Here is a 72,089-nt window from a genome sequence, read left to right on the forward strand (position 1 = left end):
CACATAAACCATAAAGCAAAGTAGAACAACAGCTAAACAAACAATAATAAAAGGAAAACAGCTCGAGCACATTGGCAAAATCATCAAAATTACAATAATGAATACACACCTTTCAGTAGTACCTTAATTATAATGGAATCAATTCCTTAATCAAAAGTCACAGGTTAGGAGATTAGAATAATAAAGTATGAAGTATTTTTTGTTGTACTCCATCATAAAAGATATATGTAACCTTAAAATGAACTGATGAAAAAAGATATTTGAGGCAAATGGAGCTTATAAACAAGTAATTGTTGCTGATCCAATCTGACAAAATAGACTTAAAAACACATCTAATAAGAAATGATAAATATGACTTCCTACTGATTAAGGGAACAATTCATGGAGAGAACTGTACAATTCCACACACAGGTGCACCCAGTACTACACAGAAAATACTACTAGATGTAAAGCCACAGTCTATCACCAGGTATCATAGTAGCTCATTCTAAGAATTAACCCTTCATCCCAACAGAAAGTAAACAGACTTAAATGAAATCAAAGGTAAAATGTCCTGAAAAGTCAACTATAGAATATTGTATCCAAACATTGCAGAATACAAATTGTTCTCAGCAGCCCACGGAACTTTCTTTAAAATAGATCATATATTAGAACACAAAGAACGTCAGAGCAAAGATGGGGAAACTGAAATATTTCCTTTTATTCTACATGACAACAATGAAATAACTTCAATAAACATGAGAAACTCTAGACAGTAAACAAACTCACAGAGGTTAAACAACTCACAACATAAACATGAATGATTTCTTGAAGAAACCAAGAGTATAAAGACTCCTTCAATAAAATAAAAATTAAACACAACATCCTTTAATCTGTGAGATGCAATGTAAATAGTCCTAAGAGAGATGTTTAAAGGTCAACATGCCTACCTTATAAAATTAAAGAGATTTCTAATAATTTAGTTAATGTTTCATCTTAGGGATCTGGAAAAAGAACAAGTTACACATCAAAATCAGGAGCTGGAAAGAAAGTACTGACATTAATGAAATTAGTGAAATGAAAACAGCTGAACAAGAAAACAAACCCCAGAGTCAATGAAATCAATTTTGGTCCTTCAAAATATAAACAAGGACTTAGAGGCCGGCCCCCAGCTCCCATCTTGCCCTGGACTTCCCTTCTGAAGCACAGGTGAGTGCCCTAGCTTGCCCCCGACCCCATCCATGGGCACCAGCCACTCGGGAAGACCTGTCCAACTTGGCCCCAGGTTCTGGTCACCGGACAAGTTCCCTTCTAGCCCCACCGGGAAGGATCCCCTTCTCCAAGACCCCTGGCAGACCCTGCAGTCTCCACGCCCTGACCCCACGCCCATCCGCCCAAGCCCCAAGCCTCTTCTTGAGACTTAGAGGCTGGCCCCCAGCTCCCATCTTGCCCCGGATTTCCCATCTGAAGGAAAGAGAGAGAGAGAGAGAGAGAGAGAGAGAGAGAGAGAGAGAGGAGAGCGAAGAGCACCCATCCTCCCCCGACTTCCCTTCTGAACAAGAGCTCCCATCCTGCCCCAGACTTCCAATTTGGACAAGAGAGCTCCCATATGGACAAGAGAGAGAGACTTCCTGAATCTGTCAGCTCTGTCTGAACCAAGTGTGCAGATAAGGCCAAGAACGAACCACAAGGAGATGGGCAGACGTCAAGGCAGAAACACATACAACAAAACGAATAGCAATACACCATCACCAGGCCCTAGCCCTCCTCCAACACCTAGACCTGAACATCAGAAATTGGAAGAAGCAGAAGAAAATAGCCTTATGAATGTCATCATGAAGAAGCTAGAGGCTCATGTAGAGGAAAAGACAAAAAAATGTGAAGAACGCTGTAAACAACTAGAGGAAAGGGCAAACAAATTAGAAGAAATCAAAAAAGTCCTGGAAGAGAACAATAAAATACTGAAAGAAAATCAAGAAAAATCAATGAAACAAATGAAGGAAACAGTCCAAGACCTGAAAAGGGAAATAGAAAAAATGAAGAAGACACAAACAGAGGGAATGCTGGAAATAGAAAATCTGAGAAAACGATTGGGAACTTCAGATGCAAGTATAATCAACAGAATGCAAGAGATGGAAGAGAGAATCTCTAGCGTTGAAGATACAATAGAAGAAATAGATTCATCAGTCAAAGAAAACACTAAAGTCAACAAAGTCATGAACCAAAATGTCCAAGAAATTTGGGACACCATGAAAAGACCAAACCTACGAATAATAGGGGTAGAAGAAGGAGAATACCAACTCAAGGGCACAGAAAATATATTCAACAAGATCATAGAAGAAAACTTTCCCAACTTAAAGAAGGAAATGCCTATGAAGATACAGGAAGCCTATAGAACACCAAACAGACTAGACCCCCAAAAAAGTCCCCTCGCCACATAATAATTAAACAATTAAACGTACAGAATAAAGAAAGAATATTAAGAGCAGCAAAGGAAAAAGGCCAAGTGACATATAAAGGCAAACCTATCAGAATAACACCCGATTTCTCAATGGAGACTTTGAAAGCCAGAAGGTCCTGGACAGATGTAATGCAGACACTAAGAGACCATGGATGTCAGCCTAGACTCATATACCCAGCAAAACTTTCAATCATCGTAGATGGAGTGAACAAGACATTCCATGACAAAGCCAGATTTAAACAATATTTATCCACAAACCCGGCCCTACAGAAAGCACTAGAAGGAAAATTCCAACCTAAGGAAGTCAGATACACACTCGAAAACACAGGCAATAGATAAAGCCACAGCAGTAAACCCCAACGAAGAAAAGTACACACACATCACCACTAAAAAATAACAGGAATGAACAATCACTGGACATTAATATCCCTCAATATCAATGGACTTAATTCACCTATAAAAAGACATAGGCTTACAGAATGGATATGAAAGCAGGACCCATCTTTCTGCTGCATACAAGAAACACATCTCAAATTCAAAGATAGACACTACCTAAAAATAAAAGGCTGGGAAAAGACTTTCCAATCAAACGGTCTTAAGAAACAAGCGGGTGTAGCCATCCTGATATCCAGCAAAATAGACTTCAAACTAAAATCAAACAAAAGAGATCAAGAAGGGCATTACATACTCATCACAGGAAAGATCCACCAAGATGAAGTCTCAATTCTGAACATTTATGCCCCAAACACAAGGGCACCCACATATGTAAAAGAAACATTATTAAAGCTTAAATCACATATAAAACCCCACACATTAATAGTGGGAGACCTCAACACCCCACTTTCACCACTGGACAGATCCCCCAAATCGAAACTTAACAGAGAAATAAAGGACTTAATTGATGTCATGACTCAAATGGACTTAATCGACATCTACAGAACATTCCACCCTAACAAAAAAGAATATACCTTCTTCTCAGCACCCCATGGAACCTTCTCTAAAATCGACCACATACTTGGTCACAAAACAAATCTAAACAGATACAAAACAATTGGAATAACCTCCTGTGTTCTATCAGACCACCATGGTCTAAAGTTGGATTTCAAAAACAACAAAAACTACAGAAAACCTACAATCTCATGGAAACTGAACAATACCCACCTGAATCACCAATGGGTTAAGGAAGAAATAAAGAAAGAAATTAAAGACTTCCTAGAGATCAACGAAAATGAAGACACCACATATCCAAACCTATGGGACACTATGAAAGCAGTACTAAGAGGGAAATTCATAGCACTAAACGCCCACATAAATAAGCTGGAGAAATCTCACACTAGTGACTTAACAGCACACCTGAAAGTTCTAGAACAGGAAGAAACAAAGTCTCCCAGGAAAAATAGAAGCCAGGAAATTATCAAAGTGAGAGCTGAAATCAATAAAATAGAAACAAAGAGAACAATACAAAAAATTAATGAAACAAAGAGTTGGTTCTTTGAGAAAATCAACAAGATAGACAAGCCCTTATCCAAACTAACCAAAAGACAGAGAGAGAGCATCCAAATCAACAAAATCAGAAATGAAAAGGGGGACATAACAACAGACATTGAGGAAATCCAGAGAATCATCAGGTCATACTTCAAAAACCTCTATTCCACAAAACTGGAAAACCTAAAAGAAATGGATAATTTTCTGGATAGTTACCACATACCTAAATTAAATCAAGACCAGATAAACTACTTAAATAGTCCAATAACCCCTAAGGAAATAGAAACAGTCATTAAAAGTCTCCCAACCAAAAAAAGCCCAGGACCAGATGGTTTCAGTGCAGAATTCTACCAGATCTTCAAAGAAGAGTTAATACCAATACTCTCTAAATTGTTCCATATAATAGAAACAGAAGGAACATTACCAAACTCCTTCTATGAGGCTACAATTACCCTTATTCCCAAACCAAACAAGGATACAACAAAGAAAGAGAACTACAGACCGATCTCCCTCATGAACATTGATGCAAAAATACTCAATAAAATACTGGCAAACAGACTCCAAGAACACATCAAAACAATTATCCACCATGATCAAGTAGGATTCATTCCAGGGATGCAAGGGTGGTTCAACATACGAAAGTCTGTCAATGTGATACACCATATAAACAAACTCAAAGAAAAAAACCACATGATCATCTCACTAGATGCTGAAAAGGCATTTGACAAAATCCAACACCCCTACATGATAAAGGTCTTGGAGCGATCAGGAATACAGGGAACATACCTAAACATAATAAAGGCAATTTACAGCAAGCCAACAGCCAACATCAAATTAAATGGAGAGAAACTCAAAGCAATTCCACTAAAATCAGGAATGAGGCAAGGCTGTCCGCTCTCCCCATACTTATTCAATATAGTACTTGAAGTTCTAGCCAGAGCAATAAGACAACATAAGGAGATTAAGGGGATACAAATTGGAAAGGAAGAAGTCAAGCATTCCCTATTTGCAGATGACATGATAGTATACTTGAGCAACCCCAAAGATTCCACCAAGGAACTGATACAGCTTATAAACACCTTCAGCAACATAGCAGGATACAAGATCAACTCAAAAAAATCAGTAGCCCTCCTAAATACAATGGACAAAAAAGCGGAGAAAGAAATCAGAGATACATCACCCTTTATAATAGCCACAAATGACATAAAATACCTTGGGGTAACACTAACCAAGCAAGTGAAGGACCTATATGACAAGAACTTTAAGTCCCTGAAAAAAGAAATTGAAGAAGATGTCAGAAAATGGAGACATTTCCCATGCTCACGGATAGGTAGGACTAACATAGTAAAAATGGCAATCTTACCAAAAGCAATCTACAGATTCAATGCAATCCCCATCAAAATACCAACACAATTCTTCACAGACCTGAAAAGAATAATACTCAACTTCATATGGAAAAACAAAAAACCCAGGATAGCCAAAAGAATCCTGTACAATAACACAACCTCTGGAGGCATCACGATCCCTGACTTCAAGCTGTACTATAGAGCTACAGTACTAAAAACAGCTTGTTACTGGCATAAAAACCGACATGTGGACCAACAGAATCAAATTGAAGACCCTGACATTTATCCCCACACCTATGAACATATAATTTTTGACAAAGAAGCCAAAAGTGCACAATGGAAAAAAGAAAGCATCTTCAACAAATGGTGCTGGCAAAACTGGATATCAACATGTAGAAGGCTGCAAATAGATCCATATCTATCACCGTGCACAAAACTTAAGTCCAAGTGGATCAAGGACCTCAACATAAATCCAGCTACTCTGAACCTGCTAGAGGAGAAAGTAGGAAGTAGTCTTGAACACATTGGCATAGGAGACCACTTTCTAAATAGAACACCAGTAGCACAGACACTGAGAGAAACAATCAATCAATGGGACCTCTTGAAACTGAGAAGCTTTTGTAGAGCAAAGGATACGGTCAACAAGGCAAAGCGACAGCCTACAGAATGGGAAAAGATCTTCACCAACCCCACATGTGACAGAGGACTGATATCCAGAATATATAAGGAACTCAAGAAATTAGACATCAAAATGCCCAACAGTCCAATCAAGTAATGGGCTATAGAATTAAACAGAGAATTCTCAACAGAGGAAACTCAAATGGCTGAAAGACATTTAAGGAATTGCTCAACATCCCTAATCATCAGAGAAATGCAAATCAAAACAACTCTGAGATACCACTTTACGCCTGTAAGAATTATATTTTAAATTGGTCAATATAATTACACTTCAGGAAATGGTAACTGAAACTACTTTGAGATTTCATCTTACTCAGCAAGAATGACTATCATTCCAAAAACCATAAACAACAAATGCTTGTGAGAATAAATGCTGGAGAAGGTGTAGAGAAAGGGGAACCCTCATGCACTTTTAGTGGGATAGGAACTCTAGAGATCAGTTGAGCCTCTCTGAAAATCAGTGTGGAAAATTTATCACAAGGCCCAAATCCACTACTCCTTGACATTGTTTAAAGAACTTGATATTCTATTTCACAAATACTTTCTTGGCCATGTTCATTACTCCCTGTTCATAATAGATAAGAAAGAAAAACAACTTAAATGTCCTTCAACCAATGAACTACTAATGAAAACATGATACATGTATACAATGGATATCTATTCAGGAATGGAGAAAAAATGAATTAATGAAATTTTCATGTAAATGTGTTAAAGTAAAAAATATTATACTGAATGTGGTAACACAGACACAGACACAGATGTTAAATGTTCTCTCCTTTGTGCTTTCTGACTTTGAACCTGTAGATGCAAGTTTGTAACCTCAAGCAACTGCAGAACCAAGAAAGCAAAATGGGATCGATTGGTAAAGCATCTCTCAATACTAGAACAGCATGCAGGTACTACAAAGGGAGAAATGGAATAAATAATTGGGGGCTTTAACTGATAAAGGGTCACAGAGTGCAACACAGATTGACAGAGTGGAAGGAGGGATACATACTACTAAGCATGTTTAAAAAGACAAACATGATCTTATTATTCCATCCTTATCTAAAATCACATATAATATGTATGTATTACCATGTATTTTTTTAAATTATGCATTAATAGTGATCATATTACCCCAAATGCCGTGGAATATATATATATATATATATATATATATATATATATATATATATATATATATATATATATATATATATATATATATAGCCAAGTACCATGCATGAGAAACCTCTTTTTAAGTTGTTGGTCAGGGTAATCCATGAGATTTCCAAAACACTATCAGCTAATGTTGCCCTTGATTGTCTCAGAATTTGAAAATTTAACTCTTTTGTTAAAGTCTCGATGCGATGCATTTCAGACACAGCTATTTGGGGAATTGAACTGAACCTGACCTGGAACCTCTTTCCTGAAAAGTGGCTTTCAAAAGTGAAAAGCTGCAAAGGGAAAGGATCAGTCACTAGACCTATCCAGAGGTTTCACGGGCTTTCTAATTGGACTTAAAGCACACTCAACAAGAGGTGAGCCCTGTCTGGTACTGTAAACATAGACAACCAATTAGGCAAGGAGAGGGCATAGACCCAAGAGGTGAACCTGCTGCTGCCAGTCTAACTAACCAGCATACTTTCCAGCTGTTTTCTAAATACCTATCTTTATACACACAGATGAATATAGTTCTCACCCCTCATCAAAGAAGCTTCTTTTTGCAATATATGGAGACTATCACAAAGTTCCACAAATAATTCACTGTAAAGTACCCAACTCCAGTTGACACATCTGCAGTGAATATGGGAAAAGGGGCTGGTTAAAGTAACCCAACCTGACCCTGGAGCCCAGAACCAGGGAAAGAAACACAGCCTGGGTCTGGGAACTGAGCCAGAGAAAGAAAAATTATCCCCAAACCCAGAACCTAAGAAACATGCCCTGACTTTGAAACCATTACCAAAGAAACACACTTGGTCCCTAGAATCAGAGTCAGTGAAAGAAATATGCCCTAGCCTTAGAATTAATGTCAAAAAGCCAAGAAAGGCCAGTAAAAAAAAACCACAGTTTGGCTCTGAGATCAAGGCTAACTCTGCCCCTAACCCATAAAACTAACCAAACCCTGAGCAGAAAAAACTAGCCAATCTTTGGTTGACTCCACCCCCAAGATATTCTATATAGAGCACCCTGCATGTTCAGTTGTGGGCAATTCTCTCAACCCTGTTAGAGGCAACCACTCTACTGGAATCCTCTTTCCCAAATAAATTCCTTTCTCAAAAGAGTTTTAGGTGTGAAGATCTTAATTCACCCTTTCATGCTGAGCTGTCCTAGAAGCTCCAGGCCTGACTCTACTGAGCAGTCAGGGTACCTTCCCCTCCAAGGCTGAAGTGTCCTAGCAGCTCCAGGCCTGGCTTTCCTGAGAAGTCAGAATACCTTCTCTTCCAGGGCTGAGCTGTCTCATTCAGATCCAGCCCTCAGAGCTGTCCTAGCAGCTCAAGGTATCTGGGAGACCTTCCCCTCCATGGCTGATCTGTCCTAAGCAAGTCAAGGTATCTGGGATGCCTCCAGGGCTGAGCTGTCCTAGCAGCTTGAGGTATCCCAGATACCTCACCCTCTAGGGCTGAGCTTTCTCATTGCAGCTCCTGCTGTCAGGGCTGTCCTAGCAGCTCAAGGTGTCACCTGACTCTGTAAATAGTAAAGATACCTTTCCCCCAGAGTTGCAAAATTCATATTTTGGTGCCAAAACCTGGGACCAAATCCACAGAGTTGCAAAACCTACCTACATTTTGGTGCCAAAAACCAGGACCAAACCCACAGAGTTTCAAAACTTTTTTACATTGAATCCGTTCTACATAAGGCTTGTAGAAACACAGAGCCTGAGGATATCTGTTGATAGGACATATCCTACAGACATGACAGAGCAACACACTTTTGAACCCTCACCAGTATACTTACCCAAATAAATCACCATAATGGCACCAGTTTTTACCCAAATAATGATAGGGGAAAGTTTACATTGTCTTATCCCTAGATGAAAAAAATAAAACAAAGCAAAACAAGTCAATGAAGGTAGAATCAACTGCCTCAGGAGGGGAAATCCCATATTGGTTGTTCAAACCCTAGTGCTCATCTAAGGATATATTCACATACAAAGAGAAGTAAATGGACTCTGTATGTTATGTAAATGTGTGAACTTATCAACATAGAAGTGAAAATTAAAGAAGGGATCATGAATATGGGAAAGGAAGGAAAGCATTGGAGTGGAAAAACGAGGCTGAGGTATAGTAAAGGCACTATATATATCGAAAACAATCCCTACTTTAAAAAAAAATGATTGTACATGGCAACTTTTTTTCAGGGCAACATTTTTTATGGTCTCTGTAAATTTTTTGCACATTTGAAACCATTGTGAATACTTAATTGTATTAGGAAATATTTTAACTAAGCCTTATTTCAATATCTAAGTACTTGTTATTGAGTTTCTGGTTTGGGGCCATGACCTCAGGCTCACAATTTTCTAGAATAATCTCTGAATAAGTTCACAGTTGCTTAATACAGCAACCTTTGACTGGTTTCTGCAATCTATATTTCTTCCTATCAGCAGCTCATTTCAGTACAAACTTTGGGATGTTAATGATTTTTTGACTGCACTATAAATTTTACCTCTCAGCATTTGCTTTAATCTGAACAGTGATCAATGCTGGAATTCTTACAGCACCAAGAAAGAGTTCTTTGGGATGTCAGCCTACTTTTGGTTTGAAGGAATAGCTTTCCCTGCTATAGTGTATAAAAGAGAAATTATTGAAGAAAGCCGTGATAAGTTTGTGATCAGAGATGAAGACACGGTCATAGTGAGTTATCCTAAATCAGGTAAGGAACATCACTGAGAATGATCCTGAACTGTCTGTGGAAGTTTTGGGCTTTAATCATCCTTCATTTAGGTGGTGAATGGAATGATTTATATATCTCATGTTTTCAATGGTTTGTGGGCTTGAAGAGCTGTATCTGAGAGCATTATTACTAAGAGAAAGAACTCTAACCTAACCAATGTTGTCAGTGGAGCAGTTTAGGCACTAGCAGTGCCTGAGCTGATCCTTGGAGCAATGACAGTGTTTCCTAAAGCAGATTGTGGCATTTGTTTCTCTCTATGTGGAAGAGATATTGATGAGAATAAACAGATAAAAGAGCATCAAGAAACAAAGGCATGAATGTAAGAATATGTGGAGAAGAGGACAACGTCAGAAGAATTACCATGGACCTTCTTCAAGTAGAGGAAAGAGTCTCAAAACTCAAGGAAGCAAGAAAGGCATCATGGTCATTCGGGGTAGGAGTGTGGCAGATGGCAGAAGCAGTAACCATTGGTTAAGTATTAGGTTGCTAACATCAAAGGGCAATAACATGAAAAATCTAAGGACAGTGGAGTGCAGGAAAAGGATTCAGATAATAGCCCAGAGAATAATGCTAGAGAAACACTCATTGACAAATGAGCATATAATCACAAATACATGTGTGTATGGTAAATAGACCATGGAATTTATTTAAGCTAAAGAGAAGCAGTACTAATACATACAGTGCAGGATGGATGCATCTTAATGACACTGTATTAAATAAAATGTTTCAATCTCAAGGACAGATACCATGACTGCATCCCTGACAAATATCTGGAATAGTTGAATTCACAGAAACAGAATGGATCTTGACTGAAGGGAATGTTCAATAGGCAGGTAGGGTTTACTGAGTAAAGATTCTCAGTTTTGTTAGGTGAAGTATTTTCAATCTTCTGGAAGAATATATTTTGTACTTACACGATGTGGATATTGCAAATACCACATGCTTTTGTGCTTGGAAACAGCTACATTGTAAACTGTATGGTTGTATATTCTATTGAAGGCTTTTCAGAAGTGCTTTTGATATGAGTGTCAATAACTTTTCCTTCTTGTTCAGGAACTAACTGGCTGATTGAGATTGTCTGCTTGATTCAGACCAAGGGAAATCCCAAATGGATCCAATCTGTGCCTATCTGGGACCGTTCACCCTGGATAGAGACTCAAAGGGGATTTCCAATATTAATCAATAAGGAAGGACCACGCTTCATGACCTCCCACCTCCCTTTCCATCTTTTCCCCAAGTCTTTCTTCAGATCCAAGGCCAAGGTAAGTGTCCAGTGGTTGAGAAATCTTTGGCCAAATGCTCGTTGAACTTATTCTACTGCGTTGGGCCCTGGACCTCTGCCTGAAATGCATTCTGTGTAGATTTGGAGAGGGAAGTTGGGATTTTCATGTACTAGGTGATACTAATCTGTCCCCTCCTCAGACTATATCAGAGTACCATGATATCAACCACCTCTCAGTGATCCTGGGCAGATATAATGCAAAAAACTGTGTTATCACAGTAGGGCATTCAGGGACTACACATACAGGTCAAGTAGAGGTCAAACTCTAGTGTACAGTGGATATTACTGTTTTGTTGTCATCAAAGTCATTTAGCTAAAATTGGTTCTACATATAGCCGAAACCTAATGGGTGAATCACCCAAGCAGAGTTGCTCATAGGGGAAGTAGCCTGAACAGGCACTAATGCTGTAATCTGGGAGATTGTTCAACAACCATGGCTTATCTGTATTCATTGTGTCTTGCTGTGTCTAACTGTCCATTAAGATCAGTAGCCACAAAAATCACCGACATCACTGATAGGGGATCTCCTAAAGGAATCAGAAATATCCAGGTTCTGACACATCTTTGCTCAGTGTTAATAAGAAAGTTTTGTGGAAATCCCCACACCTTAGAAACTATTATTATTTATGCTTAAACACAAAGACAAATGTAGAAAATAATGTCTCTTGAAACTATCACAATGAAGTTGTGATCATAAAGCTATATTTGTGTCTTATGTGGATTTAGAAAACTTGTGTCTGGAGAAATTAAGGCCCACAAGATGAATTATATAATAATGTCACAATGAGCATTGGGACAAAATATTTATTTCATTTCATTAATTTTTTTAAACTATTTCTTCTGTTTTGAGATTATACTATAATTACATACATTATTCCCCCTTCTTCCTATCTCCAGGCTTACCATCATACCCCTCTTCTCTGTCTTACAAATTTGTGTTTTTTCATTATTTGTTGTTACATCTGTATATGTATCTACATAGTCCTAAGTACCTTGGTACAATCTGCTCAGTATGTACAATGTTACTTGTATTATGTTTTCAGGGCTAAGAAATTGGTGTTGTATAACCAATTGCTATGCTTTTCCCATTTCTTTCAATCTCAGCATTTTTTAGGTGCTCATGGGTCTTTGTGTTCACCATTTTGCAATGAAACTTTAGCATTAAACTCTGCATAATGATTCTTTTGAGAGTTTTCTTTTATAGTTACAGTTACAGAAACCAATTAGTTTGTCATTTTGAAGATAAATTTAGCACAGTATGCATTATTCCATGTATATAAAACATTCTTTCACAGTGGATGGATAGTCTTTCACCTTGTAAAATATTGATCTTTATAAGTATTGAATCAATCTTGTCTTTTTATTGTTGCTGTTGGTTTTATTACAGTATTACTGACCTCAGTCATTTTGCTGTTACATTTTTGTAAATCAAAATTATAAAAGAAAATTCTGATAAATATAGACATTTTGCACTTCTGTTCATATTTTGTTCAAATAAAAATAATAAATATTTTTGGAAACCTCACTGATATTTGATTGACTTTTCATATAAACTATGCCAGATAAAATTGGTTTACAACTATATTGACGTTCATTTACATGTTTTTCCATTTAAGGTGATCTATATCATCAGAAATCCCAGAGATGTTCTTGTGTCTGGTTATTTTTTCCAAGGTAACACAAACCTTGTTGATAATCCAGAGTCACTAAGAACTTACATTGAATGGTTCCTCAAAGGAAATCGTGAGTGTCCTGTTAAATATACGGGTTGAGGGAGGCTCAGTTACATTTATGGAGATAAGTTGTGATACAGATTAGGCTGGCCTTGAATTCTCTATGCAGATAGGGATTAACTTGGATATCTGCTCGTCCTCTCTGCCCTTCATGAGTTCTAAGACTATAAGCACTCACTTCAATATTCAGTTTCTTTAATGCTGGGATTTAACCCCCAAGTCATTTATGTTATCTAACTTGGTTACAACTCAAGCCTTTAGTATATTCTGTATTTTAACTTGGCTCCCTCCATCTTATTCCTCTACACTCTACCAACCAATCCAAGGATCATTACCATTACAAACCTAATTGCGAAGTCTTCCTGTTCCCACAAGCCACTGCCTAATGGCACAGCTACAGCTTGACCTATGACTAACAATCCTGGCAATATTTGGAGTATCTAGTCTTTCTAGTACTAATTAAAATGTTATACCTTGTGGTTAACAGAACAACAGTGATAGCAACAACCTATTTCTTCCTCATCATGAATATTTGAACATGCTGACTATATCAGATGTGAAGACTTCTCAATCAGAAAATGATTAGTTACTCTGATACCACAATTGCAGTTATTGCGCCAGTGGGTGTATGTTGTATGGATGGTTGAAATATAGATATCAGTGTCCATATAGTAATATTATTGACAAGATTGTCCCACTAGAATCATTCATAAACCTTCTGTTACAATGAAGACTATTCAGCAGAATAGGCGTATTTCAGCTCATTCCCAATTTTCTTTCCTTACGTTGTGTGACAAGACTATGAGATTGGCTTTAGGAATAAAGTCTAGCCGGGCAGTGGTGGTACACATCTTTAATCCCAGCACTCGGGAAGCAGAGCCAGGTGGATCTCTGTGAGTTCAAGGCCAGCCTGGTCTACAGAGCCAGATCTAGGACAGGTACCAAAATTACACAGAGAAATCCTGTCTCGAAAGCAAAAAAAAAAAAAAAAAAAAAAAGAAAAGAAAGAAAGAAAAAAGAAAAAGAAAAAAGAAAGAAATAGGGTCTTCCCAATCAGTTTTTGTGGGCAACTGACAATAGTGACAATTGCCTACATTATTTGGATCCTCAGGCCCGTTTTAGGCAACAACTCTTAGAGAGGTATCCCAATAATAGCAATGCAGTTTTCATTTTATAACCAATAACTTCCTGGAGCAGTAGTATCTGCTCATGAAAGTTGCCTTGATTTAAACTCTTTAATAAAATTTTAAATGACTTTACAAACCAATGAGTTGGCATATGGCATTTTCATATATTCTTGGTTTTGCTTAATTCTGTCCCTAATTTACCCACCCCATCTTTGCATCCACACGATCAGTCTCATATTCCCTTCCTTCATATTGATACCATATGTGTCCTGGTACTTCTCTCTTCTTAAGGTCTCTTTTTTCTTGCTACACTTCTAGTGGTTCTTTTCTGCCTTCCTCTCCTTTATATATAGATCAAGGTAAACATGCTAAAAATTTGTCTAGGATCCAAATATGAGACAAAAGATGCAGTGTTTGTCTACCTGTGCTTGTGTTAACTCATTAATTACAGTCTCTAGTTCCAAATATTCTACTGTGAATTTCATAATTTCATCTTTAAAGCTGAATGAAATTTTATTGTGTGTACATATCACAATCTCATCTATTTTCAGTTGATGGGCATCTAGGCTAAACCTGTTCTGTATCTATTGTGAATAGAGCTGCAATTAGCACAACTGTTCAAGTATATGCTGTTGTATATATCTATGTCTATAGTAGTATATACCTACCTAGTTTGAGTATATACCTAATTTTTGATAGCTGGGTGATATGGAATTTCTGTTTTCATCTTTGTTAATGATTCCCACAGTGATTTAAGTATTGGCTATGCAGTTTTCAGTCCCAACAGTGTTTTTCTTTCCCCACAATTTTTATGAAAATTAAAAAAAACAACTAAATTTTATTATAAAGCAACTTGTACATAAATAAAAACCAGATTCACCAAAATTATTGAGACTCAGAGTCTATGCAATTTAATGGATTCATGTACAGTTAGAATTGGTTTCCAAAAGAGAAGATGGGAAACTTCATATTAAATGTTATACTTTCAATATTGCTTATATTTCACCCAATTTTGGACCACAAGACCCCCAAATCCATGAGAAATTTAGAACAAGAAAAATATAAGCCTATATTATCATTCAACACTCCTGTCCATTACTTGCAACTACTCCTTTCTCATCCCTTTATATTTGAGTTATCTTTATTTTCAAACATTTTCAACATACACTTCAAACATTTATTTTTTTTTCTTTTTTGTTGTTTCTGAGATGCATTTTCTCTGTGTTACAGCTCTGGCATAAGTTTTTTAAATAACAATGGCCATTCTGACATAGATAAGATGGACTCCTAAGTAATTTTTAGTTTTTATTTGTCTTTCCTTGATAGCTAATGTTGATGAACACTTTCAAAATTCATATGAGGCATTCTCTTTCTTTTATGGTATGGTTTCTAGTTCCATACCAAAAGTTTTGATCCATTTCTTTGTTTGTATTAAATATTTTATTATCTTTAATTCTTTTTAGATACTAGATACACATTGTCTGGAAGCATATAACTGGCAAAGCTTCCTTCCATTTTATTAGCTGAATCTTCACATGGTTAATGATTTCCTTTGGTGGATAGAAAACTTTTAATTTCAAGGGGTCCCACTTGTTGAGTATTTGCCTTATTTTCTGAGTGAGATGAGTAGCATTAAGAAAGTCCTTACCGGAGTGCCCTAGCTTGCCCCCGACCCCATCCCTGGGCACCAGCCACTCCGGGGAAGACCTGCCCAACTTGGGCCCAGGTTCTGCTCCCCGGGCAGGTGCCCTTCTAGCCCCACTGGGAAGGATCCCCCTCTACAAGACCCCTGGCAGACCCTGCAGTCTCCACGCCCTGCCCCCACGCCCATCTGCCTGAGCCCCAAGCCTCTGCCTGAGACTTAGAGGCCAGGCCCCCCAGCTCCCATCTTGCCCAGGACTTCCCTTCTGAAGCACAGGTGAGTGCCCTAGCTTGCCCCCGACCCCATCCCTGGGCACCAGCCACTCCGGGGAAGACCTGCCCAACTTGGGCCCAGGTTCTGGACCCCGGGCAGGTGCCCTTCTACCACAACCGGGAAGGATCCCCTTCTCCAAGACCCCTGGCAGACCCTGCAGTCTCCACGCCCTGCCCCCACGCCCATCTGCCTGAGCCCCAAGCCTCTTCCTGAGACTTAGAGGCCGGCCCCCAGCTCCCATCTTGCCCAGGACTTCCCTTCTGAAGCACAGGTGAGTGCCCTAGCTTGCCCCCGACCCCATCCCTGGGCACCAGCCACTCCGGGGAAGACCTGCCCAACTTGGGCCCAGGTTCTGGACCCCGGGCAGGTGCCCTTCTACCCCAACCGGGAAGGATCCCCTTCTCCAAGACCCCTGGCAGACCCTGCAGTCTCCACGCCCTGCCCCCACGCCCATCTGCCTGAGCCCCAAGCCTCTTCCTGAGACTTAGAGGCCGGCCCCCAGCTCCCATCTTCCCCAGGACTTCCCTTCTGAAGCACAGGTGAGTGCCCTAGCTTGCCCCCGACCCCATCCCTGGGCACCAGCCACTCCGGGGAAGACCTGCCCAACTTGGGCCCAGGTTCTGCTCCCCGGGCAGGTGCCCTTCTAGCCCCACTGGGAAGGATCCCCCTCTCCAAGACCCCTGGCAGACCCTGCAGTCTCCATGCCCTGCCCCCACGCCCATCTGCCTGAGCCCCAAGCCTCTGCCTGAGACTTAGAGGCCAGGCCCCCCAGCTCCCATCTTGCCCAGGACTTCCCTTCTGAAGCACAGGTGAGTGCCCTAGCTTGCCCCCGACCCCATCCCTGGGCACCAGCCACTCCGGGGAAGACCTGCCCAACTTGGGCCCAGGTTCTGGTCCCCGGGCAGGTGCCCTTCTAGCCCCACCGGGAAGGATCTCCTTCTCCAAGACCCCTGGCAGACCCTGCAGTCTCCACGCCCTGCCCCCACGCCCATCTGCCTGAGCCCCAAGCCTCTTCTTGAGACTTAGAGGCTGGCCCCAGCTCCCATCTTGCCGTGGATTTCCCATCTGGAGGAGAGAGAGAAAGAGAGAGAGAGAGAGAGAGAGAGAGAGAGAGAGAGAGAGAGAGAGAGGAGAGCACCCATCCTCCCCCGGACTTCCCTTCTGAACAAGAGCTTCCATCCTGCCCCGGACTTCCAATTTGGACAAGAGAGCTCCCATCTGGACAAGAGAGAGAGACTTCCTGAATCTGTCAGCTCTGAACCAAGTGTGCGGATAAGGCCAGGAACGAACCACAAGGAGATGGGCAGACGTCAAGGCAGAAACACATACAACAAAATGAATATTAATACACCATCACCAGGCCCTAGCCCTCCTCCAACACCTAGACCTGAACATCAGAAATTGGAAGAAGCAGAAGAAAATAGCCTTATGAATGTCATCATGAAGAAGCTAGAGGCTCGTGTAGAGGAAAAGACAAAAAAATGTGAAGAACGCTGTAAACAACTAGAGGAAAGGGCAAACAAATTAGAAGAAATCAATAAAGTCCTGGAAGAGAACAATAAAATACTGAAAGAAAATCAAGAAAAATCAATGAAACAAATGAAGGAAACAGTCCAAGACCTGAAAAAGGAAATAGAAAAAATGAAGAAGACACAAACAGAGGGAATGCTGGAAATAGAAAACCTGAGAAAACGATTGGGAACTTCAGAGGCAAGTATAATCAACAGAATGCAAGAGATGGAAGAGAGGATCTCTAGCGTTGAAGATACAATAGAAGAAATAGATTCATCAGTCAAAGAAAACACTAAAGTCAACAAAGTCATGAACCAAAATGTCCAAGAAATTTGGGACACCATGAAAAGACCAAACCTACGAATAATAGGGGTAGAAGAAGGAGAAGAATACCAACTCAAGGGCACAGAAAATATATTCAACAAGATCATAGAAGAAAACTTTCCCAACTTAAAGAAGGAAATGCCTATGAAGATACAGGAAGCCTATAGAACACCAAACAGACTAGACCCCCAAAAAAAGTCCCCTCGCCACATAATAATTAAACAATTAAACGTACAGAATAAAGAAAGAATATTAAGAGCAGCAAAGGAAAAAGGCCAAGTGACATATAAAGGCAAACCTATCAGAATAACACCCGATTTCTCAATGGAGACTTTGAAAGCCAGAAGGTCCTGGACAGATGTAATGCAGACATTAAGAGACCATGGATGTCAGCCTAGACTAATATACCCAGCAAAACTTTCAATCGTCATAGATGGAGTGAACAAGACATTCCATGACAAAGCCAGATTTAAACAATATTTATCCACAAACCCAGCCCTACAGAAAGCACTAGAAGGAAAATTCCAACCTAAGGAAGTCAGATACAACCTCGAAAACACAGGCAATAGATAAAGCCACAGCAGTAGACCCCAACGAAGAAAAGTACACACACATCACCACCAAAAAATAACAGGAATGAACAATCACTGGACATTAATATCCCTCAATATCAATGGACTTAATTCACCTATAAAAAGACATAGGCTTACAGAATGGATACGAAAGCAGGACCCATCTTTCTGCTGCATACAAGAAACACATCTCAAATTCAAAGATAGACACTACCTAAAAATTAAAGGCTGGGAAAAGACTTTCCAATCAAATGGTCTTAAGAAACAAGCGGGTGTAGCCATCCTGATATCCAGCAAAATAGACTTCAAACTAAAATCAATCAAAAGAGATCAAGAAGGGCATTACATACTCATCACAGGAAAGATCCACCAAGATGAAGTCTCAATTCTGAACATTTATGCCCCAAACACAAGGGCACCCACATATGTAAAAGAAACATTATTAAAGCTTAAATCACATATAAAACCCCACACATTAATAGTGGGAGACCTCAACACCCCACTTTCACCACTGGACAGATCCCCCAAATCGAAACTTAACAGAGAAATAAAGGACTTAATTGATGTCATGACTCAAATGGACTTAATCGACATCTACAGAACATTCCATCCTAACAAAAAAGAATATACCTTCTTCTCAGCACCCCATGGAACCTTCTCTAAAATTGACCACATACTTGGTCACAAAGCAAATCTAAACAGATACAAAACAATTAGAATAACCTCCTGTGTTCTATCAGACCACCATGGTCTAAAGTTGGATTTCAACAACAACAAAAACTACAGAAAACCTACAATCTCATGGAAACTGAACAATACCCACCTGAATCACCAATGGGTTAAGGAAGAAATAAAGAAAGAAATTAAAGACTTCCTAGAGATCAACGAAAATGAAGACACCACATATCCAAACCTATGGGACACTATGAAAGCAGTACTAAGAGGGAAATTCATAGCACTAAACGCCCACATAAATAAGCTGGAGAAATCTCACACTAGTGACTTAACAGCACACCTGAAAGTTCTAGAACAGGAAGAAGCAAAGTCTCCCAGGAAAAATAGATGCCAGGAAATTATCAAAGTGAGAGCTGAAATCAATAAAATAGAAACAAAGAGAACAATACAAAAAATTAATGAAACAAAGAGTTGGTTCTTTGAGAAAATCAACAAGATAGACAAGCCCTTATCCAAACTAACCAAAAGACAGAGAGAGAGCATCCAAATCAACAAAATCAGAAATGAAAAGGGGGACATAACAACAGACATTGAGGAAATCCAGAGAATCATCAGGTCATACTTCAAAAACCTCTATTCCACAAAACTGGAAAACCTAAAAGAAATGGATAATTTTCTGGATAGGTACCACATACCTAAATTAAATCAAGACCAGATAAACTATTTAAATAGTCCAATAACCCCTAACGAAATAGAAACAGTCATTAAAAGTCTCCCAACCAAAAAAAGCCCAGGACCAGATGGTTTCAGTGCAGAATTCTACCAGATCTTCAAAGAAGAGTTAATACCAATACTCTCTAAATTGTTCCATACAATAGAAACAGAAGGAACATTACCAAACTCCTTCTATGAGGCTACAATTACCCTGATTCCCAAACCAAACAAGGATACAACAAAGAAAGAGAACTACAGACCGATCTCCCTCATGAACATTGATGCAAAAATACTCAATAAAATACTGGCAAACAGACTCCAAGACCACATCAAAACAATTATCCACCATGATCAAGTAGGATTCATTCCAGGGATGCAAGGATGGTTCAACATACGAAAGTCTGTCAATGTGATACACCATATAAACAAACTCAAAGAAAAAAACCACATGATCATCTCACTAGATGCTGAAAAGGCATTTGACAAAATCCAACACCCCTTCATGATAAAGGCCTTGGAGCGATCAGGAATACAGGGAACATACCTAAACATAATAAAGGCAATTTACAGCAAGCCAACAGCCAACATCAAATTAAATGGAGAGAAACTCAAAGCAATTCCACTAAAATCAGGAACGAGGCAAGGCTGTCCGCTCTCCCCATACTTATTCAATATAGTACTTGAAGTTCTAGCCAGAGCAATAAGACAACATAAGGAGATTAAGGGGATACAAATTGGAAAGGAAGAAGTCAAGCTTTCCCTATTTGCAGATGACATGATAGTATACTTGAGCAACCCCAAAGATTCCACCAAGGAACTGATACAGCTTATAAACACCTTCAGCAACATAGCAGGATACAAGATCAACTCCAAAAAATCAGTAGCCCTCCTATATACAATGGACAAAAAAGCGGAGAAGGAAATCAGAGATACATCACCCTTTACTATAGCCACAAATGACATAAAATACCTTGGGGTAATACTAACCAAGCAAGTGAAGGACCTCTATGACAAGAACTTTAAGTCTCTGAAAAAAGAAATTGAAGAAGATGTCAGAAAATGGAAAGATCTCCCATGCTCATGGATAGGCAGAACTAACATAGTAAAAATGGCAATCTTACCAAAAGCAATCTACAGATTCAATGCAATCCCCATCAAAATACCAACACAATTCTTCACAGACCTGGAAAGAATAATACTCAACTTCATATGGAAAAACAAAAAACCCAGGATAGCCAAAAGAATCCTGTACAATAAAACAACCTCTGGAGGCATCACGATCCCTGACTTCAAGCTGTACTATAGAGCTACAGTAATAAAAACAGCTTGGTACTGGCATAAAAACCGACATGTGGACCAATGGAATCGAATTGAAGACCCTGATATTAATCCGCACACCTATGAACAAATAATTTTTGACAAAGAAGCCAAAAGTGCACAATGGAAAAAAGAAGGCATCTTCAACAAATGGTGCTGGCAAAACTGGATATCAACATGTAGAAGGCTGCAAATAGATCCATATCTATCACCGTGCACAAAACTTAAGTCCAAGTGGATCAAGGACCTCAACATAAATCCAGCTACTCTGAACCTGCTAGAGGAGAAAGTAGGAAGTAGTCTTGAACACATTGGCATAGGAGACCACTTTCTAAATAGAACACCAGTAGCACAGACACTGAGAGAAACAATCAATCAATGGGACCTCTTGAAACTGAGAAGCTTTTGTAGGGCAAAGGATACGGTCAACAAAGCAAAGCGACAGCCTACAGAATGGGAAAAGATCTTCACCAATCCCACATCTGACAGAGGACTGATATCCAGAATATATAAGGAACTCAAGAAATTAGACATCAAAATGCCCAACAGTCCAATTAAGAAATGGGCTATAGAACTAAACAGAGAATTCTCAACAGAGGAAACTCAAATGGCTGAAAGACATATAAGGAATTGCTCAACATCCCTAATCATCAGGGAAATGCACATCAAAACAACTCTGAGATACCACCTTACGCCTGTCAGAATGGCTAAGATCAAAAACACTGAAGACACCTTATGCTGGAGAGGATGTGGAGCTAGGGGAACTCTCCTCCACTGCTGGTGGGAATGCAAGCTTGTACAACCACTTTGGAAATCAATATGGCGATTTCTTAGAAAATTGGGAATCCATCTCCCCCAAGATCCAGCTATACCACTCTTGGGCATATACCCAAGGAATGCTCAACCACACCACAAGAGCACTTGTTCAGCTATGTTCATATCAGCGTTGTTTGTAATAGCCAGAACATGGAAACAACCTAGATGCCCTTCAACTGAAGAATGGATAAACAAAATGTGGTACATATACACAATGGAATACTACTCAGCAGAGAAAAACAATGACATCATGAGGTTTGCAGACAAATGGATGGATCTAGAAAAAATCATCCTGAGTGAGGTATCCCAGACTCAGAAAGACAAACATGGTATGTACTCACTCATAACAGGATACTAGATGTGGAACAAGGATGACTGGACTGCTACTCACATCACCAGGCAGGCTACCTGGAAAACAGGACCCCAAGAAAGACACAGGGATCGCCCAACGACAGAGAAATGGAATGAGATCTACATGAACAGCCTGGACAGGAGTGGGGGTAGTGAAGGGCAAGGGTCGAGGGAAAGAGAGCTTGGGTGAGTGGGAGATCCCAGCTGGATCAAAAACAGAGAGGGAGAACAAGGAATAGGAGACCATGGTAAATGAAGACCACATGAGAATAGGAAGAAACAAAGTGCTAGAGAGGCCCACAGAAATCCACAAAGATACCCCCACAACAGACTGCTGGCAATGGTCGAGCGACAATCCGAACTGACCTACTCTGGTGATGGGATGGCCAAACACCCTAATTGTCGTGCTAGAAACCTCATCCAACTACTGATGGACCTGGAGGCAGAGATCCATGACTAGGCCCCAGGTGGATCTCTGGGAGTCCAATTAGCGAGAATGAGGAGGGTTTATATGAGAGAGAATTGTTGAGACCAAGGTCGGATAAAGCACAGAGACAAATAGCCAAACAAACGGAAACACATGAAATATGAACCAATGGCTGAGGGGTCACCAACTGGATCAGGCCCTCTGAGTGGGTGAGACAGTTGATTGGCCTGATCTGTTTGGGAGGCATCCAGGCAGTGGGACCAGGTCCTGTGCTCATTGCATGAGTTGGCTGTTTGAAACCTGGGGCCTATGCAGGGTCCCTTGGCTCAGCATGGGAGGAGGGGACTGGACCTACCTGGACTGAGTCCACCAGGTTGATCTCATTCTGTGGGGAAGGCTTTGCCCTGGAGGAGATTGGAATGGGGGGCGGGCTGGGGGGAAGGTGAGGGGGGCGGGAGGGGGGAGAACAAGGGAATCTGTGGCTGATATGTAGAACTGAATTGTATTGCAAAATAAAAATTAAAAAAAAAAATAAAATAAAATGGAACTAATAAAATGTTCCTGAGGAAAAAAAAAAAAAAGAAAGTCCTTACCTGTGATTACCTCTCAAAGTACACTTCCTGTATTTTCCTCAACTGTGTCAGAGTGTTGTGTCTTCTCTTGATGGTCTTGATACATTTACAATTGGTGTGAATGTGTGTGTGTGTGTGTGTGCGTGTGTGCGTGTGTGATGAAGGATTAAGATTGAACTTCATTCTTCTACACATAGCAATCTAGTTTCTAAAATGCCATGTACTGAAGATACCAAGATTTTTCTTCCAATGCATGTTTTTGATATTTTGTCAAAAATACAGTGCCTGCAGTTGTGTGAACTTATGTCTTGGTTTTCATTTCAATTAATCCACATGTTTGTTTGGTGTCAGTACTTTGCTGTTTTCATTACTCTATCTCTGTAGTATAACTTAAATAAGGTCCTATCTTTTTCCAAGATGCTTTTATTATCTGGAATTGTTTGTGCTTTTGTATGAATTTATTATTGAATTTGTTGTTTAGAAATTACAAAGATTTATAAATTATATTCTGCTTATTGAAATCCTTTTCCCTCCCTTATCTCCCTCTCACATTTAGTAACCCCCATTCCCTACAGTTATCTTTTATAACTTTCACATCTCTTTATTGGTGACCCATTTAATTTAACCATGATTTTTATCTTCTGTGGGAATGTGGGGTTTGGACCACCTATGGAAACCTAGCTGGCACCTCACTATGGACCCAACTGAGGACAGTGTCTTCCTACTACCCAGAATCATTCAGTATTCATAATTTCATTGTGAAGTTGTAGTGTCCAGTGAGTATCCTCATCAGTCCATGATACCTCATTTTTGGGCTAGTCTTATGCATGATCTTTGCAGCTGCTTCAGTTGTTTTAAGATCTTGAGTACACTTGTTCTGTCATGCTCACATGTCAGCACATTCCATCCCTTCTCTTTCTCTTTTCAGCTTCTACATTATTTACATTCCCTCTTCTGCAATGATCCCTGAGGATTAGAGACAGTTCTGTAGTGTTGAATTTAAGAATGAGCATCCAACCATTCCACAATAATTTGAAGATTACTAATTTTTATTTCTATGAATAACACTAAAATCTTGATTGGTATTATATTGAGTCTGTTCATTGCTTTTGTTAGTTTGGGCATTTTCATAACATGAATTTCTCTAGTCTGTGACCATGGGAACATTTTCCATCTTCTAATATATGCATAAGGTTCTGTCTTCAATTTGTTGAGGATTTCAGTAATGAGGGCTTTGCCTCCTGGGTGTATTCATTACTTTTCTATTGTTGTGATAAAACACCATTAACCAGGCAACCTATTGAAGGAATGCTTTGTTTGGAACTTATGATTCCAGAGCGATAAGTGTTGATCATTACCATTACAGGAAGCATGGCACCAGGGAGACAGGCATGGCATGGGGGTAACACCCGAGATCTCACACCTCAACCCACAAACAGGAAGCAGAAGGAGAGCACTCGAAACAGTGCTAGTCCTTGAAACCTTAAATCCCACCCCAGTGACATATTTCCTCCAGCAAGTTCATACTTGCTGATCTTCCCATAAGATACACCAACTTCGAACCAAGTATTCAAACCTTAACATTATATGGGACATTTTTAGAAGCCAGCAAACTTGTTTAGATTTACCCTGAGGTGTATTCTTTAGACATTTGTAATAGACTGATATCTCTGATTTGTTTCTCAATTTGTTCATCAATGGTATAGAGAAAAACTGTTTATGTTTGATAATTTTGTACCCTGTCGCTTTGTTAAAAGTCTTTATCAGATCTAAGTGATCCCTGCTAAATACTTTCAGTCTTGCACTGATAGAATTGTATCACTCAATAGTAGGTACTTTGACTTGATTTTTTATTTGTACAGCTTTTTTTTTGTTCATTTATTTTTTTTTTCTATCTTAGAATTTGGTACTCTATTAAATAAGACTGGAGGAATTCAGTTCATTTTCTTCTTGCTTGTACTGGAAATGTATTGGATTTCCCCCTACCTAGTGGAATGTAAGCTACAGTTTTCCTATGTACGTCCACTAATATGTTGAAAGATATTTCTTCTATTCTAAGTTCTTTGGCATTTTATACATGAGGGGATGATAAATTTTATCAAAAATTCTTTTCTATATCTACACAGATTACAATGCGTTTTCTGTTCTTGAGTCCATTTATAATATTTAATTTATATTGATTGATGTTTGGGTATTGAACCAGCCCATCACTGAGACTCTGGAATAAAGTCAACTTGATCATAATGAATGGTTGTTTTGATATAGTGTATGTTTGTGTGTGTGTGTGTGTGTGTGTGTGTGTGTGTGTGTGTACTTGTAGATGTGCATGTACATATATATGCATATTGTGTGGGTCCATATATATCCAAATGTGCAGGTTGACCATGTGGATTTAGGTCTTCAGGTTTGGAAATAAACAACTTTACCTGTTCAGCCATTTTACTGTCTTCTGATAAGTTCCTGAACATGTTATCAAACTATATTATTGAGAAACATTGCAGCTATGTGAATCATAGATCTTGGTCTATATGATTTTTTTGTTGTTTAATATTTCTTTGTTCTTTGTATCAAGATGATACTTCAAAAATACTTTGGTAATGAGCCTTATTTTCCTTCTTTTATGTAACAGTTCAATAATCTTTGTGTTATTGGTGAAATTATTAAGGCCACTCCACGTAGTTAAAAGGAGATTTATTTAATGGCATAACTTACAAATTAAGGCATAGGTAGGTCGCGGGGTCTGGGGAAGGTGTATCACAGTCCAGCGGTGTTCTCTGGAGCTCTGCTTGGTCCACCTCCACCATCCAGGGTCCCAGAACCGAGCAGGCGGGCACCGATCCCGATCTCGGGTTCCCAGGCGCCTCCCTTGGCCCCGCCTTGTAGGCGTGACAGTCTCAATGGGGGTTGGAACTTCCAGATCAATGCTGGAATGGCTACCCACTACATTGTGTTGTCTGAAGGTCTGGAAAAATTCAACTGGTCTGAACATTTCTCTTTGTTTAGAGATTTTTTAATTACTTTTGCAAACTCGTTGTTGTTTTAGGCCTTAGAATATTTCTATAACATAATTTTTATTGATTCTTTGGGAACTTCTCATCATGCATATCAGTCCCACTCATTGCCCTGTCCTTTCATATCTACCCTCCAACCTTGTATCCTGCCGCCCAAAAGGAAATAAAAAATGAAAAAAAAAATAAAAACGAAAACAAAAAACAAATATCTCACTGACCCCTCTGGGGAAATGACAAGCTCTGCTATCCATCAGCAATTTTCTCTTACCAGTCACAGCTCTCACATCTCCAATTCTGGCATACTTGTACCTGTTCACTCCTCTGTATTCCCCATCTACCCACCACATATTTGTTCATTATAGTTACATTGGGTGCTGTTGTGTGTCATACCACATACCCTTTTACCCCAAAAGCTTTAATTTCAAATGTTCTTTTTTTTTTTAAATTTTTATTTTGCAATACAATTCAGTTCTACATATCAGCCACAGATTCCCTTGTTCTCCCCCCTCCCGCCCCCCTCACCTTCCCCCCAGCCCGCCCCCCATTCCAATCTCCTCCAGGGCAAAGCCTTCCCCACAGAATGAGATCAACCTGGTGGACTCAGTCCAGGTAGGTCCAGTCCCCTCCTCCCAGGCCGAGCCAAGGGACCCTGCATAGGCCCCAGGTTTCAAACAGCCAACTCATGCAATGAGCACAGGACCCGGTGCCACTGCCTGGATGCCTCCCAAACAGATCAGGCCAATCAACTGTCTCACCCACTCAGAGGGCCTGATCCAGTTGGTGACCCCTCAGCCATTGGTTCATATTTCATGTGTTTCCGTTTGTTTGGCTATTTGTCTCTGTGCTTTATCCGACCTTGGTCTCAACAATTCTCGCTCATATAAACCCTCCTCATTCTCGCTAATTGGACTCCCAGAGATCCACCTGGGGCCTAGTCATGGATCTCTGCATCCAGATCCCTCAGTAGTTGGATGAGGTTTCTAGCACGACAATTAGGGTGTTTGGCCATCCCATCACCAGAGTAGGTCAGTTCGGACTGTCTCTCGACCATTGCCAGCAGTCTGTTGTGGGGGTATCTTTGTGGATTTCTGTGGGCCTCTCTAGCACTTTGTTTCTTCCTATTCTCATGTGGTCTTCATTTACCATGGTCTCCTATTCCTTGTTCTCCCTCTCTGTTGTTGATCCAGCTGGGATCTCCCACTCACCCAAGCTCTCTTTCCCTTGACCCTCGCCCTTCACTACCCCCACTCATGTCCAGGCTGTTCATGTAGATCTCATTCCATTTATCTGTCATTGGGTGATCCCTGTGTCTTTCTTGGGGTCCTGTTTTCCAGGTAGCCTGCCTGGTGAAATGGCTGGTCTGGTTCAGGGCCTCTGGCTTCTGCTACACTATCAACAGTGGACCCTCATCCAGACTCCTCTCAGATATCCTACTATTGCTCAAAATCAAGGAAATCCTGTGGCTATGGTTCCACAGGACCAGCTCTTTCCATCATCTCCAGCAGCTCATACATAGAGTAGATGTTGGAGAGAGCCAACTAAAAGCTGAGGATATGAGCTTCAGTGGTAGCTGAGTTGTTCAGCCACAGTATTTGCTATGCCTTCCCTTAGCTCCAGAGGTGGCAGATGAGAGGCAGGGTCAGGCCTGACTATTTTACAGGTTTATTTTATTTTATGTGTAGAAGGGTTTTGCTGCATGTATGTGTGGTTTTGGATATGTGTCTTGTGCCCACAGAGGCGGGAAGATGGCATTGTGAGCTATCATGTAGGTACTGGAAATTGAATCCTGACCCTCTAGAAGAAAAGTAAATATTTTTAACTTCTGAGCCTTGTTCCTACATCTACCTATTTAAAAATTTAAAATATCATCTTAGTTTTATTTAGATAAGTTTTAACCTATGTAGAAATTAATCCATATATTTTAGATTTTCTGGTTTAGTGGAATGATTTTAATGTAAACTTTAATAAATCTTTGAATTCACTGGTGCTTGTCATAATGAGTTATTCCCTTTCATGACTTACTGTGTTATCTTTTGCTGTTTCTCTTCCTTTTCTTAGTTTATCCATGGTGATATTTTATTTGTGCTCAAATGTGGTCACGTTTTACTTTTGCATCAATAACTAAAGTTTGCCCTGAGATCAGGGAAAATAGAAAGCCATTTTAAGTAAACAAAGAAGTCTGGCAGTGGTAAAACATGCCGTTAATTCTATCACTTAGCAAGCAGGGTCGTTGTGTGTTCAAGGCCACACTAGAGAACAGAGCCAAGCATGGTGACACATGCCATTAATCCCAGTACCAACCATAGAGGCCTGGAAGTCTGTCCAGAGAGACAGAAAATGACTGAGCTGTGTAGGAAGAGGAAGTGAGGTATCTGGGCTAGGAGACCAATCAGTTGACAAACAGCAAGTAATATAAGACTGGGTAGATAGGAAGTCATTCTCTATGGAAGCTGCAGAGTTGGTGAGTTAAGGTTGGCTGGTGGCTTTCCCTAGTTCCCTGATCTCTCTAAGGCTTTCACCCCTATATTTGGCTTCATGGCTTTTCTTTAATAAAACCATTTAGAAATATGTCTATATTTATTAAAAGTTTTGTCAATATTATTTATATGTTGAAGGAACAAACTATTTCATTGACTCTCTGGATTTGTTTGGTTGCTCCTGCTGTTTTCATTTCACTAACTATTTTTTAATGTCCGTGTTTTCTTTCCAGCTACTAATTTTGATGTTTGACGTATTCCTTTTCCAAAGCCCCAGGGTAATTCGTTAGCTAATTCATTAGAAATCTCTTTGACATTATAATGTAGTTAATTTGAACCTTAAACATCCCTCTTGGGGCATTTTCATTGTATCCCATAGGTTAAAGAATATTGTGGTATTTTTGTTTCATTTCATCTTTCAATTCTTAATTTTATCAAGGACTCATTCATCATTACGTTGTAAGTTGTTTACTCTCCATGATTTTGTTTATGTTCTGGAGTTTTTCTTATTTATTTACAGACATTTTATAGTTTTGGGGTAGAACATAAGGAATTACTTTAATCCCCCTATGTTTGTTAAGGTGTTCTTTCTGACCTTGTACAAATCTATTTTACAGAAAGTTCCATGTACTTATGAGAACATGGTGTATTCTTCAGTTTTTGGATACAATATTCTATAGATGTCTTTTAAGACCATTTTACCTGTGATGTCAGTTAATTCTATTTATTTTCTATTGGGATGAAGTGTTAACTATTGGAAATGAAAGTACTGTCATGCTTGCTTATATCTTTACATCTAGTAGTATTTTCTGTGCATAACTGGGTGAACCTGTCTTTGTAATTGTACAGTTCTCCCCATGAATTGTTCCCTTAAGCAGTAGGAAGTAATGTATATCATTGCTCAATAGATTTCAAGTCTATTATGTCATATTTGATCAACAACATATCCCTGTTTTATAGCATCATTTTTCCAGAATCTCTTTTTTCCATTATTTCATTGTAAGTTTATAGCTGTCTTATATGATGGCCTACAACAAATATAAACATCCTAAAGTGTAGGACTTTAATCCAACGTCCTACACTGTTTCTTTTGATTAAGGAATTGGCACCATTAATATTCAGTTACTAGCCTGTAGCTGGAGTTTTCTTGTGTCCCGTCCTGCCAGTAGTCAGGGCAAACCTCTCCCACTAGTGTCCCCCAAGTAAACACACAGAAACTTATATTATTTACAAACTGTATGGCCTAATGGCTCAGGCTTCTTGCTAACTGTTCTTATATTTTAAATTAACCCATTTCTATAAATCTATACCTTGCCATGTGGCTTGTGGCTTACCGGTACTTTACATCCTGCTCCCCGTGGCAGGCTGGCAGCATCTCTCTGACTCAGCCTTCTTCCACCCAGCGTTCTCCTCATTCCTTGTCCCGCCTACACTATCCTTCCTGCCTGGCTACTGGCCAATCAGTGTTTTATTTATCAATCAATCAATTCTAGCAGCATATATTCACAGCATACAAGACATCCCACAGCACTTCAACTACAATAGTGAAAGATGTTTGTTGATTCCTCTCATTTTGATGATTTAACCAAGATGACTGAGTTGTTTTCTTATTTAACTATTGGTCTAGTTTGCTTTATGGTCTCTGTGATAAAAACACTCTTGCCAGAAGCAATGTATGGGAAGAAGTTGTTTATCTGGCTTAAACTTTCAGATTATAATGTATCTATGGGAGAAGTCAGAGCAATATCTCCAGAAGGAACTGAAGCAGAAACCATTTTACTAATCTGCATGTTAACTTGTTTTAGTGTCTTATGCTGAGTTGTCTTTCTCATAAAATCCAGTCACAGCTACCTATGCTGTAGGCTCCAACACACCAATCATCAGTCAGGACAACAACTCAAATACTTTGTCACCAGCCAATCTGATCTATACAAACTCTTAAATGAGACTCTCTCAGATAATTCTAGGTTGAGTCAACTTAAAAACTGAAGTTAACTTTTGCTTTTTGCAGCCTTGTGGATTCATTTTTTCTCTTTACTGGAAAAGATTCCTATAAGTATATTCTGTAGAGCTGTTTTGATGGTCATAAATTCATTTTCATATTTTTAGCATAATTTTTTCTCCTTTATTTATGACAAGCAGTTTTGATGGGTACAGTAGTCTGAGTTGTCATTGGTTGTCTTTAGAACTTGAAATACAGTCCCAGGCCCTCCTGCATTTTAAAAATCTCAGTTGAAAAATCTGTTATTCTGACAGAATTTCCTTTACATTTGACTTGGTGTTTCTCCCTTGCCAGTTTCAATGTACTTTCTTCAACTATAATTTTATGAGGAAAACATACTTTGTGGTCTTGTATATATGGTGTTCTAAATTCCTCCTTTATCTTAACTGGCATCTGTTTGAACAAAAAGCAACCTAGAGAAAAAAGTGTTAATCTATTTTACAACTCCAAGTTACAGTTTATTTTGATGAGAAGCCTAGGCAGGTAATTAAGGCAGTGTATTCACAGACAAGAGTAGAGAGACAATAAATATGTTTGCTCTTGCTTTCTTGCCTTCAGTTAATATTCTCTTACTTTATGCTTTCCTGAACCCACCTGAGTAGAGAATGGGGCTGCCACAATAATTCTTCACCTTTTACGTCATTAGTTAACAATCAGGATAATCTTTCATTGATATACCCACAGGCTTATGTGATCTAGATAATTCCTCATTAAATATCTGTTCCAAAGCAGATATAGGTTTTGGCAAGTTAACAGTAGGTAATTTTAATGTAACATCACTTAGATTTTTTTTTTCCATAGAGTGACAAATATCTTGGAATTCCCACTCATATCTTCTTCTTGTATTATCTTTGTTTCTTATTGAATTGTCACACATCTTTTACCTTGCCTTCACACCGTGATATATTTTTCTTTTAAATTTTTCTTATTTATTGTGATCTAGTGTACAATTGTGCATAAGTGTCTGTGTGAGTATACACCTCTCACAGAACATTTGGAAGAACCTGAGAAAAACCTTGTGGAGTCAGTTGTCCATTTCTAATTTATACGGTTTACAGAGACTGAAGTCTGGTCATTAGGTTTATATGACAAGCATTTTACCCATTGTCATGTCATTACCACACCATTCCTTTTTGTATCACTATTTAATTCATTTACAATGTATTTGTTGTGGAGATCATTTTGTGCTACTTTATACTTTTCATTTTACAATATAACTTATTCTTTAAAATTATATTATCATAGGAGTTTGACAGACGGCTCTGGCCAAAAGAACTTAATGCTTTTTAGAAGAAGGTGCTTTGTTTCCCAGAGCCCTCACAGAATTGCTCACTACTTCCTGTAACTCTAGCTTCAGAGGAAACCAACACTCTCACCTCTGTAGACACACACACACACACACACACACACACACACACACACACACAGACTTGTACTCACATAAGAACATATAAACGTACAAAAATAAAAATACAATAAACCATTGAAAATTTATTTCTTTATCCACAAGTTTCTAGAGATTTGTATTTTATCCACATATACATGTTTAAAATCCCCATTCTCTTTCTCCTTTTACTGCTCTCTCTCTCTCTCCTCTTCCCCTACACCTCCCCTCTCTCTCTACCAGTTTACTTATGTACCTCACTCTGGTCATTAATGTAATTATTAATGTGATAATATAACCTTGATACATACCTTCATTTGATTTCACTCAACAGGTTGCTTTATTGATGGTAATCTTCCTTTCTGTCATATTATGAGATGTCATGCTTTACATATTTGTAACTGGAGCTTTCAGACTTCCTCTGGAAGTTTTCCAGGTGGCAAGAACACACTTGACTGGTTATTGAATATTACTCACCACTGACACTAAAATTTTGTGGTTGTTTGTTGTGGGTACAGCCACTAGGTCTCAAAATTGACACCTTTCTATTCAAATGTAACAAATAATAAATTTACATACGAGTAGGATGATGTAAGTATTAATTGGGTGGAGATGAATAGATCAAAAATTCAAGGCCATCTTTGTTTATGTACCAAGATTGAGGACAGCTTTGTAATGGGGGAAATGTCTTTCTGTATGCTGTGAATATGTGTTGCTCCAACTGGTTGATTAATAAAGCTATTTGGCCTATGGCAAGGCAGATTAGAAGCAGGCAGGAAGTACAAAGAGAGAGACAGGTAGAGATGCCAGCAAACTGTCCAAGGAGCAACATGTGTTGGGACGCAGGTAAAGCCACAGAACATGTAAAGATATGTAGATTAATATTTATGGGATAATTTAATTATCTACCTAGAAAAAAAACTTGAGCCATGACCTTGCAGTTATAATTAATATAAGCCTCTGTGTGTTTAAATTGTGTCTGAGCGGCTGTAGGAAAGCTTCAAGCTACATTTGGTGCCCAACATGTGGCAAGAGTTTCCACCCAAAACTTGAGAAAGCTTTTTAAAAAAAGGATTCTAAAAGGAGGTGAAAACAGCTTCCTAGTGTGTCTGTGTGGCCAACTGCTGCCTGAGGGCTTGAGTATGGCAGGTTGGTGGCATGTGGGCTTGACCAGTAACATGGCAGATTCCCCCCAGAGTATACAGAGGCATCTTCATGCTGCACGGTGGATTTAGTTTTTGCTAGTACACACAAAAGAAAAAAGGAAGAGGCTTTGGGCTACACACTTCTGGATGGAAGCACAGACCCATGGCCTCCTGGAGTCAGTGGAGAGCATGGCTCCCAGAGACAGTGGTGAATTATCTCCACCCTGTTGAAAAGCTGAGGTAGGCAGAGTCTGACAATTCAGTACTAGCCACTGCAGTTTAAAGCAATAAATTCACAATGAGACAGATTCAAATGTGATAAACCCTAAAGAGATTACAGTGAGTGTAAAAATAAATATAGGCTTGGAAGAGAAATGAAGGAATATAGATTTATATAAAATAAAAAGTTTTAAAAAGTAAAGTCTTTAAAGAGACAGTAAAAGTAATATAAAAAGTGAGCCACATAAACATGGAAATCATACACAGAATTTGGATTATATTGTCATTGGGATTTTTAACTGCAGAAAGACATTTGATTAAATGGGAGTCTAAATTAAACCAATATATGTATTTTAAAGGTATTTTGACTTCAAAATTTGGATCTAAGGATACATTGCTTTGGAAATGAGGCTCTGCTTTTGTTTCCAAAGAAACTAAGAGGCTATGGATTTGTTCCATATTAAGAGGGTTCAAATTTGATCAAGCTAGACATCTTGAACCTTAACAGATGGTACCTATCAAGAAAGGTTATAACCAGGCTTCCCAGGACTTGAACATTATCTCAAATTTTCTCAGGATTCCCCTAAGATTACCAGCACCCTCAACCAGCATGGATAGTATAAGAAGCTACTCCCAAATTCCCAAAATATTGTTTATAAATGTTTATTTTTGTTTAAAGCAGGTTGATTATAAATGCAATTTCTCTCTAAAGAGGAAAAGAGAATGTTATAGTTAAGATAGGCTGAAAGGGTAGATTATTGTTTAAAAATGTTTTACATTGCTATAGATTTTAGTTTATTGATACAAATTTAAAATAAATTTTGTTATGCTGTATGTATATTTATACTCTTTTTGGAAGTATTTTGTTTGTGCAACTCATTTAAAGTTGTAATGTATCATTAAGAAATACATATTCATAGTTAATCATCTATGATAATCAAACTTGTAGTCATTTTAGTTAAGTTGTCTAGATATACATAGATATATTTCAATTATGCATGTAATCTTCATACAGTTCAAAGACCTACAGAATATGGCATTTAAAATGTTTTAAGAACTTTGACTTTCTGGACATTGAGACATGTCTGCTCCTGGCAGCACCAATCTACTTCAGAGAAGATAATGGGCCTTGAAGAAACTCATTATGAAGTTTGCTTTCTTTGCTGCAAAAGTTAGTCACTGCACAAAAAAAAAATTGTCCTTGCCTTGACTGTTAGAAAATATGTTGTATAAAGTGGACATCCAGGACCCATAAAAGGTGACCACTGAACTTTTCAAAATAAGATGGTTCTTCAGGTTTCTACTTAACGGATGAGACTGTCAGACATTCCACAGGACACAAAGAAGCAACTGAGAGACACTAGGCTTATAGACTGAATAAGGATGCCCTAATGTTGCATGTAACTGTCCAGGTAGCCAGCTCTCTCTGTCATTCTAGATTTTTGGAAGTTGCATACAATGTATTTCTTGTTTACTTAAATAATATATCCTTCTGGGGTCTTTGATGTAGTTGAAGACAAGATAGTTCTAATTATAATTTTCCTTGGTTATGATAAAAGACAAATTACATATGAAAACTTAGACTCACAAATGTAGGACAGATAGAATATTTTCTTTAATTTTACAAAATACAAATAGACTAGATATTGTAACTGTAATTATTGCTTGATAACTCATTTGTTATTCATAATTTTAATAGGTTAAAGTTAAAACCTTCCTTTTGTTTAGACAGAAGATGGGAAATGTCATTCTGTATGCTGTGAATATGTGTTGCTTTGATTGGTTGATAAATAAAGCCATTTGACCTATAACAAGGCAGCTTAGAGGCAGGCTGGAAATTAAAAGAGACAGGAAGAAGGGAGAGAAGAGATGCCAGTGAGCCACCCTAGGAGCAACATGTAATGGGATGTAGTTAAAGCCACAGAACCTGTGGAGATACACAAATTAATAGTTATGGGATAATTTAAGATATAAAAAATAGCTAGCAAAAAGTTTGAGCCATAACCATGCAGTTATAATTAATATAAGCTTCTGTGTGTTTACTTGGGAGATGCGAATGGGAGAGATGTGTCCCTACTGCCAGCAGGTCAGGACACAGGAAATCTTCTAACCACAGCCTTGTTGGCGTACACTTTGTAATTCATGTCCCCAAACAAATACCTTTTAAAACAACTTCCAAAGCAGAACTGCTATTAATTATTATCAGTGTTTCTCACTGGCTTATTTTTGGTGTGCACTCACTAACATGCTTTTGGTTTTTTTGGTTTTGAGACAGAATCTGTTGTATCCCAAGTTGACAAGAAATTCATCATGTAATTGAAAATTACATTGAATCCCTGGTCTTTGGGCTCTCCCTTCTTTTTTTTTTTGTTTTTTTTTTGTTTTTTTTTTTGTTTTTCGAGACAGGGTTTCTCTGTGTAGCTTTACGCCTCTCCTGGAACTCACTTGGTAGTCCAGGCTGGCCTCGAACTCACAGAGATCCGCCTGGCTCTGCCTCCCGAGTGCTGGGATTAAAGGCGTGAGCCACCACCGCCCGGCGGGCTCTCCCTTCTTAATTTTGGCATTACATATGTGTGACACAACATTTCACTTGGGCTTCTAGCTTTTCTTTTTATGCATGTATGTATTAGTGTTTATGATGAAGCGCATGCAAATGTGAAAATGTAGGTGTTCTTATGCTAAAGACAGATGATAATATCAGGTGTTGAACCTTAATTTCTACCTTGTTTGAGACAATCTCCTTCTTCTTGTACATCCCTGTGTGTGGCAAATTGGCAGGTCCTAAGCATGTAGGCAATCTCCTGTCGCCACCTCTCATGTCATAGAAGGGGTACTAGGTTTAATAAAACAGGCTGCATCACATGTTTGAATGGTTTTTGAGGATCCAAACTCAGGTCTTGTGACATACAAGGCAGTTGATTTCCATTGAGCTATCACATGAGCCGAGCTTTCAATCTCTTTAAGTGACTTAATTCTCTCATATATTATGCAACTCACTTTATATCTACACATTCTCTGTAGATCATTTAACACCACCAGGTTTCAATCAAATCTTAGATTCATTGAATTCATGTATCCTACTACTCTGGCACTGGCTTAAGTCTCTACCTTCTCTCCTGACTAATTCAGTTGGTTCTTGAGATAATGGGGAACAATACAAGCCTGCAATGGCGGGTGAGGCATGAAGAGACAGCACAACTAGATGAGGAACAGTCAGGACACTCTGACTAGTGAAAACACATTAAAATAGTACTAGGAATGTAAATGAAGCATTGGGTTGAGTATGGAAGACTATGTCTTGAGCATCTCTAGCTGTCTATGTTTTGGTGTCTTTGGTCTTAAGGAGTCACTATCCACAAGTTGTGGAACCTGAGAGATGAATGTTAGTGGAAAGAGATATCCCTCAGAAGGAGTTAATAGTGTTCTTCAGACATGATGGTAATAAAAAGTCCCAACCTGGAAATGCTCAGAATCCTCTGGCTTCCTATACTGTGGTGATCACATTTTACCAACTCATGCCTTTGTTACTGCTACTTGTTAATAGGATGTCTCCTCATGGCATCAGTAGTAAATCTGTGAGGTGATGAGTTCACTAATGAACTGGATTTTATCTGCTTACTAACTTTGTGTGTGTGGTAAATGGTATCATTGAAATGATGACCAGCCTTCAGGAGCTCAAGGATTGAAGGGGAAGCCATGGAGTCGGCAAACTAATCACTTAACTTGAATTTTCTATCAGAGGGTGTAAAATTTAATTTGCTGGGGTGAGAGAGAGGACAAAATTTAACTCTCTGGGGCCAACAAAAAGGAGGAAATATGCACAAACTTTTATACTTCTCCATCATTTTCTCTATGTTTCTCTTAAGGTTTATATATCTGAACAAAATCTCGCAGGCAATATAAAACTTACAAAAAAACGTCTATTTTTCAAGTGCATGATTACAATGAATACAGTTAGAAAACATGATTTCCAATTTCCCTCAAATGTTTAAACATCCTACACATTATGGATGTAAAACAAATTATCCGAAGAACCCACATACATTCATATCCAAGCAACTTGGTATAGATTAAAAGAATATAAACAAGTAATATGTATTTCTCAGCCATTCTTTTACTGCCAGGCTAAATTTTGTGGTTACAAAGGAAAGATCAATGATTTATTACTTATCTCAAATGGTAATCTTATAAATAATCTTAAAAGAGTCACAAACCTAAGTTATTATATATGAAAAACAATCAGTCTTCTGTTTTTTAAATACTCAGATTGTGTATTCCTTCATCAATAGCTTTTTTTGTATCAGGAAGCATAGGGCAAATTGGGCATTAATTAATCTCTGTCTTTGAATTAATTATCAGGATTTAAGGAATTAAGGAATTAATCATCATCTTGGATTGCCAAACCATCCTAACAAGAAATATCCATCCACAAATAATAACTAGGCTGCGTTGTTTGTGTTTCTTGACCTCAATGAGTCCCTCACTCAACTATGTGCCTTTCTAAGCTTTAGATGTTTTCCACAGGTTTTTCACCTCAAAGTTATTAACAAAAATATCTTATCCTATCTGCAAGTCACATTGAAAGCTTTGTTTCAGCTATGATGCACACTGAAGCCCATGTCACATCTCTTAAAAATAAGATTAAAAGAACTTGAGCTAGCTTAACTTTTGGGACACAATTGTGTTGTTGTTCATTTTTCCTCTTTTGGGTGGTCTACCACTCAGCTTCCAAATGTATCGCACAAGGAGGCTTATTCTTACTTGTAAACACCTGGGCTTAGTTTGACTTGTTTCTTGCCCTCTTTCCTTAACTTCAATTAACTCATCTACCTTTTGCCTCTGGGATTTTCCCATTCTCTTACATCTGTAAATCTTACTCTTATTCTTACTCCTACTGGCACTGGCTGTGTATCTGGTTGGCTGACTCTGATGTCTTTCTATTTCTTTCTCATTCATTGATCTTTTTTACTCCCAGAATTCTTCTATATGTTCTCTGCCTGCCAGCCCCTTCTGTCCTTTCTCGTGCCTCACTATTGGCTTCACATCTTTATTAGACCATCAGGTGTTTAGAAAGGTGCAATAACACAATTTCACAGAGTTAAACAAATTCAGCATAAAAAAGTAACATACTTTTAAAAATATTCTACAACACAATTGTTTTTCTTAATCATTAATCTAAACCACAATCCATATGGATCCTCAAAAGAAACTAGGTATGTGTAATTTCCTTGTTCTTATTTTCTATCCTCTGCAGTCCATGCTTTATCATGGGCAGGGGAAACACCATACCTTGCTTTTGACTTTATTAGTTTCTACACTCAACTAAACTCTATCATATTCAATTACTACATTTATTAAAGAACCCAAATAACCAAAATGCCGTTTAAACCAACACTATTATTTTGTATAAAATCATTGCTCTAAACAGAATAGCTTAGGAGGGAATCATTTTTATAATAATCCACAAATTAAAATGCCCAGTAGAATGGGATATTTCCTGGAGATAGTCATAATAAATTAAGGGAAGTGGGGATCTTCCCACATGCATTCACACCATGCTAGATACCATAGGAAAATAACAGTGGCAAAAATGTTAAGGGGCAACATTAGCAAAAGACATTCTAGAGCCAAAGCCTTTGGGGCCTTACCTATCTGAGATTCACCCATTAGAACTTTCCTTCCTGGTGGACTAACCTACTGATCTTCAGTTGCTGCCTACTGCTCCTCTGACATGGCTATATAAAATATCACATTAAATGCTGTAAATACTGGTTTTGTTTTTCTTAGTAAAGTGTCTGCCATTTGTGGAAAGTGAATAATAACAGGCAGACCTCAATTTTATTCTTTGTAATCAATAATTTCCTTCCCCTTTCACACAGTGCCATATGGATCATGGTTTGAGCACACCCGTGGCTGGCTGTCTATGAGAGGAAATGACAACTTCCTGTTACTCAGCTATGAAGACATGAAAAAGGTAACTGTCATTCTTACAGCAATCATAAATTCCTTTAGCAATTCAGCCCATGCAGCACCCCACATTGTTCAGTATCCCTTTTCCACCTACTCTATCACTGGTAGGGTCATGAAGAATCACTAAATGTGATATTATACCCTATTTCCTTTATTAAGGTGCATCTGTCATTTACTCTCCAGCCTCCTAGTCACCCTACTTAACCCTGAAGGAGGTTGGGGTAGCTCAAACTTGTTCTAGTGGTGTTTCAATTCTGTCTATGCAACAATTTTGATACAGTTGATAACCCAGTGATAGTGGGGAAGGGGTAAACAGTGTCACACCACTGGTGTGACGAAATGTATGCCATCTCCCTTTGATGAAAAGAAGAGGGGAAAAAGGCATGCAATCTTTCAGGGAGGAAGGTGTCCTGTGCTCTGAAGTACTGAGGGTTTCTGCATGGTTAGCTAGGAGACACTGGAAATTTCAATACTCTTAGAAGAGAATATCTAAAATGTTTCAACACTAAGTAATGAAATATATCTAAATACTCTGATAGGCCATACCCTTATGTTATTTTGCAGGTTTCATTTCATTGAAATGTCCCACTGAAAGTCATAAATATTTTTAAGTAATACGTGCATGTCACAAATATCTCTTACTTTAAACATAAAAAAACCCATATCTTGGCAGGGTGTCACATAATTGTAAACCTTGCACTGAGAGGTAGTGACTGACTAAGAACCACAGGCCATCCTTGGTTGTCTGGTGTGTTTGAGGCCAACCATGGGTACAAGAGACCTTGTTTCAAAAGACTACTCAGGAAAATAATTTTGAAGTTCATTTGTCTAATTTATTTTCATGTAATTAAAAAAAATCTTCCCTCTAATGATGGGCACATAATAATGAAACCAAGCATATAAGTAAGAAAGTATTATCATTTGATTAGCAATTCAAAAATTTAAGTAGTTTGAAGGTTATATGTGAAATGCAACCATCATTTACACACTTATAATCAATGATAAAGATATCAATTGTACTTTTTATTGAGCAAAACAAAATTGTCCTGAGCAAGCAGTCTGTCAGAAAAAATACTTGTCCAGCTTCAGAATTCTTCAAAAATTTAGTTAAGGAGAAGCAGTCTTACAGCCACTGCTAACCTTATAGAAGTAGATTCTAGTGATGACAAAGGCTGCTGATAGTTGTAACTTTTTTGTTGATTTTATTTTCTCTTATTATATATTTTATTGTTTAAAACAATTATTAATTATATATTATTTTGGAGCCTGTCCTGGAATTCAATTTGTAGCCAAGCCTTGCCTTGAACATGCAGAAATCTGCCTGCCTCTGCCTCCTGAGTGCTGGGATTAATGTCGAGCACCACCACACATGGCAATTTAAATATATTTTGATCAGATTCTTTCCCTTACACAATTCTTTCCAAATCGTCTCCCCTTCCTTACACATCCAACTTTAAATTCCTTGTTAAAAAAAATTTCCCAAATGAAAACAATAGCAAAAGAGAAAAACACTTTGAGACTGGACTAGGCCCTCTGCACAGGCAAGAGAGTTGAGTAGTTTGCTCTGCTATATGGGCCCCCTGACAGTGGGATCAGGGACCATCCCTGTGCATAGCAGGCTTTGGAGAGTTCACACATCCTAGGGTGGGACAACATACACAACCTTGGTGCAGGAGTAGTGTTGCTGGAGAATTTCTCTCCAGCTCCCGCCGCCAAGTCCTGCCAGTCCCAGAGCCCACTTATAAAATTAACACACAGACTCTTACATTATTTAAACTGCTTGGCTGTTAGCTCAGGCCTATCATTGTCTAGCTCTTACTCTTATATTTAGCCCATTTATATTAATCTTTACTTTGCCATGTGGCTCATGGCTTACCGGTACTTTACATCTTCCTTGTCCTGGCTGCGGCTCCAGGCAGTCTCTCCTCTGCCTTCCTGTTTCCTCTTTTCTCCTCTCTGTTAGTCCCACCTATACTTCCTGCCTCGCCACCAGCCAATCGGTTTTTATTTATACAGAGCAATAGATATCCACAGCAGAGTAGGGGCTTGGACCTGCTTCAACTGAGTATATCAGGCTCTGCTGACTCTCCATCGTAGGTCTCACATTGGAGGAGACGGAAATGGGGATGTGGGTTGAGGGGGAAGGCTATGGGGGTCAGAGGAAGGTAAGGAAAGGGATCTGTGGTCAGTATGTAAAATGAATAGAAAATTTCTAATACTAATAAAAAAAGGAACAAAAGTAAAACACCAAAGTGTAACCAAATGTGAGCACCCCCCCCACACACACACAAAACTATGGAGTCTATTATATGTCAGTCAATTACTCCTGAACATGAAGACTGCCCTAGAGTGGTTGATATATACAGGGTCACTGCACTGCAGAAACATGATTTTCCCTCTCTCAGCAGGTATAAATGACAGTTCAGGTGTTAACCTTTACCCCAGTGGCTAGATTTTCATTCATTCATTCACTCATTCTTTCATTCATTCATTTTTAGAAATTATAACAAAATAAGGTACAATATGATGAAACAATACTTTCATCTTAGAGTTGGACAAGACAAATCACCAGAACAAAAGCATCACAAGAAATGGCACAAAAATCAGTGATCTCTATGTTTGATCAATTGGGAAGCCCATAAAACCATGAAACTAGAAACTCTAATTTATAAGTAGAGAACTGGTACAGACATGGAGCACAGTGCAGCATGCTGCAGAATGTGGCTTCAATGTGTTTTTCTCGTGCTGATGTGGAGGGCCTTGTTTTCTTCATGTCCTCCCTCCTCTCTGGCTCTTACACTTTCTTCTTCTGAGTAGGAGTTCTCTGAGCTATAGAGGGAGGGATTTAGTGGAAACATACCATTACGAACTGATTTGTTCAAAAGTATTCACTCTGTGTAATGTCTGTCTGAGGGTCTCTTATTTGTTCTTGCCAGCTTCAGGAGAAAGCTTCTCTGATGATGGCTGAACAAGGCACAAATCTGAGCATAGCAGTATATCGTTAGGAGTCATTTTGTCACTAAATTGTTAGATCAGTATTAGTTTCCTTTACACTAGGTCCCCAGGCTATCTAACCTCTGGTCAGCAAAGCAGTGTCAGGTATGGATTCCATCTCATGAAGTGGGCCTTAAGTAAAATAAATTATTGGTTATTTCCTCCCATGAGCTTTGTGCAAACATTACTCTAGCATATCTCTCAGGACAAAATTGTAGATCAAAGTATTTGTGACTAGATTAACGTTTGCATTTCTCTTTAGATAGTATGCATAGTACCATCTTTTAATAATGATGATGGAATGCGGAGCTTAAAGCTGTATGTAATCACCAGCATTTCCATGGTTGATGAGTGATAAAGGTGTTGTCTTCAGCAATGAGTCCTTGCTGTCAGTTTGTGGAGAGCAACCTATAGTCTTGGCAAAGGCTTGTGTTAGGGGTCCTGTGGAATCCCTTTGGCCAAGAACTTATTAGGTGTAACCCAATACCAGACAAGAGATGGTCATTTGGAAAACGATCTCCCCCATTATTTGGTAATATTATTTAGATGATAATCATATGTGTATATATTTTAAGAAGATGTATTGTACTAGGTTTTCATACATTCACTGGTGTATTCCTTAATTGTAGCTGTCACTCCTCATATTCCCTCCCTCCTTCAAGTCCCTCTCCTCCCTTCTCATTTGATTATCCCATTCCAGGCCTTGACTATCCATCCATAACTTGTTCTCCATGTTCAGTTCTTTCATTATGATTATGAGCTGAATGAACTTTTTTTCCTGATTGTCTGTTTTTTTCTGTTGTCTATTTTGGGTTCCTCATATTTTTTTACTTTGATAGGCATTTCCTTCTTTAGGTTAGAGAGTTATATTCATGATTTATTTTTGGTTTATTTATTTATTTATTTTTGTTTTTTCATCCAAACCAAAATTTCCCTCACTCCCCTCTTCCTACTTCCTCCAACACTACTCCCACCCACTCCATTCCCCTCCACTGTTACTCTTTAGATACTGGTGGGCCTCCCAATGATTTCAGGTAGCCATGGTATATCAAATAGCCAGGTGATTAGTCTCTTCCTTTTCTATTAAGGCTGGATGAGGTAATCTGGTATCAGAAAAGGGTGTTGAACGGAATCACAAGAGTCAGAGACTCCCCCTGCTCTCATTATTAGGAGTTTCACATGAACACTAAGTTACATAACTGTAATATATATGCACAACACCTATATCAGTCTCATGGAGGTCCACTGTTGTTTGTTCTGTCTATGAGCCCCTATGAGCCCAGGTTAGTTGATTCTGTGGATTTTCTTTTGGTGACTTTGATATCACTGGGCCCTACACTCCAGCCTTGCCCTGTTCTGAAGGATATTTGTGAGCTCCACCTAATGTTTGGCTGTAGTATCTGCATATTTTTCCATCAGTTGCTTTGTGGTGAAGCCTATGTGATGAACAGTTGTACTAGACATCAATCTATGAGAAAAGCAGTATATCATTTCATTGACTTCCTTTGCCATTCACATTTTTGCTATCCTAAATCTCTGGGGTATACTGCCTCTGGGTGCTAGCCCACAGAGGGGAGTCCCTCTCAGGATATGGGTCTGTGCTCTGCCAGTCATTACTTGTTCATTCCCCCAATTTCTGCCACATCTTTACCCAAGCAACTTTTGTCAGCAGGACAGATTGTAGGTTGAAGGCTTTGTTGCTGGGCTGGTGTCCCAGTCCTTCCACAGGAAATCTTGCCTGGTTACAGGAGATGGCTAGATCAGCTGACATAGTCTATGTTACTAGGTCACCCTCATAGATTCCTGAGTGTTTCCATTGCTCTAGGTTTCCATCTCATCCCAGTGATGCTCCATATCCCATTGTCTCTCCTAATTCTCTCTCAACCCATCCTCCACCCACATGATCCCTCCTGTTCCCATCCTCATTCTCCTTTCTAAGTCCCTCCTCCATCCACTAGCAATGTTCATTTTACTTTCTCACAGTGAGTCTCATGCATACCCCCTTGGGCATACCTAGTTATTTAGTTTCTCTTGGTCTGTCAGTTGTAGCTTGGTTCTCCTTTACTTTCTACGTAATAGTCACTTATGATTGAGTACATACCATTCTTGTATTTCTGTGTCAGAATTGCCTTAATCATGACTATCTGTTCTACATCCATCAGTTTGTCTTCAAATTTAATGATGTCATTGTTTTTAACAGCTGAGTAATACTCCATTATATAAATATACCAGATTTTCTGTATCAGGTTCTTAGTGCTATGCAGCTTCTCTTAACATAGCTTTAATTGTGTCCCATTAGATTCAGTAGGTCATGGAATAATTTTAATTGAATTCTAAGAAGTGTTTAATAACTTTATTTCTTTCTTGACTTATTGTTAATTCAGTTGGGAGTTTTTCAGTTTTCATGATTTTATAGGCTTTTTATAGTGTCTGTTGCTTTTGAAATGCAAATTTTACTCACAGTGGTCTCATAGTATATAGTGGGTTATTTCAATTTTTTTGATGTGTGGATACTTGATTTGTGACTGAGTATATGATCAATTTTGGAGAAGGTTCTATTAGGGATTGGGAAACACGTATAACTCCTTTGTGTTTGGGTGAAATGTACTATAGGTTTATGTCCTGGTCATTTGCACCATAATGTTTGATAATTCCATTATTTATCTGTTTAATTTTCTTCTGGATGGCATGTCCATTTGTAGGAATGAGCCTCTGAAGTGTCCCAGTATAAATGTTTGGGATTTGGCATTTGATTTAAGTGTTAGTCATGTTTCTCTTACAAATATGAGTGCTGTTGCATTTGGAGAATAAATGTCAAGAATTGAAATGTCATCGTGGTGGATTTTTACCTGAATAAGTATAAAATATCCTCCAAATTCTTTTTTGAATAATTTTGGTTTGATTTCTCACTTTTACATTTAAATTAACCCATTTTTATTAATCTTTGTATTGTCACAAGTCCTGTGGCTTTACCTGTCCTCCAGGACCTTGCTCCTTGGGCATCTCAGTTGCGTCTGTCAACTGTGCCCTTCTTCTTCCCCTCTGTAGTTTAGTTTTCTACCTAACCTCATCCAGCTGGGGTATTGGTCAATACGCTTCTTTATTAAACCAATCAGAACATAATTTACACAGGGTATAGAAATATTCCACAACATTTCCCTCTTTTTTGTCTAAATTAATAGGAAGGTTTTAGCATTAGCATAGTAAAGCTATATAAAATGGAAAAATTATTAAGAATTACAGTACCAATACCCAATCCCTTTGCGTTTGGCAAAAGTAGATAAAATTATTATCTAACTTATCTTAGTCTAAAGTTTTGTATCTAATTTTCTTTCCGTTATAACTAAGAAATATTTATTTATAACTACTTATTCTCCAACTCCATCAAATCCGAGAAGGATGAAATATTACTTAAAAACAGGGACATCAGGCTATATCAACAGTCACCCAAAGATCCTCTGCAATGATGGGGAATCCATCTTTGGCATACAGTCCTGGAATATTTTGCAGACTTTAGTGTGAAGCAGAGAATTCTGAAAGACTTCCTACCTTGTCTTGGCAAAGTTTGGCAATTACCACTTGTTACATTATCATGACCCAGGTTTTACAGAGACTGACAGCAATTGAAGCAAAGGCCATTTCATTGACCACATTACTAGCTTTATTTATTAAAATACAAAAACAAAAAAATACTCCATACAGTTTCTTTGATGTTCATCATCTATTCTGAAGTAGATTGGTTCTGCCAGGACAGACATATCTCACTTTCATGAAAAGCTTAAATTATTAAAACATTTATAATGTCATATTTTGTAGTTCTTTGAATGTTTGGAAGATTACCTATCTATTTAAAATACATGTTTGTATACCTAGAACATCTAACTGACAAGACTATAAATTTGACTATTACAGATGAATACTGATCTGTATTGCTTAATTATACATTACATTTATTATTGAGTTGCATAAAAATTGCCTTAAGAAATAGTAGTAGTATACATACATTATTACAAAAGTAACATTAAATTTATATAAATAAAGTAAAATTCATTCCAATGTAAAATATTTAGAGTTTAACAATTGTTTGGGGGGATTAAATATTCCATAATCTACTCTTTTTTCCTATCATAATGATCTAATTTATTTCCATCATTTCTGTATCATATCCCCTTTCTGCTTTTAGAAAGAGATTATGATCACTTTCAAATTGCAACCAACCCTTCTTAAATGAAAACAAACATTTATAATCAATATTTTGGGACTGTAGGTCTAGATTTCTAGAATACTTACAGCTGATTGGTAGGTACTGGTAAAATTTCAGGAACTCTGAGAAAAGCAGGATAATTGTTAAGATTTGGCTTGAATATTTTGTGAGCCTGGGTCAGCTCAGCTAGCCATATTAATGCTATTTTGGATGTTGGATCACCCTCAACATTTTTATTGGTATTTTGTCCACTTGGTCTGAAAGAAAAAATATATATATATAATATATATATTATATATTATATATATGTATCTTTATTAAAAATATAAACTGTGCATTGTACACAAACTAGCCAAAAATAATTTTTTTTGTTTTATGTTGGAGCAGGTAAAATATACACCATTTCTCTTGTATTTACTTTAGGTTTGCTTTCTCATGTCTGTAGTCAGGATTTTAGGGGATCTTTCTTGATCAAACCTGATTTTCTTTGACCCAAGGTGAATCCATAGGCTCTTATTTTTTGTGGAAATAAAAGCATATCCTCTCCTCTAATTAACATACCTTTTGACTTAAATTTTGAAATCAAGATAATTTTAAATATATAGATTGGTTTAATTTAATAGCTTTCACAATCAAATGTCTCTCAGATGTTATCATTCACTCATTAACAGTCAAAAAATCTAAACACAACACACAACATAATACGGAATTTAGACTCTCTGTGTTTTTTGACTGTACATGGCTTATCATAATTTTTTTATTCGAATTCTTTTTTAAGAATTTTACTTAATTATTTTTAAATCATTTTAAATCTATGACTGTTTCTATCCTTTCTCTTCCTATCCCAAGCCCACACACGTTTTCCAAACAAACTGTGATCAACTTAGAGGCCTTTATGTCTAAATTTGTCCTTACTGTGTACCTCTAACCCTTTCTGTCTTTTTGAGCAAAAAAACCTAAATTTGCCACCTACCATGTGGCTGGGAGATGCCTCTCTGTACATCATCCTGTGTGAGACTGTAATAACTTGCCACGCTGCAGGTCAAGTCCACACGTCACAGCCAGGGGATGTGTCTCTCTATAGTGGCCCACATGAGAGGCATGAATGATAAAGCTTCTTGGCTCTGTTTTTATGTGTCTAGAAGCCTTTTTAGGACCTCCAGCACTGTGGGACACACATTGGGTGCCATATGTAAATGGACATTTCTCTCCCAAAAGCCAGTTCTCAAATTACCACTCAGAGGCTTATATTAACATCAAAAAGCTCAGCCAATAGCTCAAGCTTGCTACTAACAAGATCTTACATTTAAATTAACCCATATTTATTAATCTATGTATTGCCACATGTCCTGTGGTTTCACCTGCCTATAACATCTTGCTTCTTCAGTGGCTCAATCCACTCTGCTTTTCATTTCCTCCCCCATACTTTGATTTTATTGCCTAACTGTATCTTGCTTGGCTATTGGTCAGTCAGCTTTTTCAATGAACCAGCTGGGCATAATTTATACAGAGTACAGGAACATTCCATAGCACTTAGAAAATAAGGTGGTCTAGGAGTGGGGAGGAAGGACGCCAGCATGGAAGAAAGCAGAGTTTTCTGCAGGAACTGCATAGATAACCACCTGGAAAGGGGGTGCTGAGTGAGGACAGGCCACAGCAAAATTTGGATATAAAGCTGTGAATGAAACTGAATGATTGGCCTTGGGATAACAGAGGTAGACGTGAGCATCTACAGTTAGCCTACTTGCTTTCAGAGTGACCTGTGGGTCCTTATTGAGTGTCTTCTTTATCTGGAGGTGAGGGGAAAACAATGAGTAGGTAGAAGGAACTTTGGAGAATAAGGCCTACGGTATATACATCATATTGGGGAATTTTGGGGAGAGACTATAGCAGGTGTTCTGCAAAGAGATGAGGGTGAAACTAGGAGAATGGACTTGAGGAGGAAATGGAGAGATAAAGCTCTGCATTGAGTCTACTACTTCCATACCCAGTTTTGCCTTGGGTTCTTGGGAAATGGTTGATTGACTTGAGGTGTGGGACCAATCAACAATTTATGGTAGGGGTATTTGGGAGGGTCTCTGAAATCCACTAGAGATGGAGGTGTCTGATGTAGGTGTTTTGATGCAGAACTGGGGATAACACTGGGGGATGGGACTCAAAGGATTGGAGAGTGAGCCAAAAATCTATAGTTAGCTTACATTTCCCTGGCCAGAGTAATCTGTGGATTCCCAAGGAGGGCCAGTTGAAGTAAGGGCTTGGGATAATCTTATGAGTTGGAAGACTCAGGATAAGAGGAGAAGCTCTTTGGGATCCACTCCTGATGGAGGGAGGTGTTGGTATGACACTTCAGAGTTGGAACTGGAAGAAAAGAGGAAAAGGAGAAAATATGTGGTCAGCCAACCTACTTCCCTGGCATGAGTCAGAAAAGTAATCTTTGATGAAATATATTAAGGATAAACAAAAACAGAAAAATTGAATCATTCCAAAATATTTTGCTCTCTTGATTTTATCTTCCAGGGGTAGAAATTTTCTATGTAAAAAACAAAGCCATCCATCAGATACTTTGTCTTTTGAGAAATATTTGAATTTTTCATTATAAAATTCAATTTTTCCCAGGAAACTTCATTAACCACCTCTGCTGCATGCTTATTCATTTTCCCATAAGTCTCCTTTGCAACCATTCAATGCACTGTTTTCAGTTATTGCCATGGTTGTTCACCTTTACATTAAATATTAACTGAATCTGTGATAAAATTTGTAGTAAAAGTTTAGAGCCAAAAATTCCTTTATGAGCCCATTTGTAGGGCTTGGATTCTAAGCAAAGTCTTCCTTATTCCAAAATTTTGCATTCTTATGACTAACTTCTAGAATTGAGCCAGTTGTGGCAGTGCACAGTTATAATCCCAGTGGGGGGTCTGAGGTAAAAAGGTTGTGAATTTGATGCCCATCTAAGTAACAGCATGAAATCATAATTCAAAACAAAATAACATATTGGCAGTAGCCCCAAGTAAAAATTATTGAGAACATTTTTATTAAAGTGTTTTAAATCTATGCTTTGCTCAGTTACCCATAGGAAAAAGTATCCTTTTACATAAACATGAACCTCTATCAAATTTTTTGTGCATATTGCCTTCACTCACATTGACTGCTTTCTAGAAGTATTTCTATAAGTATCTTTAAACTTCTGAGGGCAGGTTAGGTATGGTGGTGCACAATTTTAATGCTAGCACTTAAGGGGAAAAATTTCTTTGTGTTTGAGGTCAGTCTGGTCTCCACAGCAATTTGCATCAGACCAGATAGGACTCCCTCCATAGCATACTGTCTCAAGACAAAAATCCCATTGCATTTAGTAAGTAGATTGGCATACACCTGTAAATATAGCAATAGACAGTTGAAGTCAAGATGATCAAAAGTTTAAGGTCTTCATTCAATACAAAGTAAATTTGAGGACATTCTAAGTTAAATGAAACCCGTCTAATATTAACTCCTCCATAAAAAAAAAATCACAGCTTCTGTATTTTAGGGGCCAGAGATCAGTCACATTGCAAGCTGACTAAATATACAAATGTTGTGTGTGACTCTTGCCCTCTTTACAAGGCCTGCTTCTTTCCTAAACCCAATTCAATATTTTCTCATTTCGTGGTACCATTTCATTCTTCATGTTTCTTTTTCCATCCTCCATCTGTAGTTACCTTCTCTGCATCTGTTTTCTCAGAATTCTCTAATTATTAACCTCATTTTTGATTTGACTCTTCTTTTAGAATACAAGGGGAACCATAGAGAAGATCTGTGACTTCCTAGGAAAGAAACTGGAGCCAGATGAGCTAGATCTGGTCCTCAAGTACAGCTCCTTCCAAGCCATGAAAGAAAACAAAATGTCTAATTTTAGTCTTATCTCAGAAGATATAATTACTAATGGTTTGGTCCTCATGAGAAAAGGTGAAGAAACTCTTTAGTCCCCAAATATGTCAGAATATGTGGAGGGTTTTTTGTTCCAATGAGGCTGTAAGAAATTGTTGTGAATGTGTCAACATTCATTGCTCATCTCTCATAGTTTCTCAGAGACCTTGCAGTGGAATCTTTCTGTGGTGATGACATGGACTTCAGAAACTCTGAAAAGTTTCTGAAAACATCTTGGAGATGATCTTGGGTTTTTAGAGGGTTGTGTCTAATATCCTCAATGGAATATGAGAGACATGTTTTTGTGAGTCTTTGTTAGGCTCTCTGTATCATAGCCCTAAACTCTAAAGAAAATGTTTAATGGAAAGAACCAAAGGTATATATTAGATGATAATCCCAAAATACACTTCCATTCACTGCTGCAAAAGATGTCCAACAGGTCAAGGTTGCTGATACACTACAGGCTAAGAGTAGAACTTATAAGGACTAAGTGAATTATCCTCCAGTGTTAAAATATGATGGCATTTGCCAAGCTCAATTTGGATTGATTCATGATCATAGTTACTGTTTTTTTTTTCTGAATTGTCTCCATTGGAATGGGAATATCCATCTTCTCTATGTCTGTGCCACCTCTCTATGCTATAAGCAAATTCTGGGTATGGTTTCCTAGCTGTGCAGTTGAGGAGTGACTGCCAGAATACACCACACCAAATTAGTGAATAATTGGTGAGGTGGGACTCAGGGTTTAAGAAGGAATGAGTTAGATGTGAGGTATTTGGGGATGACTAAAGAACTTGGGAATAAATGCAGGAAGTGGAGAGTTAGGTATTTAATTTTCCTCTTCTAATTACTTACATGCTTCATTCTTAATCTTCAGTCAACCTCCAACCTACAGTGTGAGGATCAGGTCACAAGACTCTAAGGACATTAGGAATATATAGAGAGATAAGTGAGTTAAAGTCATTAGTGTATTGCATTTAATTTAATACTCCTGGTATCCTCACAAGAGGAAATTACACTCAGATTTGGGCACACAAACATGTCAATGCAAGAAATGGTCATCTATATACTAAGAACTGAGGCCTATGGGAGGGTCCACTGCCATTGACACATAACCTTAGACTCCTTTACTCCAGAGTCTAAGGAGATAGAGTTCTCTGTACAAGAACTGAAGATCTCAAGTAAAAAAAAGAAATAGCCCATTATTGGATTTCCTGAAATGAATAATAGTTCTGCAGAGATAAAAGAGTATGTGTACATAAATGGCTTCAATGAAATGCCAAAACAAAATGGTGGCTTGTTTAATAGAGAAAGGCTACTGAAACTAACAAAAGTTTTATCTGAGACACACTGGAGGAGATGAAATAGAATTTGGAACAAAATTACATGAGGAAAAATGTAATTTCCTCTTTTCCATCTATGTTTTTCCAGAATGAGACCACATTGGGATCTTAGTTTAGTCTCTTCTAAAACATAGTATTTCCTTGTATTATATTTTTTAGGAGAAAAATATATAGTAGTTATTTCAAAAAACTGGATATGGTCCCTAAAGTCATATGGGCTTTAATTATCATAATGGTCATATAAGACACCCATTTCTTTTGTATTTGAAGATAACTTTTATTCTGAGAAATTGTTTTCCTTGTATTAAACTCACTATAAGCCATGAATCCCACAGGAAACGAGGTCAATGAAGGGGGAGACAAACTTCATTATGCCCTTCACCCTGATTCATGACTCCAGTGCAGAAGTTGCTGAGATGCATATGGTGGGAAACAATTTGAAAAGAATAAGAAGAATGAGGAAAATGTTGATCTTAATTCCTACATTAGATTGATTCCTTTTTTAATCTGGAAAGTATTAGCAGGTCAAAGATTAATTCTAAAATTTATTTCATCACTTACCATTAGATACCTAATCCTTAAATCATAATGCATGAAAAATTGTGTTAAATGTTATACTAGCTTTGAACAAGAGGAATTCTCTCGACTTACTTTTGATGTCCTTTAGTTGCTTTTCTCAGGACACCAGAGAGATATATTTCCTTGCCTCTAGAGAGATAATCTGAAGAGCTACTATTTACCTGGGAGAATCACTTATCTGGCTACATGGTTTTAATTTAGTTTAAAGCTCCAATGAAAAATTTTCCACAAACAATTTTGGTCATTATGATTCAATATTTAGATACTTCAGGAAATACAGACCAGAGAGATGTTCTGTTTGGTTGACATAACTTTTTTAAAGACATTGTCACAATCAAGACATATGAGAGGAAATGTCTTCTGACAAACTTCCAAGGTTTTGACCCTCATTAGTTCACAGTAGATATTTACTAGACAAGAGGACTTGTGTCAGTAATCATTTTCTCTGGTGTAACAAAGAAGATATTAAGAGACACAGAGGGAAGAAGACCTATGGAGAAGCCCACTATCTACAGGCCAAAAAAGCCAGGAGGGTATGGACAACAACATTTTATAAGACCTGCAGCCTCCTAAACTAGGAGAAAGTTCCTTTCCAACAAGAGTTAAGCCACTGTGCATTAGGATTAGACTGACCCTGGACACATCAGAGTATCAGGAGGTTTTTAGAAAGAAGCACTGAAGAAAAATATATGCATGAATGGTACACAAGATTTTGAGATGGTTGGACTGAGAACTTCATGTGTACACTCCACAAACATGATTCTCTCATCTGGACTGATTCACTCCATTTGGCAGACACATTGAATTTGCTGAGATTCTGGTAGCTCAGCATCCAGTCTGGCTTATGAGGATCAAGATTGCTGTGGGATTCAATAACACAACTTGTTTCAATAATGAGTATAATAATGAAGCTGAAAGTAGCAATGGGCATTGATAGATTGCATTATTAATAGATGACACTCTTACAGTCACTGCAAGTAATGGTATATTATTTGAATATTGTGTATCAATAATTATATTTCCTTTAATGTGTACCACTGGACATTTAAAGTTAACTTATGTGATACACAGAGATTGTATTTTAGTAAGGAAAAAACATGACTTCTATTGTCAGTCTTTTGGCTTCCAATCTACATGCATGACTATAATGCTGGTAAGATCTCAAGGACTAATTTTTCTTCATCAGCAAAATGGCAACAAGGCCACTATCTTCCTTACTCATTCATTAATTCTATCAATAATTCCATACTGAGAGTGTTTTGTATGTCTGATACACTTTGATAAATGAAGCCTTTGACAATTTAAGAAATACTTTACTTTTCAAACATATTACATGCATATTTCAAGCATGTTTAAAAAGAGGAAATTCATCAAAGTGTCACAGCTATGAAATAAAATACAGCAAGGATGGGACCTGTAGAATTCTACATGGAGAGGAGATAGGAAGAGATGGTCACCATCACACAAATAAGGAAACAAAAGAACAAGTGACTATGTGGAACACATCAGCACTTCATGGTTAAGGAACACATAATACAATGTGAGAAGGTGGACTATTTGAGATCTCTAAGTCCAAACCTAAAGACCTCCTAGAATGTGGTTATGAGAACCAAGGTATGGTTCAAAAAAATACTGGGAATGAAATCATCTTCACACATCACCAAAATCCATACTAACTGAGAACAGACATCCTGGGATGCTCTCAGCAGACAGTATCTGTGTCTCTTGTATCTGATGGAAATATCAAGATGACTGACATGTAACTCACCATTGTGTTTATATCCAGCTCCATGGTATCTGATATCTTCAACCTCTGCAGGCATGTGCATTCATATGCAGCTACAGACACATAATTAGAATTAATTTTAAAAGGTGTTTTAAAAGTTGCTGGTATAGTTTGCAGAACAGTTATAAGTAAACCCTAAAAGAAAGAAAGAACAATTGAAATGTGTTTGAATAATTGAGGTATGAAACTCTGCTGAGCTCAATAGTATAATGGAAGAATGTCTAATGAGAAGGAGAAATAATCTGGACATTAAAAATATAGATCCAGTGTTTATGTTGTTATATTGTGGAGTTGATATATTGGTATAAGAAATGGTAGACATTACTTACACAGAGGTACAAGTCTGTTTGCATATTTTTCAAAGCATAAGAATCGTTCTCCATAGAGTAACTGTTAGTTCTACTTTATTGACTGTGTGTTCCTACTTACGCAGAGGGTTACATCATGTGAATAAAGGAACGAGAACAGATTTATAATCATCATTAACCTATCTCTGTGTCTGCTTCACATTTTCCAGGTGTGGCTGGGGACTGGAAGAATCACTTTACAGTAACTGAAGCTGAAACCTTTGATAAAGTATTCCAGGAGAAAATGGCTGGTTTTCCTCCAGGGCTGTTTCCATGGAAATAAATTCTTAAAACTTTAAAATCTTACATGCACACTGGTGTTTACTTTTCTGTCCTTGTACAGGTGACTGAGTGGGTATGGTCATAGAATAATACATCCTATTATTGAATTGTGTAGTTTTTTTCTAAAATGTATTAGTAGTAATAATAGCAGTAGCAATAGTGGTCGTAGAAGTGGCGTAGTGTTGGTTGTTTTATGTGAGTCTGTGTGTGTGTGGGGGGGTTTGTGTGTGTGCATCATGCACATGGGTGTGCACATACATTTCTGTGTGTTGTACCTTTATAGGAGAAGAATGCATTGGATCCCAAGTAGTTGCCATTACATGTACTGTAAGCTCCTTTCTTTGTGTCCTAAGAACTAAATTCAGGTCTTCTATGAGGGTAGTACAGTGCTCTTAACCTCTGAATCATCTCTCCAGCCCTGAATCTTGTAGTCTTGAGTCATCAAATATTTGTTCCTATTATGACTGGTTTACTATACATTGCCAGTTAAGTCCAATTTGCTTCACAGAATTCCAGCTTAAAACAACCCTTGTAATATCTGAAATATAAAACACACTACAGAAATTTGTAGATAATTTTTAGTCTGTGACATTTGGGCAAAATAAATAAATCATGTTTATAGAGACATTCAAACCTAATTTAAGTAGTCTATGGTAGATCTTTATAAATTTTCATTTCTGCTCACAATTGTGTATTTTCATTTCAGTTTTTTTCTTCTTTTTGGTAATTTTTACTGGGTGTATACAATAATGGGTTTCATTAGGAAACTTTGGTTCATGCATGCACATCATTGTTATTTTCTCAGTATTGCTCCTCTATTGCCAAGTGCCATACATTCACTCATGTTAGTACTTTCTTTTCCCACTAAGCACCTCTCTGCTTGAGTGTCCTGTAGACACACTTATATTTAAATATGGATGTTCAGAATGGAGAAATAATGCAATATTTATTTCCTTTCCTTTTTATGATTCGACAAAGTTATTTATTTTAGGTATGATGGAGAATATACCTAGTGTCGATGTAACCAACCGTCTTATTAAGTAAGAAACACAGGGCCGATTCAGAGAAGAAAGCCAAGAGGTCAGAGCTAAGAGCCTTACCCTTCCTGCTTCAGCCAAGAGAGCTCTCCGAAAAGGGGCCTACTTCCTGTCTTTTCATCTTTATATAGACTGTCTGTTCTGCCTTCTTATTGGTTGTAAACCCAAACACATGACTGCTTCATCACTGCCTTTATGTACAGCCCTCCAGGTCCTCTATGGTATTGAGATTAAGGCATGTGTCTGCAATGTTGGCTGTATCCTTGAACACACAGAGATCTACATAGCTCTGTCTACCAAGTGCTGGGATTAAAGGCGTGCGCCACCACTGCCACGCTCTTGCTATGGCTCTAATAGCTCTGACCCCTGGGCAACTTTATTTATTAACATACAATTAAAATCACATTTCAGTACAAGTAAAGTACCACCACATTTCCCCTTTTCTATTTTAATAAAAAGAAAAAAAAGAAAAAGGTTATAACTAACAAAGGAAAAACTATATACAAAAGTACAATAACTATATAAAATATATACAAGTAATGAATATCTAAACAATGTCTAGTCCATTTGTATTTGACAAATTCAGAGAAAGTAATTTCATTATTTATCCTATTTTGGTAAGCCCAAAATGTATCTAATTCACTTTCTATCCTAATTAATCTTCAACTATAACTAACTAACCTTCAACTATAACTAACTAATCTTCAGCTCCCTCAGGGACCCAAGAAAGAAATATTAGCTACCAAAAATAAAAACAGGAAGTGCATGCAAGCAACTTCCAAAAAATTTGTGAGTTGACATAAACAGCCAACTGCCTGGACAGTCACCTGAGGTTTCTCCGCAGTGCTGGGGCATCGTCTTCAGCCTATAGGCTTAGCGTATCTGACAGACTCATTTGTGAAGTAGGATGTACACAAGGTCAACAGTTCAACCTCACATTGGGTGAGAGCAGTCCATGTACCAGAAACACCTGAATTCCACTAGTGTCATGTCATGATTTAGGATTTTAAAATCTGGAAATTGTTGATGGTTTTTTAATTCAACTGTATATTCTTCTTGGCTGTGTATATATGGCTTCATCTCAGCATCCCCTTCTTCTCCACATCCCTCTATCAAATGTCAGTCTAGTATTGAGAGGTGTGAGGTTAGTTACTCTTCAAGAATAACTGTTTCAGCTGCTGTTCCATAGCACATCAGAAGCCATCGGCCCACTGCCTGTTCAGCTGCCTTCGAAGAAAAGGGCACTGTACCTTTTCGAATTGCGAAGGCCACTTCAGGGATGGTGCCATATTGTCCTGGCCTCAGAAGATGCCTTTTGATAAAGCCATAACCACACTTGTTTTGGCAAGAATCAGTAGTCCTTTTTTTTTTTTTTTTTTTGGTTTTTCGAGACAGGGTTTCTCTGTGTAGCTTTGCGCCTTTCATGGGACTCACTTGGTAGCCCAGGCTGGCCTCGAACTCACAGAGATCCGCCTGGCTCTGCCTCCTGAGTGCTGGGATTAAAGGCATGCGCCACCACTGCCCGGCTCAGTAGTCCTTTGTTTCATGTTCTGTCTGCCCATTTTGTCAGCAGTTGATTCGAGGATACTTTGTTGTCCAGTGGCTAACTTTTGCCACAATGAAAGTTAACTCCATACGCAGTTTCTTCAATGCCCATATTTTCTCTGAAGTAGATTGGTACTGCCAGGAGCTGACATGTCTCAAAAAAGAAATATTTTCTAAGTTATTAAAACATTTTAAATGCCATATTCTGTAGATCTCTGAAGGGTTTGAAGATGACCTGTCTAAAATATATCTGCTCAATTTTTAAAACATATCTAATATGACTACAAGTTCTATTGTAATGTCTAACTACTAACTTTCATTTCTTAATATCCTAATAGTTGGTAATAATAACATTCAAGGATCAGAAAATTGCATTGTTAAATGAACGGTATAAGTACAATTAGAAATATACATATAACATTTTCTAGCAATATCAATTTCAATATATATAATTTGTATACAATATAAAACAATCCAATCCAATGTAAAGTATTTAAAACTAGTAATTGTATTTTTCTTCTTTTCTTTTCTTTTGTTTCTCTCTTTTTTTAAAAAAACAAGAACTTTAAATCTAATTTCCTTTGCTTAGCCTTTTTTCTAACCCTTGACAACAACTTGTAACCAACCCCCCTAAACAATGAAAATTATCCTAGACCCAAAACCCATTAAAAGACCAAAAAAACCACCCGCCCCACACCACCTCTTTGGAAATGTGGGCGTCGTATTCTTAAAATTGCTTCCTGCTGGGTATGGGTGAAGTTATCTTTATCCCGAAAGAAAAATTTTAGGTTAATTGTCAAATTCTAGGAAAGGTAACTATATCCTTCATTATCCAGTCTCTGTATAATGCCAAAGTTCAGGGTTTATCTCAAGTCCTTATTCAAGTAGTCTTTGAGACTGGATCATCTCAGCTAGTCATCTCAAAATTGCTCTGAGCACCTTGTAGTTCAAAGCTGATCTGTACATGATGTTTGTCAGCTTAGTGATATTATTATTGTCCACGTGGAATTGTTGTTGTTGTTGGGCCCCATCTTCCTCCTGGAGACTTCAGTTGATGTTAGGCCTGGCCGTGATTTCCCGCAGAAAACTGATAAGAGACTCGAACACAAAGACATATATATGCAGCTAATTGAAACCTTTTTTCTAGAATTAGTTAGTACTCTATATGACCATTTATATCATAACAAAGCTTAAAATGTATATATAACTATATATCTATATATTAATCTTGTAAATTTTGATATAAAATTTATACTTTAAGAAAAGTTGGGGCTGGAGAGATGGCTCAGTGGTTAAGAGCACTGACTGCTCTTCCAGAGGTCCTGAGTTCAATTCCCAGCACCCACATGGTGGCTCACAACCATCTGTAATGAGATCTGGCACCCTCTTCTGTATACATAATAAATAAATAAATCTTTGAAAAAAAAAGAAAAGTTTAAAGAATCAGAATAGAATCACAGAGTTGAGATTAGTAATAGAATAGTCCCTTAATTAATTTGGCTTTTTCCTTGTCCCATAGCAGAAGATGGCTCTTTTATTCTGGCATGATACAGGGAGTTTGCATTTTCCTTTTAAAAACATGCTTGAGTTTAAAGAAGGAGAGAGCCATTCTCCAACTTGAAAGTCAGCTTTAAATTTTAATTGAACTGAGACTATTAGAAGACCAATAGTGTTAAATCTTTAGAGAAAAGCAGAAACAAACATTTAGGAAGACATAAAATTTTTTAGATAATATATACCCATACACTGTTTCACTCTGTTTCCTGGGATAGATAATTTGTCCCTTTTCTTCAGTTGACTCATTTGTCCAGTGTTCTTCAGGTTCCTTAACCTTCATTCTCCTAAAAGACAAAAACAAAAACCTTTCCCTAAGACTAATTTTGGTTATGTTCCTTTTTGGCAAGTTATTATCTAATTAAATGAAAAGGCATGGGTTACTGGTATAAGTTAGTTTAAATTGGATGTTCAAGCTGGTTGATGAACTATCACCTCCTCTAATTAAGAGGTTTCTCTTGTTCAAAACGAACCTTTATCAATTTTGATGGTACCCACAGCTTATCTTCTCCTGTAGAAACAAAAGCAAAACCTCGTCCCCAACATAACACGTACCCTGGTTTCCATTCTGAGGTCAGCACATCCTTAAAGTATATAGGCTGATTTAATTCTGTAGTTTTTTCTATTATCCAATGTCTCTCTGCAGCTGTTGTTCCTTTCTCATTGGCATTAAGAAAATTCAAAGTTAATAGAGCATTATGCAGTCTATTTCTGGGGGTTTTTGTTACCCCTTTCTGTTTATTTAGCATATCCTTTAGAGTTCTGTTTGATCTTTCTATAACTGCTTGACATGTAGGATTATGTGGTATGCCTGTAATATGCTTTATATTGTAATAAGCAAAAAATTGTTTCATTTTAACAGAGACATATGCTGGAGCATTGTCAGTTTTGATTTGTGCAGGTATACCCATGATGGCCATAACTTCTAGCAAATGATTACAGAATCAGCTTTTTCAGAACTCAAAGCAGTTGCCCATTGAAATCCTGAATAAGTATCAATAGTATGGTGTACATATTTCAATTTTCCAAATTCTGCAAAGTGAAACACGTCCATCTGCCAGATTTCATTCCTTTGAGTACCCTTTGGGTCACATCCTGCTGGTAATGGCATTTGATTGTAGAAGGAACAAGTAGGACATTTCTTTACTATTTCTTTGGCTTGTTGCCAGGTTATGGAAAAATTCTTTTCTAAACCTTTACTATTTACATGATTTTTTTATGAAATTCTGAGGCCTCCAGCACATTTCCTGTCAATAACTTATCAATCTCATCATTGCCTTGTGCTAGAGGGCCTGGCAGACCAGTATGGGATCAAATGTGAGTTACATATAAAGGATGACTCCTTTTCCTGATTGTATCTTGTAATTGAATAAATAGTGAAGTTAATTCTGAAGCATGAGGGATAAATTCTGCAGTCTCAATATGTAATACTACTCTTTCAGCATACTGAGAGTCAGTTACTATGTTGAGAGGTTCTGAAAAATCCATTAATACCAACAGAATAGCATACAATTCTGATTTTTGAACTGAATTATAAGGACTTTGAACCACTTTACTTAAATTTTCGGATTTGTAACCTGCCTTTCCTTGTTTGTTGGCATCTGTATAAAATGTATGAACTTCAGATATGGTTTTTTCCCATACAATTTGAGGCAAGATCCAATCAGCTCTCTTTATAAGATCAATTCTATCGCTTTTGGGATATTTGCTGTTAATTTCTCCCAAAAAATTACTGCAAGCTTTTTGCCAAGGTTCACTTTCTGTCCATAATTTTTCAATGTCCTCCTTAGTTAAAGGTATGACAATTTCTGCTGGGTCTATTCCTGCCAAATGACGAAGTCTCAATTTTACTTTCCAAATCAAGTCAGAGATTTTTTCCACATAAGTTTTTAATTTTTTATTTGGTTTATTTGGTAAAAATATCCATTCCAATATAATATCTTCCCTCTGCATTAATATTCCTGTAGGAGAATGCCTAGAAGGTAAAATAACCAAAATGCAATCCAGCTTTGGATCAATACGATGATCCGATCCACGTGCCTTTCATGTACTTTCTTTTCTACCAAGGCCAATTCTTTCTCAGCTTCAGGTGATAATTCTCTTGGACTATTTAAGTCCTTGTCACCTTCTAAGGTTTTGAACAAATTATGCAGTTCATCATTTCTTACCCCAACAATAGTTTGTAGATGAGAAATATCTCCAAATAATCTTTGAAAGTCATTAAGAGTCTGTAGTCTATCTCTCCTAATTTGCACCTTTTTGGGTCTAATTTTTTGTAGCTCTATTTTACATCCTAAATAATTAATAGAATCTCCTCTTTTTAGCTTTTCAGGAGCAATTTGTGTTCCCCAGCAAGGCAAAATTTTCTTTACTTCTTGAAACAATCTTTCTAAAGTATCTGCATTTGAGTCAGCTAGTAAAATATCATCAATAAAGTGAGAAATTATAGATTTAGGAAATTTTTTACATATCACTTCCAACAGCTGTTGTACAAAATATTGGCACAGAGTTGGGCTATTCAACATTCCCTGTGGGAGGACCCTCCATTGAAATCTTTTAACTGGTTGAGAATTATTATAAGTAGGCACTGTGAAAGCAAATCTTTCTCTGTCTTTTTCTTGTAAGGGTATTGAAAAGAAACAGTCTTTTAAATCAATAACTATGAGAGGCCATCCTTTTGGTAACAGAGTAGGCAAAGGAATTCCAGATTGTAGAGAGCCCATTGGCTGAATTACTTTGCTAATTGCTCTAAGGTCTGTTACCATTCTCCATTTACCAGATTTCTTTTTAATAACAAATACAGGAGAATTCCAAGGGCTGGTTGATTCTTCAATATGCTGAGCATTTAACTGTTCTTCTACCAGCTCTTCTGAAGCCTGTAGTTTCTCTGTTGTTAAAGGCCACTGCTGAACCCATACAGGCTTGTTTGTTAACCATTTTAAAGGTAGAGCTGTTGGTGTCTTTGGAAGATCATCACTTGTTGTGCCTTGTTCTTGTATAATATGGATGGCTGGTGACCACTCAGAATAATGCCTTCTAATACTTCTCTCAGAAACACGTGCTAATTTATGATTTGTTTCTGAGATTGGAGGGATGTTAATCTGAGTATTCCATTGTTGCAACAAGTCTTGACCCCACAGGTTCATAGCTATATTAGCCACATATGGTTTTAATTTTCCTCTCTGTCCTTCTGGACCTATACATTCGAGCCATCTTGCACTCTGTTTCACCTGAGATAATGTCCCAATTCCTAACAGTTGAACGTTTACCTCCTGAAGAGGCCAAGTTGGATGCCAAAATTCTGGTGCAATTATGGTAACGTCTGCACCTGTGTCTACCAGACCAGACAACAAAACACCATTTATTTTTATCGATAATTTTGGTCTTTGTTCATTAATAGAAGTTTGCCAAAAAATTTTCTTTATGTTTTCTCCTGAATTTTCTATTCTCTTTGTTTCATCATCCTGACCAGCATGATTTATTCCAATAGGCATTTGGTTATTTATTTGCTCTGAGTATGGGTTTCCTCTACGACTGCAGGAAAGGTTTGAACTGGATTTGCTATTGGGGCCTGCATGAGGCCCCTCTGGGAGTTTCCCGAAGACTGAGGCAAAGGGTTACCCTGTCTGCCCCTTGTTGATCTACATTCGTTGGTCCAGTGTTTTCCCTTACCACACCTTCTGCATACTCCAGAAGGAAGGGACATTCTGTTGCCATTGTTCCTTGAAGGAACATTGTTTCTAGGAATGACCTGTTTACAGTCCCTTTTCAAATGTCCTTGCTTTCCACATCCAAAACATCTAACATTCCTCAAACCTTTTGAAAGTGCTTCTCCTACCGACATATCATCATGCTCATGAGCTTCAACATTAACCGTGTCTCTAATCCAATCTTCCAAAGGTACAGATTTTGCCTTTAACGGCCTGATTATTGTTTTGCATGATGCATTCACATTCTCAAAGGCCAAAGATTTAATTATTATCTTACTAGCTTCTAAATCAGGGACCATTCTCTTTACTGCTGAAGCCAGTCTTTGTAAAAAATCTGTGAAAGATTCTTTTAGGCCTTGTATAACCTTTGTAAAAGACTCAGTTTTTTTTCCTGGTTCCTCAACTCTGTCCCATGCATTCAAGGCTGCTGTTCAACATAAAATTAGGGTTTGGACATCATATAAACATTGTGTTTGTGCTGAAGCATATTGACCTTCTCCAATAAGCTGATCCTGGCAGACTTGTATTCCTTTATCCCTCCATTGTTTTTCTATGTTTTTAGCTTCATCCTTGAACAAAGTTAGCCACTGAAGCCTTTGACTGGGTTATAGAACAGCTTGTGCCAGCCCCCGCCAGTCCTGTGGTACAATCCTATTATATGTTGACCAAGAGTTTAACATTTGCTTTACATATGGGGAATGCATGCCATAAGATACTATTGCCTCCTTAAACCTTCCTAAATCTAACATTTCAATTGGAGCCCAAATATTTTGTGTAGTCATTTGATCAGGCAACTGCTGTACGGTTACTGGACAAATTAAGGGTGACTGTGTGAAAACAGGCTTTCTTTCTGTAACCTTATGATCCAATCTTGAAGCAAATTCACTGTTAATTTCTTCTGTCTGAATTTTTACAGGTTTAACAAGTTTTTCTAAAGCTGTCACCTTGGCACTTAAATTGACTATCTTTTTAAATAGTAAAATGGGGATAAGCATAGTAATAAACTGCATATTTCGATCAACACTAATCTTCTCATATAGTTGTTCCATTGTCAGACTGCCTAAAATTGCAAACAAAGCCCAATTTTCTTCCAATGTACACAGAAAACCCATTTTTTTTAATGTGGAAAAAATTTCTCTTTTAAATAGTTTCCTTTAAAATATCTGATATGTTAAGTGACTTACCAAGTCTGCGTAGAACAGTAGAAATCTGAGGTAATTTCAAAACAGCCACTTAGTGTCCGAGGTGTGAATCCAGAGAGAGAGAGAGAGAGAGAGAGAGAGAGAGAGAGAGAGAGAGAGAGAGAAAGCATAGCCACAAGTTCTGCCTAAGAGCTTGAATCCAACCACATGTTCACCCTTGAGCCTAGTCAAGCCTTGGCTCTAGCTTCCTTAAGCTCCAACCATGTGCATTGGCTTTACAGGCAGGGGCCCTGTTCGGCAGGGCAGGCCTGAGTTGTTTGTAGCACCTGCTTTAAGCAAGTAGCTCAAGGTTAGTCCAGCCTGAGGCCAAGCCGACCTGGGCCCGGGCTAGGGAGCCAGCTGCCCTGGCAGGAAACTGGACCTGCTGGCCGCCCAGGCGGGAAACCGGACCTGCCGCCAAGCCAAGTTAAGCAGTTTTTAATGGATTCCTGTCACGTTGGGTGCCAAATGTAGATGTAACCAACCATCTCATTAAATAAGAAACACAGAGCTGATTCAGAGAAGAAAGCCAAGAAGTCAGAGCTAAGAGCCTTACCCTTCCTGCTTCAGCCAAGAGAGCTCTCCGAAAAGGGGCCTACTTCCTGCCTGTTTGTCTTTATATAGACTGTCTGTTCTGCCTTCTTATTGGTTGTAAACCCAAACACATGACTGCTTCATCACTGCCTATATGTACGACCCTCCAGGTCCTCTATGGTATTGAGATTAAAGGCATGTGTCTGCAATGTTGGCTGTATCCTTGAACACACAGAGATCTACCTAGCTCTGTCTACCAAGTGCTGGGATTAAAGGCGTGCACCACCACTGCCACACTCTTGCTATGGCTCTAATAGCTCTGACCCCTGGACAACTTTATTTATTAACATACAATTAAAATCACATTTCAGTACAAGTAAAATACCACCACAACCTAGGGGCATCTAGAAGAGTCCAGAGCAGAGAGAGAAAATAGTAGACAGAACATGGCCAGCAGAATAGGCCAGCAACTAAGTGGGGATCAAGAAAGCAAGACTAAAACAGAATAAGATGAGAGAGAGTGGCCAAGAAGATCAAGAGAGCCAAGAATAGGCATTATCAAATTGACAGTGTTATATATAAATCAGAGGCTGGGGAATAGAAGTCTATGACCTGGGTAAGTTTTGGATAGGGACTGGGGTGAGAAGAGCAGAGAGGCATCAGGATGCTGAATACTTGTGTGAACTCTGTAACAGTATTTGCCATGAGAGCATGGAGGCCAGCATGCATTTGGTATGCTAATAGGCACCAATTTAGCCATTTGTCCTAGGTGTTTTTTTTGGCCCTAACATTCCAGACTGTTTTTTGGTAATGAAAGCCTATGTGATCTGTTCTGTAACTGCTTCTTAGCTGAAATTACAATGGTGTTGTCAAGACCTTGGATGTTTGGAGTGCGTATCAAAGATTGGAAGGAAGGAGTTGATTTAAGGTTGGAGACATCTGTTTTGATTGCTATCCAGGTATACAGGGACAACCTGGGGAAAGCAAAGTACAGAGAGCTTTAGAGCAGTATGAAAATTCTGGTTAAAGCCACAGGCTCAAGCCAGTTTGGAATTCCATCAGAAACATCAAGTTAATATGGTTTACAGCAAGTGTAGGGGTAGCTGATTTTAATTTGGAGCAGTTTATAGTTTTTAAATAATTAGAAATTTGATGAAACAGATATAGACTGGAGAAAAAAGAGTTAATGAGCATAGTGGAAAAACTTTTTCTTAGGTATATGCTTGAAACTTCCAGATCTATGGGTAATTGGGTGTGAAAGTAGTCTGAAGACTAAGAGTATCAGAGTTAGATAGCTAGATGGACAGATAGATAGGTAGATAGTTAGATAGATCGACCCCAATGTTAGGAATTGACAGTAGGTAAGTAGGGAAGCTTAAGCTATTGATTGACCAGAGTACTTCTGTAGAGTATGAGTTGTGACAGATGGATCCAAGATGTAAATCCTTGAAGCTTACATGAATTTCTTAAATATACACAATGAGATGAAAATTTTGGATATATTATCATTGCTACTGCTTATAATCTGTATTTAAATTTTCATTGTTGCCAGGTGGTGGTGGTGCACGCCTTTAATCCCAGCACTCGGGAGGCAGAGCCATGCGGATCTCTGTGAGTTTGAGGCCAGCCTGGGCTATAAGTTAGTTCCAGGAAAGGCGCAAAGCTACACAGAGAAACCCTGTCTCCAAAAACCAAAAAAAAAAAAAAATTTCATTGTTGAAAAATCAGTTAATAGGTATTTAACACAAATTGCTAAATGGTCTTATTAATAAAAAATCCCAGAGCCAAATATTGAGATAAAAGCTGAAATATCAGAGAAACAGAACAAGCCAGCCATGTTCTTACCTATACAAAATCCTCAGCCACAAGAGAGAAACTTCTTCTTTACTCAGGCCTTATATACCATTTTCTGCCCTGGCATCTTACTTTTTGGGATTAAAGGCTTGTATGCTTCCCTAGCAAAGACATGGGATCTCAAGAGTTGGGATTAGCCGGGCAGTGGTGGCGCACGCCTTTAATCCCAGCCCTTGGGAGGCAGAGCCAGGTGGATCTCTGTGAGTTCGAGGCCAGCCTGGGCTACCAAGTGAGTCCCAGGAAAGGCGCAAAGCTACACAGAGAAACCCTGTCTCAAAAAAAAAAAAAAAAAGAGTTGGGATTAAAGATGTGTTCCACCACATCTTGCTCTGTTCCTGTTGTGGACTTGAACTCACAGAAACGCTGACAGGTCTGTCTCCCGAGTGAGAGGATTAAGGCTATGTGCCATCACTGTCTGGTCTCTTTCTAATCTAGTGCCTGGCTCTGTCCTCTGATCTCCAGATAAGTTTTATCCAGGTGTACAATGTATAACCACATTTCCCCTTTTTGTCTAAAATAATAAAAGATTATTTCTCAAGTCTTTGTTTAAGTAGAATCTCAGGCTGGATCATCTCAGCTAGCCAACTTGAAATTGTCCTGAGCAGTTTGTAGTCCAAAGCTGATCTTTGGGTGGTGTTTATCATCTTAGTGGTATTATTATCCTCCTGATGGAATCCTTATTGTGGGGTCCCTTCATCATTTTTGGAGACTTCAAAATCACTGTTAGGTATGGTCATGGTACTCTGCAGAAAACTGATAGAGACTCATACCCAACATCATGTACAGGCAGCTAGATGAAGCCTTTTTCTAGGATTAGTTAATACTCTCTGACCATAAATATCATGTCAAAAGTTTAAAATATATATATATATATATATATATATATATATATATATATATATATATATATATATATAAAGTTATATATTAAGAAAAGTTTTAAAGAGTTAAAATAAAACCAAGGAATTATGAGATTAGTGGCAAATGAGTAGTCTCTTATTTTTTTGCCTATCCCATTTCAGAAGGATCTTCTGATTTGATACAGAGATTTTTTATTTTCTTTTAACAAACATGCTTGGGTTTAGAAAAAGAGAGAGCCATGCTCCACCTCCAAAAATAGTTGTAATTTTTAACTAAACTGGGGCTGCATAAAGACTATTTGCATTATATGCTTGTAGAGATCAGCAGAAATGATCTTTAAGGAAGACTTATGAAATTTTATCTTATTAAATATATGATATACCATATACCAACAGGCAAATTTACATATTTCTTGGGACTTTTTTGGATGATTTGTCTTTTTCCTTTAGATGTCTCATTTTCCCAGTGAAAAGAAACAGTTTTTTTAAATCAATAACTATAAGAGGTCATCCTTTAGGTAACAGAGAAGACAAAGGAATTCCAGATTGTAGAGAGCCCACTGGCTGAATTACCTTTTAAAAAGATCTTTTATCTGTTACCATTCTCCACTTACCAGATTTCTTTAAAATAACAAATACAGGAGAATTCCAAGGTCTGATTGATTCTTCAATATGCTGGGAATTTAACCTGTCTTGTACCACCTGTTCTAAGGCCTGTAGTTTATCTCATGTTGAATTGATTTGAATTCTAGCCCTTGTCCTGAGCCCTCAAGGTATTATTGGCTCAATAGTTTTATTACATATTTTATCACAAGTTAAGTTACTATTTCCTGGGAAGAAAAGAACCATGGCAATAACTGAAAAGAATGTGTTGAATGGTTGCACAGGGGACTTTTGAGAAACTGCATTACTAAACAAGAGATACAGCTGTGTAAGGAAGATTTCTGGGGAATATTGAATTTTATAATGAGAAAGTAAACTATTTTACAATAGACTAACAGTCGTTGGTGTTGCTACTTACACAGGAACTTTCTGTTCCTGGATGATAAGATTTAGATATCAATTTCTTTTGAATGACCCAGTTAAGAGAAATACAGGTGTATCCTTAAGAGTGCAACAAGCAAAATTCATTTCACCAGTCAACTTGACACAACCTAGAATTATCTGAGAAAGCCTCAGTTAAGATATTGTCCTCATCAGGCAGACATGTTACCAGGTGTTTGAGATGCTGTCTTTATTGATAATCAGTGTGTTTGGGCCTACAGCATAGGTAGCTGGGACTGAGTTGTATGAGAATCCTAACTGAGCATGAAACACTGAAGAATTTAATAAGCAGATTAGTAAAATGATTTCTGCTTCAGTTCCTTTTGGAGATACTGCCCTGACTTCTCCCATAGATAAATTGTGACCAGAAAGTGTAATAATTTCTTCTCCTACAGTGATTCTAGTAAGAGTGTTTTTTTCACAGAAATGATAATGCAAACTAGAAAAGCTAAACAAATACTAAAATAATAATAATAATAATAATAATAATAATAAATAAAAGGAAAACAGCTCCAGCACATTGGCAAAATCACCAAAATTACATTAATCAGTAGGCACCTTTCAGTAGTATCTTAATTATAATTGAATCAATTCCTTAATCAAAAGACACAGGTTAGGAGATTAGAATAATAAAGTATGAAGTATTTTTTGTTCTGCTCCATCATAAAAGACATATGTAACCTTACAATGAAATGATGAAAAAAAGATGTTTGAGGCAAATGGAGCTTGAAAACAAGAAACTGTTGCTAATGCAATCTGACAAAATAGACTTAAAAACACATCTAACGAGAAATGATAAATATCACTTCCCACTAATTAAGGGAACAATTCATGGAGAGAACTGTACAATTCCACAAACAGGTACATCCAGTACTATACAGAAAATACTACTAGATGTAAAGCCACACGCTATCACTGGGTATTATAGTAGTTCATTCTAAGAATTAATCCATCATACCAAAATAAAGTAGACAGAATTAAATGAAATCAAAGGCAAAATGGCCTGAAAAGGCAACTAAAGAATATTGTATACAAACACTGCAGAATACAAATTGTTCTTAGCAGCCCATGGAACTTTCTTTAAAATACATCATATATTAGGACACAAAGAACATCTCACCAAATATGGGGAAACTGAAATATTTCCTTTTATTCAACCTGACAACAATGAAATAGCTTCAAATAATTAAGAGAAACTCTAAAAGCTAAACAAACTCATGGAGATTAAACAAATCACAACATACTCATGAACGATTTCTTGAAGAAACCAAGAGTAGAAAGACTCCTTCAATAAAATGAAAATTAAACATAACATCATTTAATCTGAGATGTAAAATAAATAGTCCTAAGAGAGATATTTAAAGGTCAACATGCCTACATTAAGAAATCAAAGAGATTTCTAATTATTTAGTTAATGTTTCACCTTAGAGCGCTGGAAAAAGAACAAGTTACACATCAAAATCAAGAGCTGGAAAGAAAGTACTGACATTAACGAAATTAGTGAGATGAAAACAGCTGAACAAGGAAACAAACCACAGAGTCAATGAAATCGATTTTGCTCCTTTAAAATACAAACAATATTGACAAACTTTAGATAAACTAACCAAAAGGAAGAATGAATGCCAATGCTGATACAGTAAGACATGAAAACGGAGTCATTATGACAACCTACAGTCAAATTCAGAAAATTATTAGAGTTTATCTTAAGAACTTTCCACTAAACTGGAAAATCTAAGACATATGAATGAATTTCTAGATAGATTAAAAACTACCAAAATTAAACTAAGATGATGTTTTAAACATTTAATCAAGTGTGGATGGGGATAAGGCACAGCAGTTAAAAGCATTCACTGTTCTTATAGAGAACCAGGATTGAATATCTAGTACCTATATGACAACTCAAAATGCCTTTGCCGAGACTCTTTGGGCACCAGACACGTATGCAACAAACACATACATGCAAGTAAATCACTTCTACACATAAAATAAAATGATGCTTAAAAAGAGTCAGGACTGACTCTGCCCCTTGCCTGTCACCTCTGGGGTGGGAGAAGGCACAGCAAAGACCAGCACTAAATAACTTAGCTACCTGTGAGGCCCAATCTAGGGCTTTGAGCTGGGTCACCCCAACATTGACCCTATCTATGAGCTGGTGGAGAAGGTGAAAAGATCTGGTCCTTCAGAACCTAGTCACAGGATATCCATGATTGTGAGCAATAGTAGCATATCCAAGATGTGTTTAGGTGAGGGTCCAGTATTGATGGTGTAACAGAATGCAGAGGCCCTGAACCAGACCAACAGCTCATTGCAATGTACATTATTAGTAAGTAAAGCTGTTTGGGCAAAGTGATATACTGCATGACACACCCCAGTTTCCTATGCCATTATGATGAACAAATAATTAATGGAGATGTGGGAAAAATGGAGTAGCAAAGTGATACAAGTATGTTGGAAATGGAGGCATGACTTGTTTGACTAGTATGAGAAAAGACTGCTATTGATAGTTGAGCATATCCATGCCCAGAGTGTTCTACAAGATAGTTTGATGTCCCGGCTAGCGGGATCTTCAGCAGAGACCCTAGAAGGGGGAATGGTAAATGAAAGGGACAAGAGACACAAAGAATTGACAGCAAGACAGTATTCTGATCAAGCTGCAAAATTTTATTTTGAGATCCTGCCCTGCCCCCACGCCCATCCCCCAGAGACCCCAGCCACTTCCTGAGACTTAGAGACCAGCCCCCAGCTCCCATCTTGCCTCCAGACTTCCCTTCTGGACCAGAGGTGAGTGTCCAGGCTCAGCCTAGACCCCATCCCTGGGCACCAGCCACTCCAGGGAAGACCTGCCCAACTTGGCCCCAGGTTCTGGCCACCAGGCAGGTTCCCTTCTAGCCCTACTGGGAAGGATCCCCTTCTCCAAGACCCACCAGCAGACACTGAAATCTCCAGGCCCTGGCCATTGCCCATCTGCCCAAGACCAGAGCCACTTCCTGAGCCTAAGAGACTGGCCCCCAGCTCCCATCCTGCCCAGGACTTCCCATCTGGACAAGAGTTCCCATCCTGCCCCGGAGTTCCCATTTGGACAAGAGAGCTCCCATCTGGACAAGAGAGAGAGACTTCCTGAATCTGTCAGCTCTGTCTGAAACAAGTGTGCTGATAAGACCAAGAACGAACCACAAGGAGATGGGCAGATGTCAAGGCAGAAATACATAACAAAATGAAGAGCAATACAGCATCACCAGAACCTAGCCCTCCTCCAACATCTAGACGAGAACATCAAAAATTGGAAGAGGCAGAAGAAAACAGTCTTATGAATAACATCATGAAGAAAGTAGAGGCTTATATAGAGGAAAAGACAAAAAAAATGGGAAAAACGCTATAAAAAAACTAGAGGAAAGGACAAATAAAGTAGAAGAAAACAGCAAAGTCCTGGAAGAAAACAATAAAGCACTGAAAGAAAATCATGAAAAAGCAATGAAACAAATGAAGGAAAGAGTCCAAGACCTGAAAAGGGAAATAGAAAAAATGAAGATGACACAAACAGAGGGAATGCTGGAAATAGAAAATCTGAGTAAATGATCAGCAACTTCAGATGCAAGTACAACCAACAGAATGCAAGAGATGGAAGAGACAATCTCTGGCGTGGAAGATATGGTAGAAGAAATGGATTCATCAAAGAAAACACTAAAGCCAACAAAGTCATGAACCAAAATGTCCAAGAAATTTGGGACACCATGAAAAGACCAAACCTACAAATAATAGGGATAGAAGAAGGAGAAGAATACCAACTCAAAGGCACAGAAAATATATTCAACAAGATCATAGAAGAAAACTTTCCCAACTTAAAGAAGGAAATGCCTATGAAGATACAAGAAGCCTATAGAACACCAAACAGACTAGACCCCCAAAAAAGTACCCTCCACACATAATAATTAAACAACTAAACAAACAGAATAAAGAAAGAATAT

At 38.0% G+C, this 72,089-nt stretch overlaps 1 protein-coding gene across 1 annotated transcript; it reads left to right on the top strand.

The window, feature by feature from the left end:
* The first annotated feature begins 9,671 nt into the window (after positions 1–9,671).
* Positions 9,672–54,806, top strand: LOC131901276 (probable alcohol sulfotransferase). The gene is made up of 6 exons (XM_059252488.1): positions 9,672–9,804; positions 10,879–11,087; positions 12,724–12,850; positions 39,280–39,374; positions 50,330–50,507; positions 54,694–54,806. Exons 1-6 carry the CDS (start codon positions 9,672–9,674, stop codon positions 54,804–54,806), a joined length of 855 nt encoding a protein of 284 aa, XP_059108471.1.
* The last annotated feature ends 17,283 nt before the right edge of the window (positions 54,807–72,089 follow it).

The sequence above is a fragment of the Peromyscus eremicus genome, unplaced genomic scaffold (assembly GCF_949786415.1).
Source record: "Peromyscus eremicus unplaced genomic scaffold, PerEre_H2_v1 PerEre#2#unplaced_67, whole genome shotgun sequence".
Taxonomy (NCBI): Eukaryota; Metazoa; Chordata; class Mammalia; order Rodentia; family Cricetidae; genus Peromyscus; species Peromyscus eremicus.

Bases quoted from the DNA above. Each gene is read 5' to 3' on its own strand.
- LOC131901276 (XM_059252488.1), top strand. From the start codon at position 9,672: ATGTCAGCCTACTTTTGGTTTGAAGGAATAGCTTTCCCTGCTATAGTG. The intron at 9,805-10,878 runs GTAAGGAACATC...CTTCTTGTTCAG, and splicing joins AGTGAGTTATCCTAAATCAG to GAACTAACTGGCTGATTGAG. The intron at 39,375-50,329 runs GTAACTGTCATT...CTCTTCTTTTAG, and splicing joins GCTATGAAGACATGAAAAAG to AATACAAGGGGAACCATAGA.